Below are 57,566 nucleotides of genomic sequence, written 5' to 3'. Positions count from 1 at the left end.
GTTGTAATAAAATAAGTTAAAGTGATTTGCGTTGATGCAGATTCCAGATGTCGTGAGAAACAGAGAAAATGTTTGGCGATTCTGATTTTGTCACAAAAGTCACGATGCTTGAATGTTTCCTTTAATGGCCATGCTGAGTGTTCTTCATCGTTCACAAATGCCAGGATGGCTTTGAATAGCTTTCGAAAATGTTGTGCCAAGGAGCCAAGGTCCCTCTGTTGTTCTTCATCAATCTTTTTTTTCCCTCATTTCTTTCCATTTTCTATTCCAGTCTGCAGACCTCAGTTTCAAAAGTGAATAGAATAGAATTTTCAGCTTGAAGAATAAAAGTTATTCTTGCAACAATGTGTGCTGTTGCTTGGTTCATGATTTCTATTTTCAGTTACTCCAGTTATTCAACATCTTACAGCCTTACTGCTTATAATCAGCAACACTTACATTTTGCATGTGTTAACCATACAGAGGTGAGTGTTTGTTCATTCCTCACATTTTAAAACAGCACCCAACTGTGCAGCTCCTTCCATCTCCACAGAGATGTCTTATGCCCACAAGTCTTAAAGGAGACATATTATGTATATTTCCAGGTCTATAGTTTTAATCTGGGGCTCTACTCAATTATCTTTGCATGATTTACAGTTTAAAAAAAACTATTATTTATCTTATACCAGTCCTTGATGCAGCCCCTCAGTTCAGGCCGCTTTAGCTCCTGTCTCTTTAAGGCCCCCCCTCCTGATGAGCCCAATCTGTTCTGATTGGTCAGCTTCCTGAAGCTTTGATACAGCCAAGTAGTAGGAGTTCACTACTTTTTCTCCTTTACTGGAAATGTCAACTTCTCAAATACATTCGTACATATTCAAGCTGAAACTTGAAATGAAATATGAGCGTGAACACGTGGAAAAACCTTAGCAACCACCTTAGCAACAAAGGCTTTGGAGCAGATGGCCATGCTGACATCAGCTAGTCTGCAAGGTAAAAAAAAGAAAGGTTCAGAAATGAATCATTCAGAGTAGATGAAGCTTTTGACTTGCAGGACTATTTTTTTTTACAGTTAACCTCAAGTTTTGGAACTTTGACCACATGTAACAAATATCTGACATCATAACTGTGTATAAATATAAAAACCAGAAAAAGAAAAATATGTCCCCTTTAATGTTGTGCTCCAGGCTCACCATTCTCATAGCTTCCTTTCCAGTTAACAAGCTCTGACACTCCCAGATAGATAGATAAATAGATAGATAGATAGATGGGTGGGGACCAAAACAGAGCTAAAAGAGCTAAACTGAGTTAAACAGAGCATGAATATTACACTTATGTGGCAAGAAATATGACTCCAAATGAGTACTGACAATGCCAAATTGCATTTTATGAAATGAAATCTACCAAGCTAGTACATCCAATAAAATTAATTCCTAATCTGAAGTTTATTCTACAGAGAAATGTGATGACTTAGCTCTTTTCATCAATCACAAAGTGTCTTCTTATTGAACAGTGCTTCCAGCTGCTCCTCTTATTCACACTGTAAATAAATCACTGGGTAATTTTTGCAGTCTGGACTAGTTATTAGAGTCATAGATCAGCAGCTATGGATGTCTCACACTCCAGCTTTGCTCATTTTCTACTCCAGGGTACAAGATGACTTTCATTAACCTGCTTCCTGTAACCCGATACAAAGAAGAGTTACAGGAATGATAGCAGGAGAGCAGAGGAGTGACATGATGGAGGATGTGAGTCACATTCAAACCCCCGACCCTGTGACTCTGCGGTTTGTGCGTCTGGGCTCATGGGAGAACGAGACAGGATTTCTACTTAAAAAGAGCTCTGGTGAGATCTGCTGCCCTGATTGGACTTACAGGAGAGGTGATTTCCACCAGTTGTGGTTTCAGCTATTATTCAAAAGAATGTAAGAGGCTTCTGGCAGTAAACTGTGGGAGTCTGTCAAAAGTGCAATATTTGCAGATTCATGCAAGAACTTTGCAACTTTCTAGAAAGAGCATTTTCTGCCTTTTCAATTTGTATAGCATTCTCAATTCCTGGCTGCAGACAGAAGCATGGCAAACAAAGTGAGTTTCCATTGGAGAGCGTTTTAACAATCCTCAAGACCCCAACTATTTCATACTTTTGTTAATCCAATTATTCACAGCTTTAAACCTCTTAAACCTACCGAAGTTGCTCATTCTTGTGTCGCCTCCATGATTTAGATAAAACTGTCTGTTGGTGCTTCAGTTCAGTCTCAGACGCTCAGAGTAACAAACCAGATGTTAAAAATCTCATATCTGGGGGACACATTAGGTCTCTGGTCTCCTTCTCCTCTTCCTCTCAGCTATCATCTTAACTTCTCTGTTTCCTCTCCCCGCTATTATTTTTCCACCACTTGCCTCTTTTCTTTCACCTCTCCTTGCTCTGGTCTCACAATTCCCTTCTCCTCTGCTCTCTAGTATTTCCTCTCTACTAGCACTGAAGGTCAAACTGGGAACTAAAGCAAAGTCCCTATACTTTATATTGCATGCAACCAAAATATTCAGACCTCCATGATATCAGGACATCTTTAGTTTTCCATCATATTTTCCAGTAAGATTCTTTAAATGTAGGAAAAAGGCTCTCCATGAAAGTATCACAAACACCAGAGTATCGTCTGTATCTTCTTGTTCCAACAGTTGAATGAAGCTACATGATGTTTACACTTAAACCCATAATGCCATGTTTTTATATAGCACCACCATCACACCAAATGGAAATACCCAAGATGTCTCATGCGTCATTTGGTGTTTCAAGCTTTAGGATTTACTTTAAAACACTAAAGACCACAAAAATGATCACTGGCGCCAACCTTCCCACCCTGCAGGACTTGTAGGATACACATCCTGGACCAGGAAACAACCTGAACATAACCTGTCCTAACTTCACCCCTCTGGTACTACAGAGCTCTGACCACCAAAAATAGCTTCTTTCCACACACCATCACACTCATGAACAGAAATGTACTTCCTATAGAAATACATTAGTTTGAAAGTCATGCTGCTAGCCTATATCCATTTACTAGCCTATATCCATTTACAAGCCTATATCTAGCCTAGCCTATATCCATTTACTAGCCTATATCCATTTACTATATCTAGCCTAGCCTATATCCATTTACTAGCCTATATCCATTTACTATATATCTAGCCTAGCCTATATCCATTTAGCCTATATCCATTTACTAGTCTATATCTAGCCTAGCCTATATCTACCCTAGCCTATATCCATTTACTAGCCTATATCTAGCATAGCCTATATCCATTTACTAGCCCCATTTACTAGCCTATATCCATTTACTAGCCTATATCTAGCCTAGCCTATAAGCTATTATATCCATTTACTAGCCTGCTATATCCATTTACTAGCCTGCTATATCCATTTACTAGCCTATATCTAGCCTAGCCTATATCCATTTACTAGCCCCATTTACTAGCCTATATCCATTTACTAGCCTATATCTAGCCTAGCCTATATCAATTTACTAGCCTATATCCATTTACTAGCCTATATCCATGGGACTGATGTGTGCTGATAAAGCACAATTAATAGGCTGAAAATTGTCAAATAGGGTGCATCAGCCATGTAATGTCTTATGCAATAATCCTGCCATACACATAGGCTACAGTACATACATACAGTATCATATATATATCTTAGTGTGATAGCGTCTACATAATATCTAGCCTATTCATCAATAGATATGATGTATATTATAGGTTGTTTGTGTCCCATAAAAGCATCTATTCTAGTGTTTTTTGCACTAAACATTCTTGCACTAACAACCAGACAGTAACCCTGTACATACAATTTCAGTTACATTTCTATCAGTGTAGTCTGGCTATTGTTTAAATGTCCACCAACATGGACAGTAAAGACAATAAAGTTCTATTTTATTTTATTTTATTTTATTTTCTTATTTGTTTTTGGTACTGTGTAAGTTTGTTCCACAGCACTGGTCATTGCAAATGATAAGTCTCACTAATAACATTAACAATGGCTCTGTTCTGTTCAAGTGTCCCAGTAAGTCATCACAGTGTGACAGTGAGGCAGCCAAACAACAGCAGGACCCTAAAACTGAAGCAGCAAAATGGAATCCAGCCATCATTCATTTTATTATTTACACATGCTTTTCCTGCTGTCACATGTCAAAATGTTTCTGTTTTATGATATTGGATTTCTAAAGAGTGATGCTTTAATGTGTAAGCAGTCTTATATTGTTGTAGCTATTAGGGTCAGGGTTACTGTCAATGTCAGTTTTATTGATCAGGTTTTGGATTTATCAAAGTTTAGTGTGTCTACAGATCTCCAAAAGTATTAAAAAGCATTAATTTCAGTTCCCTAAAAAGCCCTTTATGTATTCTTGCCTGCTGTTGCAACATCTGTTCTAACTTTAGAACGTTCCATAGAGCATGTGTTTGCAGGCTGTCAGTAGACGTTATACATCTTAAAACTACAGTGAGGCTGGGGCTGAAGATCATGCGGCTGGAAGCTGTTTCATCTTTTTTTTGTGGTGTTTTGATCAGCAGAATGGTCAATTTGATATGGTTCCAGTTTGTATTCATTTAGTAATCATTGTTATGTACTGCTGGGGAACACTAAATATATAACTTAACTATATACTAGACCATATTGCCCCTAATAGCTAATCTAATTTCATACTTAATTATCATTGTGAAATAAGTATTAAATTGCATTCTGTGTAGTATTATAGGTCTTAAAAAGTCCTATGTTTAATCCAGCAGACACTGTCTAAAAATAAGTAAAGCTCTAAATGCAGTGGGGTAGAAATATAAAGTCTCAAGGACTCAAAATTGTGCTTATATTTACTCAACTACATTCCATTACACTGGTTAATATCTACCAGCTGTGCCAGCTGATTGCTCAGTCAGCCAATCACTTGTGCAGATCATGTGTACTGATAGTGTTTCCTCACTCCCCTACTGTACCCCGTCCTGATGATGAATTTAAAGTAAAGCCTAAATCAACAAACACCCCTCTGTCTGTGTTTGGAGAAAGTTTACTCCTCTACTTCATCAATTTCAGTGAGAAGTTTGTTTTTTATGGATTGCTGACTCTTTTAAATCATGAGTTCATCCTTTTTTGTCAATTAATGTGTGTTACTATGATAATAAAAAGCTAAAGGTTAAATTGGGACTCACTTGTGTTTATATGGGCAGCGTGTTTGTGTTTTTTATTCCATTTCTTTTCCATTCACAGTGCATCATCCAGACTGCCACTGCCAAAAAAACAGCAGGATGTCCCAAAAGTGCTGTAAAATGTTCCTATCTAAGATCTCCTTCCTCTTTGTGTACCTGCAACGTGCACAACAAGCACAACTTCTTCTCCCCATGGCACCTAAGAAAGCTACATTACGTGTGCTGTTCAGAATGATAGATAACGTCAATGTTAAGGCTTAAAGTAGAGTTTTGGGGGATGATGGGAGGATTGGACTAGACAGGCTTTACTCACTCCAAATATTTGATACTCACTAAAATATCTTGGCATCTTGTTTGACCAACAAAACAAAATCACTTAGGATCATCATCCATGCTTTGACTGCATCGTGCCTCCACTGTTATATAACCTTGTTCTCACCCGAGCACCTGCGCCAGCACACAACACATCTGCAGCACGGTTAAAAAAAACAAGAGACATGTCTCACGTTGCACCAGTTCAGAAGCATTTAAACCCTATTTGTTTCAATTAAAAGTTTACTTGAAGGTTTTTATACTGTGTAAATATCTGATTTATGTATATGAGAATGAAAAATAAAAATTACACTTCCACCAAGCACCATAGCATGAAACTAAAGATAGCACATGAGCTCACAGTGAGTATAGGGAATAATCTACACAGCTGCCATATTCCTAAACTCATACCAGCTGGGCACTGTAGTCTGAGATCCAAATAAATCAGAATAACCAGTGTGAAGCTTCCTTGGCCATTGCTGAGATTAGTTCCTGCTCACTCATGTAGGAAAAGCTGATCATAGCCTGCTGAAGTCCTCTGGCTGGGACACACAGGAGACTTTAGTAATGTGTTGTTTAAACATGCTGTTCCAGGATTGAGACTTTTTAAAAGCTTTTTATGGCAGATTTGGTCATCACTCTTTATGTATGGTAGGTACATTTGATTCCATTCTGCACACACACACACACACATGCATACACACACACTGTCCTGCTGCCAGAAATTCTCCCTGGAGCAAGGCTCTCAAGCATATGGCCCGTGGGGCAGAACCAGCCAGCCAAAGGGGTCCAATCCAGACCAATGGATAACTTTGCAAAGTATGAAAATTGCAGAAGATTAATTCCAAACAAAACACACTGCTATTCTCATTTATTTTCAATTGCCATTCACAGTCAAGGCTGATCTGCCAGTGGACTTCCAACTTGAGATAATTGACATGCAACATGATTCAGATTTGAAGGACCAATTTTTCTGTGAAAATAGCAAAAGTGGATTTGGATACGACCAAAAGGCACTTGCATCACGCGCTTCACTCCATCTATAGATCGTTAAAATGGGCCCTTAATATTGTAGACACTCCACTCATTACTCTTAAGACATCTCAGTTCATCTGTTTTGTAAATAGATGGTTTATTATAGTAAAGTTATGATATATATTATAGAAATGATATTATTATTATTTACAGGTTATTATCATTGCATTATTATTATGCAATGATTTTAATGGTCTGGCCCACATGAGATCAGATTGGGCTGTATGTGACCCTTGAACTAGTCCCTGACAAATGCACTATTTCCTCCTGTTTGATACAACTACAGTGACAAGCTGTTTTTGGAAATGACTGAGCTTTTTTTTAGAAATAAAATGATATATTTGTGACCCTTTTTGAAGATTTCCATCCTCAGTGGGAACCTGTGGGTTTGGAGCTGAAAGCCACAGGCAGCATTATTACTGTTATTATATTATTTACAATAATGTCAGTTTATCCCTTGATATATAATGATCACATATTATAAGCTATTAAAATATTGGCATAAAAGTGCACAAAGTTAAAGCTGCAGTATGAACTACATGAAGGTGTTTGGGTGGCAGGTTGGGGGTGTGAATCATCTAAATGTCAAACTGACCATTTAGAATGAGTTTTCATCTTCAGTCAATCTCTTTGGTGTGTGTAAAAGCCCCCCAAAGGTTTCTCTGGCCCCACTTTGAATTTGGACTTTTATGATCTTGTTTGTTCTTCTTTCCTCCACCTCTCATCTGACCTCTGACATTTAACCTCCACATACATCTTTCTCATTCTCTCTCCTTTTCTGCATCTCTCTCACCTTGTTATTCTTCCCTCCTCCTCCTCTTTTTGGTCTTTCCTTGATTTCCACAGCCTTCTCTTGTGGGATTTTCATGCACCTCTTTTCATTCTTTCCATTTCTCTTACTGTAGTTAAACATAAATCACCTCTCAGTGTATTTTTGAACCCAAGGTCTCGATCTCCATGATACCCTCTCCTCTTTTCCTCTCTTTTTCTCCCTTTCATTTTCTTTGGTGCAGATTTTAAGCTCTGTGGCAGTCAGGAATGTGTGTGCAGATACCGCGGCTATCTTTAAACCAGACATTATGCAGTGTGTGTGTGTGTGTGTGTGTGTGCGCTCTGTGAACTTGCACAGATAGCATCCTTTGTGTGTTTTCTCTGGAGTGTGTGTGCATGTGAGTGCGCACGTGTGTGGTTCTCATGCTTGCAGACATTTAGACCAAGTGTTTTAAAGACTGACCCTTTTGCAGAACACACACACACACACACACACACACACACACACACACGTGTACATTCATACTGAATGGTCGTCTTTCTTCTGCATCCTACTAGGTGGTCACTTACCCCCCCCCCCCCCCACACACACACACACACACACATATACACAGAGGCACCACCACATACGTATGATCGTTTTATAACTTTTGATGTCATCTCTAGAGCATCCAATCAGCTTTAATGGAACATTCCTGCTGTAACTGTAATTCACATATTTGTAGTCAATATGTTTTTATGCATACATCTTGAAATTATAGTTTAGTTTGAGTCTAATCTATGTACTATTGTATGTGAGCTGCATCCAAGTATTTGCTGGTGTTGCACAAACACACTATACATAGCTAACATTGTACCATGAAGGTAAAGATGCAGCAGTTGTTTGTAATTAATATTTCCTTGGACATTTTCTGCGTGTGTGTGTGTGTGTGTGTGTGTGTGTGTGTGTGTGTGTGTGTCAGGTTGAGTTCTCATGAGACTCCATTAGCAACCACGTGTCAGAGGCTGCAGGACTGAAGCAAAGCTCCCGTAAAGCGCTCCATGAAGCAGACACATGTGCCCCTCCTGCTTTGAAAATGTGTTATTCTTACAAATGTGTCAATTCATTTCATTTTCACCCTGATCTAAAGTGAACCTAAAGAGAAACAAGTCAAGCTGAACTAATCCAGACTGAAATGACATACACACACACTCTTACAAAACACACAATTATTTGAATCTTAACATGTAGACGCTCTGGTCTGTGTCCTGGGTATTCCCACTCAGAGGTTCACCAGCATCTGGCTAGGACTTCTTTTTCCATCCTTGGGAAGCTTCCAGTGGTTCAGCTGCTTCCAGGAAAACTAAATCAACCCCAGAAATAATGTCCACAGCAGGCCGGACAGGCAAGAGCACAAGACTGAAGAGAATGAAAGAAAAAAAGGCGAGGAGAAAGACAAGACAGGAGAGAGCTCTTTTTAAAAATGTTTTATTATAAATTACAGCGTACACAAAACAGAAAAGCAGACTTGTAGTAAAGCAGTTGAAATCAACCTTGTCTCTGGATTTTCTTTCTTTTTTTTATACAACAAGCAAAGCAGCGTGGAGCATGTGCTAGTTTGACAATGGACCTTCAATGGTAGATGAAAGCACTAACTCAGGGTTAGAGCCTATAATTAAATGTATGATGGAAATATTGTTGGACGGCAGTGAAGGTGAGTATGCACGCTAAGCACACACAGTATTAAAACACACACACTTAAAGCTTTGATCAAATAAGACAAAAGGCATTAGACTGCAGTTAGGTGCAACACTTGTCTTCAATTATTAGAATCAGTTCATATTTGAACGTACGTATATTAAGACACTAGTTACTTATTATATTTCTGACTTGGCACCATCACAGTAGCTTATTGACCAGAGGTTTTGGAAAGCTGCTGATTTTTTTAGTGGCATAAGCCTAAACAAGCACATCTGATTTAACACTGTAAGTAAATGTCCGAGGTCCTCGTCAATGAATTTACATACAGGGACTCCAAGCTTAAGTATTGCACTTCCATAGTAGGGGACTCACATGGAAAAAAACAGCAAAACATCAGAGGGTGAAATATCACTACACTAGATCCTAAATCTCCAAACATGTAACCATTAACATCTCTTGATCAGACTCATGTTCAATGTCATGTCTGCCTAACTTCACACCTCTGTTTGACCACGGATTTTATAAAAAAACAAGTGAGTGGATGTTTGACTTGAGGTTACTCTTTTACACCCTCAGTTTACACAAATTCAAAACTGAGACAATAACACTTCCTGTTAGAGGGGAGTTTTTTCATGCCGCTGGCGCCAAGTGCTGCTCATGATGGAGTGCTGAGTGAAATAAAGAGTGCAGTCTATGAGAAAAGTGCCCTGAGAACTTCTGTTGTGATTTGGTGCTGTATAAATAAAACTGGATTGAACCGAACCCCGATGACATCATCAGGGTTACTGTCTATACTACTATACTACTATACAACACTGCTGTCATTTCACAAGCTGAAAAGTGTTCCTGCTCTATGTAACAGATCCTCTTCACTGAGATTAATCCCACTGCCTTTGTCTAAAGCAGGGTCATAATAAGAGAAATCAGCCTGATCTGTGATGAGTCTCAGGTGAGCATCATATGTTTTGATGTAAGAGTGAAGCATGTACTGTACATATGAAGAAGCACCCTCCACAGTGATCATCGCTTGATGTGAGAAAGTGTGTCTACATGGATGTATTGTGGACAATCACACTCTTGATTGTCTGAATTATTTGTGGCTAAATATGACTCATTTCACCAGCACAGTCTGACTTATGAAGAAAAAGTGGAACTGTCTCCACATGGAGAAACAGAGTTAGATGTGTATGCATCTATTTACATTCATACATATGGTCCATGGGGTTTGTCCTTTTTCCAAAATGTGAATACGTTCCCACTCTGATTGATTAATACTGATGTTGCTTTGTGTGGCAGAGCAGCCGAGGTCGATATAAAAACATGTTGAGTTAGACTGATCCACAGTCATCAATAAAATATCAGTTCATTTACATTATTCTTTCTATCTTCAACTGTCCATCCATTCTGCTAATAAGCAAAGATGACATCATACATCATCTGATGTCCGTTGTCCCACGCGTACAGCTTCTTGTCCAGTGGGCAGTACGTCAGCTGTGAGGTGTGCATGTGAGTGTTCGTGAAGGCCAGGGTGGGCACGGTGTGCGTGAGTGTGTGTGTGTCAAAGGCGTACGTCACGTTGGCATAGTGACGCTCTATACTGTCCACGGCGTAAAGCACGCCGCAAACCAGGAAGCTGTTGCCGTAGCGACCGTGCCGAAGACCCGTGCGGAAGCTCCGTATTGGCTGCAGGTCTCTGGAGCGGAGGTGGGTCAGCAGCATTACCTCCTGGTGGAAGCCTTCTGTGTCCAGAGCGGGGTAGAGCAGCCACAGGCCCGACTCATCCACAGCTAACTCCACCTTCAAAATAAAATGTAAAAAGAACAACGTAAAAAGGACAAATGATGTGAAACTCTACTTTCAAACACAGTGACATTTTTACATTACTGTTGATGTAATATATCAAACAGAACAGAAAAACATATTAATGATCTTTAGAGGTGTTGGTCAGTGTTTTATTAAAGAAGCTGATTTCCTTTGACTCCCATTTTTTTTGAAGTGAGGCTAGTCGTCTCCTAACTGCAGTTTTGCATATAACACACCTTTTTACTTAGCAGAGTAAACCAACTACTGTGAACTGAACCAAACAGAGAACAAATGTAAAAAAACCTCTCCAGCAGTTGTCTCTGCTATTCATTTTTTGCCCTTTCGACCTCTTTAGTGATTTGAAGTGTTTTTGTTCCCCTCCCTGACCTTTCACAATCCTTTAAAGAGACCCCAGTGTACATTCCCCATCATCATCATCATCACTCAGTGTTCCTTGTACAGTTACATAAGAGTGGCTCAGTCTTACTTCAGTCTGTGTCCTGTGAGCTTGCTCCTCCAGTATAGCATCATGCAGAGTGGTCCAGGCAGCTACGTATCTCAGTCTCAGGTCATATCTGATCACGTCCCTGCTGAAGGCGCGGTTGTAGTAGAAAGCTCCGTTATACACAACGTGGCCTGTTCCAGTGTAGCTGTATGGCAGCTTGTAGGAATTACTGACCTGACCTGAACAGGAAGACACACAGAAACAGCTGCTTAGGTTCACATCTACTACAGCTTTAATGTAACTGTGACTGTAAATCAAGGCACATTCATCCTTTATCATACTTTTCTAGTAATATTATACTGGCTACTTTGCACTAAATAATCAGTATTACCTCAATGGATGCTATTTTTTAAAGCTTTCTAGGAACATCTGTGTATTTGCTGGTGATGCCTTTGTTTTGTATTTGGTTTATTTAATTTCTAAGATCCAAGTGAACACAGATGCAGTGGTAACAGATAGTAGGACCATTAGATTTAGACAAATGTCCATACTGACCTAGAAATGGTATTATGTTAGACAGCTAAGCAATTACATAACCAATGCTAATATTGAATTTGCCACAAAAGAAAACTAGACACCCAAATTCCAGTCTAGTCTGTTACAGTGCTGCAATGAATAGTAGATTTGACAGTGAATGTTATTTTTTTCATTTCATAGACCAGGAGAAAATAACTGGAAGATTAATAGACGATGCAAATAATTAGTAGCAGCCTTTGTTTACTATAGCTGCAGCTAAATATTACTGTTTATACAGTCTGCATTGAGTTAGTTCACTCATTCTTTTCTTGTTTTATTGATGTGATTTTTCTTTAATTCTTTTTATGTCATGGAGGCTAATGGGTATCCAAATATACAATGAAGAAGAATAAAGAATATTTTGCTGGTAACACTTTTAGGTTCATGGCCTGATTTTCCCAAAAGCATAAAATCCATCTAACAATGTTTTCAAAAAACATGATAGGTTACAAAAAATCTTTTTATTTTATTGTACTAATACTTTTCCACTGGCTGTCATCCCAGAATCAGCCAGTGGGGTCTGATACTGGGGTGTTAATCTTACATTTATAAAGCTTCTAAAAAAATCATTAATGCTTGATCTGATCTGAGGCTTAATTTGTTCTGAAAGGCAACATCTGGATAAAGCACTGGATTAGCCTGAATAAAAGCACACAATGTTTAGTTCTGGATAATGAGTAGGGAAACATGGCACCCATGCTGATCTCATAAAATATTGTTTCACAGCCTAGAAACATTTCAAATAAACCTGTTTGTCCTTGTTGGAAAGACAAGCTCAATTTCTTCTACACACAATCACAATCACACACACGCACACACACACACTAACTCACGCACAAGTCTTATACCTAATTTGAAGGTGTCCATGTCTTTGAACTCTTGGAGGTTGTTGCCATAGTGACCATTGGTAAGGTAGATGACGTTGCCGTGGCCGCGAGGATCCCTCATCCAGGCTCCGTCACTGAGGCCGTAAGAGTTCTGCTGGATGGGTTCTGAGATGCTGGCTACTGTGTCCTTACACACGGCTTCAAGAACACACATGAAAGATGACACTGTGATTCAAACTGACAACACTATCTATCATTTGATTAGTCTTTTAGTACAAGCGCTACAAGATAAATCATTTATTTAGATGAAGACACCGTACCAGGCTTTTTTGTGGTCTTTGGTTGGTCAGCGGGACTCTCTGTCCAGGTGAGTCGAGTTTTGGATCCTTGCTGAGACGTTGCCGTTGGAGACACATTAACAGGTGGACTGATATTGGTATCTGATGGTGAGCTTTTATGCTGAGTGACAGGCCTGGGTGGCTGTGTAGTTGTAGTAGTAGTTGTAGTTGTAGTTGTAGTAGTAGTTGTAGTTGTTGGAGTGGTGGTAGTTTGTTGGGTAGTAGTTGTCAGTTTGGTTGTCGTTGGCGTCGTAGTCGTTGGTGGTGTCGTAGTCGTTGGTGGCGTCGTAGTCGTTGGTGGCGTGGTAGTTGTTGGTGGTATGCTAGTAGTTGGCCGAATCGTTGTTTTCATGGTGGTGGGAGCTGGTTTGGTCGTAGGTGTGGTTTGCTGGATGGTAGTCGGGAAAGTTGTCGGTTGCTGGGTGGATGCGGGCACACTGGTTATCCTGGGAAGATCCTTGGTGTCCTGTTTGGTGGGAACGGTCATTGAAGGTCTTGGACTACGGGTGGTGATAATCCTGATAGGTGGGAGCTCGTCCAAGATCAGCAAGTCCACTGAAGCACTCGCTGTAAAGAAGGGAAATGTAATTATTTTTCCTACTTCAGAGCATGACATGAATTCAGCATAACAGGCATGTCCAAACTATTCCATACAGGGCTGTGTGCCAGCAGGTTTTTGTTCCAGTCAATCTAGAGCACACATGATTCGATTGCCTGAAGATTGAGATCAGTTAATTCAATGAGTCAAGCCTGGTGTGCTCCTGCTTTGTTGGAATGACAACCTGCAGCCACATGAACCATTTAAGGAATAGTTTGGACATCTCTGCGTTATACTTACTATTCTTTCCTCTTCCTCTCTCCTCCTCTTCCTCCTCCTTGTAGCTCCCCTCCTCTGCCTTGTAAAAAGTCACGCCTCTGATGACCATGCTGTTCTTGTCTTTAATGGGCTGCTTCGTCTCCGTTTTGTCTTTGATCGGTTGCTTCGTCTCTGTCTTGTCTTTCATTGCCTGCTTTGTCTCCGTCTTGTCTTTGATGGGCTGCTTCGACTCCGTCTTGTCTTTGATTGCCTTTTGTGTGCTCGTCTTGTTTCTGGCTTGCTGTTGTTGCTCCACACCATCTTGCAGTTGGTTCCTCTTTAGTTGACTTCCAACGTAAAGCTCATCGTAAGTCTTCTGCTACGGTAAAAAAGACATTCAGCTTAGTTCATATAGAATATGGACTTTTCAGTTAAGATAACATTGTTTTATGTAACAGATACGATGCTGGATTGTGTCCTAGCTTCAGATCGTGCCAGGTGCTTTGGCAGAAGAGCGTAATGTTTATCACCAAGTTAAACTGTGTGCAAAAAGTAGTTTTAGTAGCAAGACAAATGTTTAAGACTGAACGGTATTTTTGGATTAAAGTTGTGAAAGAAAGCACGTGTTGGCTGGAGTCAAACTGACTTGATTTGCAGACATGCTGTACCTGCTTGTTGGCGTAGGCAGGTGCTCCACTTTTCGGTCCAGAACGCTCCAAATCACTTGTTTTCTTTTTTTTCTGCTGCTGAGCCTTCTTCTCTCTCTCTTTCTCTTTGGCTCTCTCTTTCACACGTTCTTTGTCTCTCACTCTCTCTGTAGAATTACGGGCAAAAGCCTGGAGTGCACAGAGAGGAGGATAATACATAAACCGTCCATTCACAAAGGTACACTCAGGAACTACTGTGGAGAAATATGACAGATGCAGATGCTTCTATACAGCTCAGAGGATTCAAATATATTGCAATGTGAATCTAATGCCAACATTCGTATTTGTTTTACAGGCATGTTTTTTAAATTTTTGTTCCTCATGTGTAAAAAGGAAATGATAAAATAGGAAATTTTAAATACTGCCCTCAAACTGTTATCCATCCAGACATGTTTGGAGACATAAAAAGGCTTCTTTGAATGAACTGTGTTTGATGTGGCTTTTACACAAAAAAGGTTCAATTTCCATCTCCCTCATTAAAAATACACAATCTATGAATCCTCAAATATTGTTCATTTCAAAATTTTAACTTGCTGGACACAAGAAGTGTACTGCCTACTTCACTGTACAGTCTATTCTCTGTTTAAGGTGTTTATTTAAGAGCAACATTTATAACATCACCAACTAACTAGTTTGGAGTAGATTCTGGTCCAATACAGAACTTAATGTGGAAACTTGAAGCCTCCAGTACACAAACACTGAGATTTTCAGTAAACACAGAGACACATTCCAACTTCAGCAAATGAATGTGAAACTTAATTCTGCACATAAATCAGTGTGCACAGTGAAGCTCAAACATAAGAGTGAATGATCAATGAACAGAACACATATTTGAGAGGAACATCTGCTGCTGATAAAACAAAAGTAGTAAAAAGACCACTGACATCAGGCAGGGGATAGCAGTGTCATTATCAGCTATTATTGATTATTTATTCATTATTGATTAACTACACAGTACTGGTGTTACTTGAATTGGTGGTTTGAAATGTTAACTTCCAATCCTGAAAATGCCACTTGACAAGTATCCTGAACTCTTCACACATTTTTGTCCCTTCAGTTCACATTAAACAAAAAAATTAACTTTCATAATCCATCTGCCAGCCTTTGTTATTCTTTATTATGGAAAGCTTAAGTTCAGAGTTCCATGACTTGCTGTATCTCAGTGCAAACTGAGAGTGTGCTGACCTTCTCCATGTTGTCCACCCTGGACAGCAGCTTGTCAGTAACAGACTGGAGCTTTAACAAGTCCATCCCATACAGAGAGCCCTCCAACAAGTCAATGATAGTTGACAGCTAAAACCACAAAAACACAGTGAGTGGTGAGATAAAGACAGAGGCAGAAAAACAAGAGCAATGTATTTCAAAAAGTCATTCTTAGTGTGTCTGTGTATGTGTATGTGTGTGTGTGTCTACCTTAATGTCATCCTTGCTTGCCTCCTGTAGTTTTTTAAACCTGTAATCTCCCTCGCAGGGGTTGACAGCTGAAGGCGGAGCCATGCACACACACTTCTTGCAGTCCGTTCCCTTGGTAACCGTCTCCACAGTGTAGAAATCTTGAGAAGGCGCCGCCGGGTCGCCATTGAGGATGCGGCTGCAGTCAGAGCGTTTGATTGGGCGAACAATGCAGCGACAAACACAGTCTGACCCTGATGACACAGTCTTTACTTTGTCATAATCTCCCAGCAACTGAAAGAGAAGGGCAAAGAGTTTAGCTTCTCAATTTCTATGTCAGTGTGGTCAGATCTGAAGAAACCTTGTGCTAACCTAAACTATTTATATTCTATTGTCTTCATGTAGAAATACACGAACAAATAGAACAAGTTGCATCATGTGAGATGATTTGCAGCTGCAGCAGTGGTGAGCCGCCTGGGAAAAAGATAGCTACAGTCATTTACAAAAAAAGCCACTTTTTTGGTTATGGAGCTCTTACAGTTTGAAGGATATTACATAACCAACCACTAGATGGATGCAACTGTCACCAGGGTGAACCCACACACACCCTCACCCACACACAGACACACACACACACACACACACAGCTCTGGGTCTGATTTACCACGTCATTTGACTTGAAGTGACACACTGTGGGGTTTTGGATCATGTTTAAAAGGAAAAAGAAGCAGACCTAAAAAACTGCTGTCTAATGCAATCACGTAATCACGTTTTCATGTGGGAAATGATATATATGTATGCTTTACAGTTCAAATGCAACCAAGACGCACACACGTAATTTGAATTCTCCTGCGGTTTCCTCTTGATGAAGTGGATGGAAAATTTTTGCTGAGTTCACACAGTAACAACTGGGATGTGATCTGACTCACAGGTCTGCAGGCATATTAGGTCAAATGGGACATCTCATGGAAAGAGGAAAAATTAAATTGGTTTTAGCTTTTAAATCTGGCAATGAAATACTTCCCATCATTATCAGTATTATTATTTCTGCAGCATGCCCCATACAGAACTGCACTTTGATTCATGTAACTTTTACCACAGTCTCACACGCTCGCTAAAGTGAGAAAACTCAAACTTAAACATGTCATTCTACTGTGAGGAGTGTTGCTTAGTTTATTGGCTGATGCCGAATTAAAAAGTTTTACTTTTTAATTAAAAAAATGTGGCAAACTTTCTTCTAGTGTGTTGCGCCTTTGCTGTTATGCAATTTATCATTAAAGCGCATCAAAGCGAATGAAGTCTGGTATTAAAGGAGATATGCGCTGACCTGGCTCATGATGTTCTCCTGGTTGTCCAGTTCATCCTGCAGAGGCTCGGTGGTGGGTCGTTGCTTAACTTTCCCCTCCGCACCGACAGAAGCACCTCTCTCCGGGGACTGCTGCCCCGTTCCCCGCACACTCTCCTCCAGCTTAGCCGTAGGAGGAGAGTCCTTTCCCGGTTTCTCCATCTCTGCTGCCTCCGTCAGCAGCATCTTCTGCAGCGCTGGAGCCGCGGTCCTGTCCGCCTCCAGAGCATCAAGTCCGCTCACAGCGCACCAGAAAACCAACAGAGAGAATCTGCGCCACATGTCTCCACAACACCAGCAACAGTAGACAATGAAGAACACTTGGTGGATGAAACTATAGTCAGAGGTAATTATGAAGTAGGTCCAGTGATTAAACGCCCACGTATCCCACAGTCCACCGGTTTCCACAGCAAACTCAGCAACGTGACATTAAACAGTTGACCAGGATGGATAGATCCTTAAAGAGGATTCACATCTCAAAACACACTCAGTGAACACTGATCAAAAGTTAACCTGAAGAAAAAGTGCGCACTCAGCTGAAATGTCATCAATGAACCTTTAAGCGAATGAATGGGAGATGAAGAAACAGGCCAAAGTTGCACCTATAAAAACTAGATGGGGGGGGGGGAAACAGTTTTAATTGGGCTTCAGCTGGTGGCACCATCAGAGGAGAAATACCTCTACACAAGACCCGGTCCTGGTGCAGACTGATCCAGACTGAATGCAGCCTGCAGAGAGAGAGAGAGAGAGAGAGAGAAAGAGAGGGGGAGGGAGGGAGAGAGAGAGAGAGAGGGGGGGGGCAGAGAGGGAGAGAAAGGGAGGAGAGAAAGTGGGGAGGAAAAAGAAGAGGAAGGAGAGGGGGTGGGGGAAAGGGGGTGCAGAGAGAAAGAGAGGGAGGAAAAGAGAGAGGGAGAGGAGAGGAGAGGAGAGGAAGAAGCAGGGAGCGAGAGCAAAGGGGGTGTCATTGTCAAATGTAGCTTATGAGGAGACTCTAGGTAGGTGTAGACTTTTTGTTCACCTCTTGGCAACAGTAGCAGTGATTACATGGTGACAGATCCTTTCTCTCTCAGTGCATTCCCAGCTAAACCACTGACTCCTCTGTGTGACCACACACTAATTACTGTCTTCCTCAAAAAGACAGAAACAAACAACACCACACCTCAGCAGCTCAGTAAGCTGTTCAACATCATACAGGTGGGCCAAAAACAGCACCGAGGAATTCCAGAGAGCAATCAGTGTTCCTGAAATTCAAGCACTATTAGATACTGAACCAACCCAAAAATAGACTCCAAAGAATCCAAAAGATGATAATTTGATGGTAAACAGACTGTAAATGTATCAGAAATCACTTGATATGAATAACTCACACTGCTGAAGCTCAATAGAAGCTGATCATCTACTTTTAAATGACTGTGTGGACACACTGTGGATTTAGTCCTCCAACACTATTGAAAGCACATTTGAAGGAGATCTTTTAATAGTCAGTATGAACAGGAGGAATGATTACAGAGAGGAACAACACATTCACTGTTGATATGGACATGTGACTGCTGTTTTGAGACATATTTGAAAAGTTATGAGCTTAAAATATGACTGCACTACAACATCACAGATTCCTCTTAATGTTCCAAAACCCTTAAAATGCAAAAAACATGAACGCAATCGCTGAATTTTAATCTTAACTGAAAAGTTAAAGGTGTAAATTAAGCCATGGCTTTCATTTTAAGGGGTTTTACACCCTGAAACCATGCAGATAATCCATTAAAACATATACTACAATATTATAATATATTCCTTAATTTCCTCTCATAAACACCATTAAATCCCCTAATTATGCAACATTATCAATGGGTGTATTTATGTGGTTTTAAGGGGTCTTTAGTTTCATCCATCATGGGGGGGGGGGGTTAATCATGACTAGCAAAGAGTCACAATGATGTGCAGACTCACCTGGCAAGCTGAAACAATGCTTATCCTGTAAAGAGATGCTGTATTGTTCTAAAGCATCTCAAAAACAGAGCAGGGCTGAACTTCAGAAGGAATGCACTCACCTGTCAGTGCCAATGAAAAGTTTCCCTGTAAAGAGAAAAATGCTAACACTCTTCTCTCCCTGACTCCAGCTGCCTAAAACTCTTTCTGAATGTTACCTGAACGGCCAGCAGCTGCTCTGTGAGACAAAGGTTCTCAGATGTCCATCACTGATGAAAGATGAAGTGAGAAACATTTATCAACCACAAGGCTGAGAGATATTTTAGAGAACCTTGACTCATCTGATGAATTGACATCATCAGTATCGACTGCTGCAAATGCAACTGAAACTTAAGCTGGATAGAAACACCTTTGCAGCTAGCCTCTGAAATCTTGACTAAGACTAAGCAGCTATTCTCTAACACATAATGGTCTTTACCCTGACACAGACCTCCAAGTCATCACAGTTGTTTTGGTGATACACACTTTAAGTGGCACAGTACAAGCTATGATGACAGCCTCGCCTGCCCACATATTTGAGAAAGTTGCAACACCTGCTGCAGTGAATCACACCAGCGTGAAAGCCACATGCTGCCAGCCTGCTTTGAACCCGAAACCTCAGAATGCTGGCCAACTCAGAGAAACGCTTGGTCTACTCAGCCACCACTGGCCTGAAAAGCCAGCTGTCTTTATGAGCTATAAACACAGACCGAGATGACGAGAACAGAAACCAAAAACAAGGTAAAAGGACTTGTACCCTCAAACAAGCCAATCACATGAACTGTTGGATAGCTGATTGACTGCTCTACACACCAGTGTTGGGTTCCCCTTAAGTTACCCTTCATTGTCCATCACAGCAAAGCTTGGGGAGCAGTACTGTACCAAAAACAAGGAGGCAAGTATAGAGCCAATGCGTAGGCCAGTGTTCAGACTGACATCAGTCCTCTCATTCATTTGAATGGGGGCAGTGCATTGCAGTCAGGGTTGAGCTGAGAGCATTCAGTCCTTAGACAAAATGCCAGTTCAGTAAATGGGACAAATTAACAATAGGCGATGACATTCTGTACATTCTGAACACTGCTCGTCTTGCCAGAAAGAGACAATGGAAAGGTGTTGGAGGAGTTGCACAATGGGACACCAAGGCACTAAATCTCTGAAACCATTTAACAACACAAAAACACCTTGCAAGAGTCGATAAGTTAAAATGATTCTCACGTATGTCAGTTAATCACTTTTTAAAATAGGCAGGACTGTAACTGTGATGTGTTATTTTGGATGTAACACTATTGCACATAGCTACAGGTATAGTACTACTGTATCTAAAGCGTTCACCAGCAGGTGGCCCTATACGAGGGAGGTTGTGGTTCCAGCTGGTGAGACGACCGCTGTGGCACATTTCACATCACTCAAAGAGTCCCTCCCAGCTCACCACACACTGACTGACTCACCGCGCAGAGGAAATGAGCTGAGCAAAAAAACCTCTTGACACATCCGAGCAGCTCATTTTAGTTGTTTTGCATATAGATTTCCTGCAGATTTCACTGAATTAAGCTTCTCAAGGAACGGGAACAGAGAAATTATGGGAGCATCTTCTTCAGGCTTGTTAGATGAGGCTAAAATCAGCCACGTCAAAGGTAAAACCAAACATATTTCTTCATTGTTTTGTTTATATGTATATTTTTAGCATTCTTAAGGTGTGATCTACAGTTGTGCACACTTTTGAAAACGTTTTAGAATCGCTCACAATAACTTTGATGGCTCATTGATGGCACATCTCAGCCTCATGCATAGAAAGGAGAAAAGGTGAAAGGTGCAGCAGTAGTGGTTCAGGATGTAGCAGGTGTTGCAGCTGCATTTGTGTTGTTTTCTTCCTCTAAACCTGGCACTATCGTCTCTTACACCTCACTTTTTTTTAATGTATGGAATGCATGCTTTATTTCAGTGTTTAGATGTTGATGTTTACGGTGAACATAAAGAAACATTAACATGCAGTAAAGTGTGTTAGTAAGGTGTTGGGTCACCACTAACCACAAGAACAACCTCAAAGCATCTTGGCATTGGTTCTACAAGTTTCTTAACTCTACTGGAAGGATGAACACCTTTCGTTTAAAAGATAGTATTGGCCGTAACTGACAGGTGACTGTGAAGGCCATAGCATTTTATTCACCTCATTATCATACCTGTCCAACCAATCAATGGATGGAGGCATTAATATCCTAGAAGAGACCTCTCCCATTACGATAGAAATGTTTCATCATGATAACTCGGAACTACTTTGTATTGATTTGTAGTGACCGTTCCCTCTAAGGTGACAAGTGGACCCAAACCAATCCTAGTAAAATACCCCCCCCCCCCCTTCACCCCCAGCACAACAGCAAGCATTCAGACCTGTACTCTTCTCTTGGTGTACACCACACACGCAATCGCCAACTTCTCAAGAATAAGATGATGGATGACTCATCTGATCATATCACTTTTTTTCCCTCTTAAATGCTGCCTATTGCTTTGCACCACTGAACTCTATAACATGCATTCATCTTTGTAATGAGGCGTTTATGCACTGCAACCCAATTATAATATCCCTGTCTATGTAACTGTCGATGGACTTTTCTTGCTGACACAGTCTGATCTCGTCCTAGATTGACTTTCTCAGTCACCTGAGGAACAGTTGCTCTATTTCTTTCTTCCATATCGCATTAACCCACAAGAATAATGTCACTCTTTCTATTGCAACGTCTTTGTGACTGAAACTCAACAAAAATCGGATCCGAAATCAGAATCAACTGGACGTGCTCAGCATTTCTATACCTGCCGCAGAGCATGATTGGATGTTAATTGCACCATGAAGTGCACCTGTGTGGAAACATCTACCTTCATTAAGTTTTTCCGTTAATTTGTCATCCATCTTTTTTTCCATTTGATCGCATAGTTTCCGGGCAGACAGGAATCATGGTGGTACTGTAGTCGAGGGTGACATGCAGCAAATGTTACCAACCGGAATCAATGTTTGTGGTTAAATGCTAAACATTAGGCCACCAAGATGTCTGGCGCATCAGTTTCAATGGGACGGCAACATGAGAAAAAAAAAGAAAAGAAAAGTGTGATGACAAAAGAAAAAGTGATAATAACTTTGGCTTTAAAACAAATGTAATGTGCTGTGAGGAATGCTTTTGCTTATTCCTCCATGTGTGCATTCCCATACATGTTATCAGCACGCTCACATCCTGCCACTAATCTTCACCGCAAACTAGAATGTAATTACAGCCATTTCCAACTATTACATTATTATGGGTTGTCTGATCTTCCTGAGCCCTACTTTGTGTTTATTTGCATGAGAGATGAAAGGCGGGTTTCGAAGCAGGCCTTAATAATATGGGATAATGGTTACACAGTCTAAACAAATACCTAGATAGAAAGATCGTGACCGAGACACATCCAAGCACATCTCCATCTTTCCCTGCAGATGGACACACGTGTGTTATATCACATACACAGCAGCCTTGATCATGATAGAGAGTCTATTACATCCATTTAAACACAAGCTGGTACATCGCTCTGACTTCTACGTGATTTGATTTGAAAGCCAGTTGTTTGATTGACACATTCAAATAAACAAAATGATATTACACCCACAAAGTATGGGTGTATATCTGTTTGGGTTTGTGAGTCTAGCTGTGTGCGGTTATGTGTCTTTTCATACAACGTGTTGTGCATATGTCATTGATTGTTGTGGAATTTAATCTGAGATAGGAAACTTAATTGTGTATGTGTGTGTGGTAACTGTTTTTTTTGTCTGTTTCACCCACTCTTTCTCACCTCACCAACCATACTAATTACTGAGCTCAGGGCAGAGCAGCAGAAGTGAGAAGGTCACATGAACCCACATAGTATATATTGTAGTGCTTTTTGGTTTTCAAATGTTCCCATTTCTCCTCACCAAAACCTCATTAAAGCATCAATTTGGTAGCTTTGAATGTAGTAGAATGAAGTAGTATCTTTGGAGTGTTTAAGACCATATTTTTGTTTTGCACACCAAAGACAGTGCATCAACACTTTGATAATGTAACTTAGCTGCATTCATTGATTTTTTTTTTAGCTACATGAGGGCATTGGGACAAAATGAAAACAGAACATTGATTTACTGTCACTTTATAATGTTCTTATGGCTAATACGTTGCCTAGTAACATATTCAACAGACAGGTAGCACAAGTATTTAATTCACTTCATATGTCTAATCACTCAAAAGTGTTTGGATCTTTAGCTGCTAATTGCTCAACAAGTTAGTCGCTAGTTTTGTCTGCCTGAACTGGTGCAGGTAGTTTATTGGGGCTTATGAGAGCTTTTTTGATTATATCAGCTGTCTGCTACTGTTGGGACTGATGGACTGATGATAGCGAAGTGTGCGATGCTGGAAAGCTAAAAGAGACTCAAATGCCCTGTAGAGCTGCTGACGGGTACCGCAAAGTTTGGTGATAATTCTTAGTCGGTTGGTCAAAAGTCATTTCATTCATTGTTCATCATGTAAAAATGGTCACTCATTCAATCATTCCTCCTGTTCATACTGACTATTAAAAGATCTCCTTCAAATGTGCTTTCAATGTAAAGTGATGGAGGACAAAATGACGTGAACATTTGTGAAAACCCTACTTTAAGACTAAATCCACCAGCAACTGTCCACCAGTAGTTTCATGCAATAGATGACATCTGTAAGTCTATGAATTAAGTCCATAGTTAGGGTTAAAGGGACCAAACAAAAAGAGATACATATGATATAATTTAAAAATGTGTGTGTGTGTTTATTTGTTTCCAGGACTTGTTAACAACACCTTCCAGAAATTCAGTGAGTTTTACCGTCAGCAGTATTCTGCAGCCTATCTTGGCCACTTACACCAGGAGCTGGAGCCTAAGAAAGAGGGGAGGGGGCTGTTGCTCACACATAGGGTAAGAGCTCCAACTGTCAATCAGTCAACCCTGTTTTACTCTCTAAATACATATTCATACTGGGCACAGCTGTAAAACTTACATGTATGTTTGTGCATGTGTGTATAGCCTAAGTATGCTCCAGAGGAGGTGCTGTACCAAGGAAGTATTAAGTCTTCTGGCTGGGATGAGCAAGGAAAGAAATGCAAAGAGAGATTCATCGTTCTGAGAAGAAACTACAAAGTGGAGATACATGAAAACATGGAGGTAACACTTTCACACACAAAACGTCACATTCAGAGTGAAATCACACATAACTAATACTGGACACATGTTGTCTGTATTTCCACCTGTAGACTTTTAATCGTGGAGTTGCAGCTAAGTTGGTCCTCCAGCCAGCAGGTGGTAGTGTGTTGACTACAGAGGCGGAATCCAAAGCTCTGCTGGAGAGAACCTGCACTGGAATACTCAATGGTAGTCTTAACTTATTCCTACAAATAACAAATCTACAATATTGAACACAGTTTGATTTACGGTGTTAACACTCAGCCATACATGATAAAGCGTGGACTATCAGTGACTGAGGGATTCACTCTGAATTTCTGGTGTTGAACACAGAGACAGGAAATGTCAAAAGTTCAAACCCATACATACACCTCTCTCTCTAAATCTCACATCACATACATTTAAGGTTTCAGATTGACTAGTTTCGTCAAGTGCCTGCTGTCTACAGTTTACAAGAATAACATCAAAGGATTTAACACTGATGAAAGTAGTGGTTTCCCCCAAAATACAGCTTTATGGTTATAATTACCTCAAAAGCAGCTCTTTGTATTTTCAAAAGTTCAAACTAACAATTGAAGCAGTCGCTAAGAAAACTTGGATTAAGCCACTAATGATAAGCTTGTTGATGATATTGTTATTTATTTGAGTATGTGTCCTGGAGTTCGGCATTGTCCTAAAATTTGAGACCCACACCCAGCCTGTACTGGACCCAACTGAACCTGACCGGAACTGCCAAATGTCAAACCCAACCCTGACTTGAGACCCGACGCTATCTTTGTGCTCTCTTTATTCCATTACTAAGAGTTTACTTTCCAAGCTAATACAACAGATTGGTTTCTTCCCACAAGGCATTGCATACTTGCAACACATGACCCAAATGAGCAATTGGTGCAGTCAAAAGAGACAATGAGAAACATTTATGAATGAACTAAACTAACACTGAGCTAAAGCTTTACGCAAATAAATGGCATTTGTGCTTCCCAGCGGGTCACAACAAAATAACAGACTTTGGGTCAGGTTTGGGTTTTGTTACTTAAAAGGTAAAGTTTGTGTCTCAAATTTAACGAGACAGGACAATACATAGTCAGGGCCCATAAAGTCTGGGTCAGGCTCCTGAAGCCTATAAAGGCCCATGGTTTACCTAAACCTCAGCTATTATCACTGTTGAACGTAAACTAGCCCACTGTGGAATATCTCTAATGCTGTTCTCTGTGTTTTCAGGAGTGAAGGAGGATTCTTCTTCGGTGGTATCATCCTCAAATATGTTCGCTGTGTATTTGCACCTGCCTTATACGGGTTACACCTGCTTCCTGTTCCAACAGGAAGAGGAAAGAGATCATTTTCTGTCTGCCCTCAAGACCTGCATTAGACATTGCAACCTCGGTAAAACACTTAAACACATTTTTTCAATCCTGTATATTTACACAAAAATTACAAAAATACAATAACTTTAAAGCACCAACAAAAAATAAAAATAAAAAATAAAAAATAAAAAATTTCCCTAAATGCTAGGTGTAGCCAAAAATGAGAAGTTATTAACATCTGGAAAAAACAAGAGCTTATCCACCGTGTGTTAAGTACACAGCTGGAGCCAGGACATTATTTAACTGAACATAAAGACTGCAGTCAGCGGGAAACAGCCAGCATGCCTGTGTCAAGAGTGAAAAACGAAATACAGATTTTTGTCGCAGTGAGGTTGCCAGGTTTCATTTCCACTGCCTGCACAAGCCAGATACAATGCGTTCATATGGTTTCATCAGTGAACTTGAACTGAGCCAGGCTAGGTTCTAACCCTAAACCTACATTTCTAGTTTCCGGGTTTACTTCCATATTATACAGCCCACTGAATATGTGCAATAGTGTTTCCCATGTGAGTTTCCACTCAGCCCACAGACTTTACATTGTGATGACGTTGATAATTTGGTGGAGGTGTCCTGTCAACAGTTTCACAGTCGTCTCTTCTACAATGGAGATCTATGGGAAAAATGGCACCATATCCAGCTCTTATAATACATCAATGCATGACACTGACAAGTCTTCCCTCCACACTTTCAAAAAGAAAGCCAATAAGTATATTTCCTAAAGTAAGTTAATAATAAATACATTTTTATGAAGAAAAGTAAAAAAATAAACTGATCATTTAATCGCTGCTTGTGAAGCTTTTCATTTGAAATTGACTAATGATGTACACCACAGCTCGTCACGAAGTATATCCGGATAGATTATTATCATGTGCTTTCCAGCATCTTAACTGTTAAAACTATTTGCATTATTAACCATTATCCCACCACTGAGGCGCTATGACGTGTTTAATAGCAATCCCACTTCTGCATTTCTCTAAAGTCAAATGAGGCTGTAAACGCTGCAGCTCTTTTTCAGCTTATCACTCATGTGGTGGCAGTTGCCCCGGGTGATACATAAAAATATTAATGTTGTCAGCTTCCTGTGTGGTAAGCTTGGATACAGGCCAAAAACAGCCCTTCTACTTTTTGTTAAGGGTTGCGAAAAACATTGCATGTCACATCTGCACAGCCACCAAGATACCCTCAGCAGCAACAGGAAACAACATATTCAACTGCCACGCACCTACTATTTTTCTTTTAATTACTTGAATTCAACCAAAATATGTCATTTTTTCAAATATTATTCTCACTTTACTTTTATTATTTTCCATTATTTTTAACAAACTGATAACAGCTCCCTTTGTTACCCGCAAAAATGATAGTCAGTGTTTCTTTATTAGTTATCTGGATGAAATTGAAAGTAAGGGATGAAACTTCCACACAAAAAGTTACTTTATGTGTTCCAACAAAGAAAGTTAATGTTTTCATATGAACGACGTCTCAAATGACTGTATGTGCATTGTAATGCTCTAGTGGAAAAACCAACAGTCATCACCAGTGTCTGCAGTTCCCCCTCGACTCTATGAAGCATTGTATCGTCTTTCAGCTCATCCTATTGTGTTTTTACGCCCTGCGGCCTTTTGGTTCAGTCTCACTGCTCTCATCAGTGCTGTTTCCAACACCAGCTGTCTTCACGAAACAAAACACCCTCTGATAAACCCCTCTGTGCACCACCTACTCTGCACCAAATGTCAAAGACAAAGAAAGTTTACACTGACTAATAAACATAATGGATCATTTAGCCGCTAGCTGAGAGTTGTTTAAAGCCAATGTGTAGACATGTAAATAAGGCAGTTGCAACACTTTAGACGGAGCAAGTTTATAAAGGTGACAAGATATAGAAACTGATAAAAAAGACAAAGAACAGAATGTTGCATAGACGCCATCCTACATCTAAAAACCAAAAAACTAAAGAAATGAGTATGGGTTAGGGTTTCCTTTCCATATGTTGTCAGTATTCATTAGAACTGATTTTTTAAAAGTGTGTTTAATGCCTGTATCAATGTAGCAGTGACTAACACACAGATGTAGCAACTGACACTTCATATTCAAAATTAGAAAGGAAATAAGGTCACCAACACATTGGTTAAGGGTGTTTGCGTATGTGTGAATGAACCTTTCACCGTTATGACTTTATAAAAGAAGAAAAGCAAGCATACTCAGGATGCATGTTTACTGCACACTTATTTACAACACTCCAACCACCGGAGCTCAACAAATGCCAGTGACATCAGCTGGAAAATGATTTCATCCTGCCTGCCAGTCGGTTTTTAGTTACATTAGTGTGATTCATCCTGTCAATGATAAAGTGAAGTAAGCTCACGGCTCAGAACTGGCAAAGGTTTCTGTTCCTCAAAATTTTGATATAAATTGAGAAAGAGACGATGACCCAATCGCCTTCTGGGGAACTATAGAAACAAAAGGAATAATAATAGGATACAATAACACCAATGCCAATAAACACAGCAACACTAGAGCTTACATCATCATCATGCTTGATGTGAATTCTACAGCAATCTAGTAATCTAATATATTAAGTTGGTTGTAATACTAGTGAATTATAGTTAATTGTGTTCAAGGATGTCTTTTAGTTATTTGTGCAATTGCTGGTCACTGTAGCTTTTAGTAAACGTTACTCTAACAGAAGGAAATGATGCATTTGTTGAAGGATATATTTACAGCTGTGGATTAATACACATTTGGCGCTCAAGTGAGTTTATTTACTGGCAGCAGGATGATGAGTGTAGAGTTGAAATAGTGATGAACAGAAGTTGTGGCCAGCCTCATTGTTTTAGCCACAGATAGCATCTAATGCAATGACTGCAGGAGAAAACAGTAACATGCAGTTTAATGTATTTTATGCACTATCCTTATAATAACACATTTGCTCCATTTATTTAACTATATTATATATGTTTTTTTGGTCAGAATTTACATCTGAATATCTGAATTCTTCATCTTTACTATTCTCTGTTAAACCTAATAGCAACATTTTTGTGGTGTAGTGTTTGAATCAAAGTAGTCATGTGACTATGAACACCCACAGAAGCACTAGAAGCACCCACAGAAGCTGGGGTAAGCACTGCATACAAAAAGTATGTAAACAACAATTAGGAAATTTACCAGAAGTAGACATTTAGAATACAAGTAGCTCCACTTTTCACTGTCTTTACCAATTATTTATGAATATGAGTTATGAAACTGGGACCTTTTGTTGCATATGTCTCCCTCATTTCCTGTCATCTCTCTACTACTGTCTGTAAAGGTTAGAAATGCATAAAAGGAAGTACATCTTGTCAAATGTCCTCTTCCAGAGAAAGAGGACATTTGACGTTCTAAAGAAAAGTTAAGAGACTGTAAGAAAAAAGGCTCATCATGATTTCAAACAAACTCCTCCACACATCCTGCAGACCCCTGGTGTGATTCATCCTATGAGAGTAAGGCATACATCCGAGCCCTCCAACTCTACCGCCAGGACAAAGGATGCTATCAATCCTGGGAAATACTGCTGGGCACAGAAGAACAAGTGAGCACACACACACACACACACACACACACACACACACACACACACACACACACACACACACTTCTTATGGTTCTCTTTTCATCCCCTTGCTAAATAAATATATGTGCTATTAGGTGCTGGCCTCTCAGGTGATGGTGGAAGTGTTGCCGTGGTTACAGAGTCAGCTTCAGTCCAGGCTGAAGGGCAAGAAGGCAGAGAGGATGCGACAGTGGTTGGCGGTGAGTAACTAATAACTTATACAACACAGTGAGATGTTCATGATGAGACTATGACAACGGAGCCGATGCTCAATGCACAAACTATATTATAGTCATGTGACACATTCTCTATGTCGTCTTGGGTCGTTCATGTGTGCTCAACTCTTTCTGAAAGTCCTTAGTGGCTCTATGTAATGTATAATGTAACTATTGATGTGTTCAAGAATATTAAAGGGTCAGTTCTCCCAAATTACCATTTTCTCAAATATTATGGTATATAGCCCTTCGGTTTTATTGGAGATATCTTTGATTATACAGATTAAAATATAAAATACATGAAGAAATTTTTGTTTATGGTGCTTGCAGTGTTTTAAATTTACATTACAAAAAAGCCTCAACCATAATGTCTCTCTAAAAGCAGTTAGGTAATCCACTGACCTCACTGTTTATAGTTTTAATATCTTTCATATAGACACTTGTTTATAATAATGTCTGTGATGTATTCAGAGTAACAGAGACACAGGGTTTGAGTGGCAGATGTACCACTCACTACTAATCAGCTGATTGATTAATGTAAACATAATGTCCGATGGAAAGATGGAGTAAAACAGAATTGTGGATGTTGTCACATCACATCACACCAGCTCACAACATAAAGAATAGGGAGCTCTGATTTAGCGTGCGGGTGCATATATTCATTTATTTTTTTTTTTTTAATGAAGCGCGTACCCCACTGAGATTTTGTGGGTGTGGATAGTCATGTGACTACTTTATTTCAAGCAGCACAACACATCCCAAACAATGCTGTCATTAAATTTATCAGACAACACAAAGAATTCTGATATTTAAGTGTAAATTCTGACAAAAAAAAAAATCTGACTTCACTTTAAAGCTGCACTAATCAATATTTTTATGTTAACAAGTCAAATGAGTGTCTATAATATTAAAAGGTGTTTCTCATAGTGACAAGCACACAGAATTATGACCATTATGTGTTAGAGAATAGCTGCTGAACATAATGCAGCATTTAGCAGCTAAACAGGCAGATTTCTTAGTCAATACTAAATATAACAAGAAAGTTAATATTGGACTTACATTCATCAAGTGGTGTGAAAAACATATTTCCAATGAATGTTAATGTTGCTCTGAGTCTGCTGGATGTGTTAATATGCTAACACATTAGCCACAAACATTTTATAAGACTATAATGCAGTTTATTAGTGTTGTGTTTAAAGTTTGTTGTGCTGCCACCTAGTGGACAAAAAAGTAGGAGGGCAGTCATTTGAGATGATCATTTAAATCATCACTGTCAGGTGTCACATAGCTGCAACTTTTACATCTCTTAAGTGTGCAGCATTGCATTGTGTGATGATAGCAGAAAGTAGTGTGCATGACATGGACACTACATTTCCAGTGTGGACATATTTGAGAGCAATATAAAGGTTAATAAAGTGCACAATTTAGCAAATACTTATCAGATTTTGATATTAATCTCAGAACACATTTTTTCTTCCATGCACACTAACTCACTCTTGTCTGATGTGCTGTTATTATGTTTCTATGTGTACAGACGGTGCAGGCAACCTACATGTTGGTTCTGGAGCAGCTGACTGCAAGTCTGGAGACTCTGAAGGGTGAGTGTCGTCAGATGGCATCAACCAATCAGGCGCTCATCAGATCAGATCTGGACCAGATAATGACCTCTCACAGCTTCCTGGAGAAGAAAGTGCGAGGTAACCGTTGAGCTTTATCTGGTTTAAACATGTCAAGATAAATCAACTGTTTTTAGAGGGGGGAACATAATACTGCTGAACTAATATCTGCTCCTACAATCTTGAACTTCCTGTCAAGAAAAGAGTCAGCTTATAAGTTTGAAACATATCGCTTGTGTGTTTGTTCCAGACTGTATATGTAAAGAAGCAGAAAAGGTGTGCAATGACTCCGTAGCGCCCTACATGTCCTCCATCCTGGAGGCGCTGACAGAAAACATAAGTGTAGGAATTCAGGAGATGCAACACACACTGCGAACACAGATGGACACCGCCTTCACAAACACAAATGAACACACGGAGGAGACCAAGAAGGTGAGACTCTTGTGTTGTCAGCGTGTGCATGTCCATCAATTGAGAAAGACTAGACGATTAAGTAATTGTGTTTTTGTGTGTGTTCTCCAGGCCCTGTCCACTCTGCGCTCCATCAGCCTGGATCGTTGCTACCGGCAGGTGGCGAAGCTGACCGAGAAGCTTCAGGATTTAAATCAGAGGTTTGGATTGAATAGCGCCGAGCGTCTGGTTAACTCTGCACATCTGGAGATGGAGCAGGTATGATGGACTATTGCTGGAGATTCAGTTAAAGCCTCCACCTCAGCTTTTAAGAAGCAGAAATAAAATAGAAGTTTGTCTCATGTTGACATGGTGTTTGTCTTCCAGCTGTTAGACAGTGCTGTCTACACCTTAGAGATGTTCCTGCAGTCATCAACCAGGCTGCAGCCTTCTCAGGTTCCTGTCAAGATGGACCGAGCTAAAGGACGAGTTCTGAAGGTAAAAGAAGCAAAACATCTTTTCAATCAATCAGATTGTAATGATTGTATGTGCTGTGCAGTGTACATTTATAAATTCAGTAGTGCTGCTCCATCGACACCAACAGTATCCCAAAATGACACAACTTTGGTCCATAAAATTACGGTTTCATTATCCCACATCATTGCACATACAGTCCATTCTACTCCCAATACACTCTATGGTTGAAATATGTGTTAAAAAAGTACAATAAAGCATTATAATGTTCAAAACTACAAGTTTTCAAATGTGTGTGTGTGAGCAGCAGCTGGACTATGACAGCAGAGTGGTCCAGCGGAGGATCTATGAGGAAGCTCTACTGGAAATCACTCATCCTGCTCTCACCAAGGGGATGCACAGCAAGTGGAAGAGTGTAAGTCAAATACAACCACTGCAGTCTGTCTCACACTATCTCTTACACATTACAGTGTCCACATGTATATTCTGTCTCATTTCGGTACTTTGATCGTATAAAATGCATTGAATATGTTTTCTGTCTGCAGGAGTTCGAGCAGTTCGAGCAGTACATCTTCTCAGACTACAGCAGTTTTATCCTGGTTCATAATGTCTATGATGATGTTCTGAGAAACATCCTCAGCAAGGAGATAGAGACAGGTAAACACACATACAGACCATCCACATACAAATCAATACAGAGAGGTTTTTATCAGCCATGAAAAGATAAGACATGTGGAACTAAATGTGAGGATCTGGTACAAACTGGTTAAAATGGAAGAATTTTAAAGGCTGAGTGTTCTTCAAGCCTGTCTGATTGACACATTAACTGAGTTTAGCACTGTGTCTAAATATAGCTTATCTAACAAGCTTCAAATCCATGTTTCCTGTTGAATTTCGGAGACAAGTCTTCCTGTAATTGTGGTGTGTGTATCTCCTCCAAAAATATTCAGATAAAGGCCTCCCACACACAAACATTTAAAGCTGACAAGAGGAATGTAAATATGTATTACAATGTTAATTTGGGGATTAGGGATGTGAACTTAGCATTTGTGTTGGGTAGAACAAAACTGTTTACTTGGCACCAAACACGTCTCTTTTTTTAACACAAATTCACTGAAAGTACTTTGTGTCTTTAATGGTAACTATGGCCCTGTCAGTTGTAACACCGGGAAGACTTTCTTATGGGAGCCCAGTATTCATGCTAGATGATGTTTGGACCTATCAACAGGCCCTGCAATAGTGGGTCAGTAGTCAAGTCATCACCCAGATGCATCAGAAAACTTTTCACATCTTTCTCTGATCTAGTGCACCTTTTAAGAGTTGTTGAATCATTCCCTGAACTGCCAAAGCAAAGAGCAGATGCTTGGCGGCATGATCCAGCCTTATGTCTACATTGCATCTGCTCAGGCTAGTATGTTCAGCCCATATGGTTTGAAAGGCAACTCCATCTGAATGCCAACCACCATCAACTGGTTCCACTAGTCTTACTAAAGGCCACTAATTTGCAACCCCTCTGATATGAGAAGCTTTTCTTGAAGTATGTCTCTCGAGTACAGTTCAGACCAGCTCTGTGTGTAAAGTGCCTTGAGATGACTTCTGTTGTGATTTGGTGCTATATAAAAAAAGATTGATTGATTGATCTGTCTTACCAAATAAAGGAATAATGCAGACAAGTCTACAGGGTCATCATTTGGGCACCATCTCATTAACCAGTGTTTCTTAAGAGTTGGCCCAAAACATTGAGAAGGCATCCATAAAATTGGCAAATGTAAAATAGGACATAACTTGCTCAAAGTTGATTTTATAACTTGTTCTCTTCCCCTTTCAGTTGTCCAAGACGCTGCCAGTAAGAAGACCAACAACCTCCTACTGGACACTACGGATCTGGCCATTAGTCAGTACAGTCTGCTCGGACACACGCCTCCTCTCTCTGCTCCAGGAAGCCCAGCCTTTCAAGCTCGAGATTCCTCCTCAGGGGTGCCAAGTGGAGATAAAGAATCTGATCCCCTGGCAGAGGAAGGAAATAAAGAATCTTTTCCCCTGGTGGAGGAAGGAGGTAAAGAATCTGCTCCCTTGGTGGAGAAAGGAGATAAAGAATCTGCTCCTGTTGTAGATGAAGGGGGTAAAGAATCGGCTCCCTTGGTGGGGAAGGGAGGTAAAGAATCTGCTCCCTTGGTGGAGGAGGGAGGTAAAGAGTCTGCTCCTGTTGTAGATGAAGGAGGTAAAGAATCGGCTCCTGTTGTAGATGAAGGAGGTAAAGAATCGGCTCCTGTTGTAGATGAAGGAGGTAAAGAATCTGCTCCTGTTGTAGATGAAGGAGGTAAAGAATCTGCTCCTGTTGTAGATGAAGGAGGTAAAGAATCGGCTCCTGTTGTAAGTGAAGGAGGTAAAGAATCTACTCCTGTTGTAGATGAAGGAGGTAAAGAATCTACTCCTGTTGTAAATGAAGGAGGTAAAGAATCTGCTCCTGTTGTAGATGAAGGAGGTAAAGAATCTGCTCCCTTGGAGGAGGAGGGAAGAGAATCTACTCCTGTTGTAGATGAGGAATCTGCTCCACAACCAAAGGATGAGGGTACAGAATCTGCTCCTGTTGTAGATGAGGAATCTGCTCCACAACCAAAGGATGAAGGTACAGAATCTGCTACTGTTGTAGAGGCAGCAGGTCAGTCAGTCACAGCTGCAGTTGACCCTGAACTAAACACTGATATCAGGAACCTTCCTATCTCTGACCAGAGCAGAGTGCTTGTATCTCCTGTCATTATTGTAACACAACAGTTTGATGAACCTCAGGAGGAGGCTTCTTGCTTTGAGGTAACCAATGAACAAGTCCAGCTCACAGCTGACACACCACCAGCAACCGAATCTTCCGACTCGGCCCTACCCGACTCTGATGCGTCTGTTACACCTGAATCCCCGACTGTTCCAGAATGCAGTACTCCCATCCCAGTTTCTCCTGACCCCCCAGCATCCCCTCTGTCCACGCCGCAACTCACAGAGGTCCCAGCTGTCACAGTTGAAAGTGCTCAAAGTGACAAATCTGATATACCTGAAAATTCTGCAATACCTGACCTCACAGCCTCAAATCAAACATCAGAAGATGCTTCTCCCCCGCAGCCATCCATCCCATCACTCCCACAAGACCCTTACACAGATAGTCCAATGAAGATTAGCCTCGGCTCACTAAGCCAGGCAGTCGGTTGCAGCTCAGAGGCAACTCCCGTCCCACAGACAGTGGTACGGCAAAACACAGACAGAGCTGTGTACCTGACGGGAGAAATTAAGGACATTTGGGAGATGAAAAGGGTAAAAGGGGAGAAACAGAAAGAGGCAGCAGAGGAGGAAGACAACCTAACTGAAGAGCAGAAAGAGGAGTCAGAGACAAGAGAAGAAAAAGAGGAAGAGGTGGAGAAAAAAAGAGATGAAGGGCAAGCAGAAGAACGTGTCGAAGATTGCTGCAGGTCCTCAGAATCACCAGCAGAGAGCGCCACCGCTTTAACTCAGACCCCAGAGCAGAGCGAGAGTGAAGAGAAGGTAGATGAGGGGAAGAACAGTAGTGAAATGGTGTCTGAAAAGAAAGAAGAGGAGGAGAAGGTAGATGAGAAAAGCAGTAATGAGGCAGGGACTGACAGGAAAGAAGAGGATGAGAAGGTAGGTGAAGAGAAGAGCAGTAATAAAGCGGTGGCTGAGAAGAAAGAAAAGGAGGAGGAGGAAGAGCAGAGAAAAGAAAAACCAGAAGACGTTCTTGAAAGTTCTACGCCAATAGAATTGCAGGAAGAAAGCGATCCTGAGCAACCATTGGGCAGTGTGGCCATCATCAGAGACCTTGTGACTGAGATCACTGAGGTGGAGACAGTAATCAACCCCTGTCCCACCAGCAGCTGACAAACTCGTTACCACGACAACTGTAGATCCTGAGATCTACTTGATTACTTAAACTCCCAGTTTGTGATGAAATGGTACAGAGAACAGAGTGAAACATCAAATCTTTTTAAATATTACTGCATATTTTATACTACTGCATTTTGAATAAGGCATTTTATATATGTATATGTATATATACATATGTATATATATATACATACATATATATATACATATATACATATATATATATACATATATATACATATATATATATATATATATACATACATATTCTGTAATATTTGTTCTTGATAACATTTTTTATTGACTCCTGCTATTTTTGTTAACACTGAAATGGCTTAACTGACCCAACAAGTGTATTATTGAAAATGGTCAAACTTCTTAAAGCTGCATTGATTTTGGACTTTTTGGGTGACTTGCAAGTAGCGGAAAAAGCTATAATAATACTGATATGATGAGCATGTCAGAGAAAATATCGGGCTATTTAGCTGTTGAATTACCCACTATGTTCACTAGCTAGCCAATAACTGTGTATAAACAAATACATAATGTATAAGAGTTGAGAGGATAATTCTCTGATTGACTGCTTCATATCCACTTTAAGTGCTGTTTTAAAAAAGGTATAGAACCTTAAGAAGTTTTTCACCACCAGCAATACCAAGTATGGATCACTGTTTTTATAAGAGGGTCCTTCATGCTCGAGGACACAGGTGATGCAATACACATTTCTGCCGTGATTTCATACTGTTCCACCGATCCAACAGTTATTAGCAGTAACATTGTAATGAGATGTGGCAATGTCTGTTTAATGATGTCATTTTTTGGAGGGTAATTATGACACTTTTTATTCTGTCTTTCTGGAAAAAAGTTTTATAAGATGAATTCCAGTTAGCTCATACTAAAATATTGTCAATAGACCAAACCAATAGAAAACAATGTATAGTATTTGTCAGGCCCAACAGGTGCAGGCTTTGATTTTTTTTTTTTTTTTTTTTTTAAATGTGAATGTAAACCAAACCTCTTTTATTTACAAGAAAATTCTACAAGGTGCCTGTATAATATCCAAGAAGTAAATGTGAACACTGTGATATTAAAACAGTCATGTGTCATATGAAATGTTTTTATTAAAGAACCTGAGGATGAAAGACAGTGAGAGAGATGGAGTGTATCTATAGTCCAGTACTTGCTTCTGTTTACAGTGTCTTGTTAAGTAGCAATAAACTCAACTAATATAATAAAAAAACACAATGTACATACATTAACAATAACTTATAATATAAAACATAAACATGCATCAAAAACTTGACTATGTGTGCAAATATGCCTAAAAGTAATACAGTATTTAGGTAGCTGTCAGTGTCCTGCAAATACAGTATGTGACCTCTCTGTAGTTTGGTCAATGGCACAATACATTTCTGTTGTGAGAAGTGTCTTTATGCTGCTCTGATTCACATTCATATATACAGACAGGTGAGTTACCTTGTTGTCTAGCAGTGAGTGACTCAAGGAAACTTTTATTTGTAGGGAAACATGGAGTATTTTCATTTCCACTGTCCACATTGTCCAATCTATTCCTGGTTTTTAATTGGTCAGTATATCACAGTCCTGGGCGTGTTTTAAATGTTAGTGTACTAATTCTTCTTGTGATAACCCTCCACAGCTCTAAGCACATGCAGTAAACAGTGTGAAAGTAACAGTAGCAGTACATTCTGCAGGACACCTGAAACATGAAATCACACCAGGTTCTCTGATCCCACGACCCAGAAACATTATGCTTAATAAACATTGTGTTCATGATGAGCATTATATCAAAACAGGCTCTGGCCTCTCCTCCTACCTGCATGTAGAAACAGTAGGTCCCAGCTGATTCAATGTACTGAATATTAAATAGTGTTCATCCAACAAGATGAGTTAAAATCATGATTAAACTTGCATATTATTAGTATGCAGTGCCAAGAATTTAGATGCACTCAATGAGGTTTTAAACTGAAATGAGGAAACTAGAGTTGGGCCACTGTGGATTGCAGCTATTTTTGCAAATTCAGCCTTTCTTCTATATTTAATAGACTGAAAGCCAGTTCATTCAAGGAAGCTGGACTCCCTGATCTCCTCCTATTAATCAATACAAAGATTAATAGCAGAAAAATAGAGACGTGTCCAGTATTGTGAGCTGATACACGAGTAAATGTCACTAATCTTTTTCAATTGTCACTAATTATGATTATGATCTTGTGGTTACAAAGATGGCACTCACTGAAACTAATCTGAACCCCCCTGACACAGGCAGACCCTGGTACAGCTGCTCAGTCTGCATACAGGTGTGGACTAACCTGTCTAAACTGTAAGAATCATTAACTACAATGTGTGTGCCATTTTTAGTGGTGAGATACACAAAAGAAAGCTATGTACATTGTAGTGCATGTTCATAAAATGATTAGGACTTGATGACATGATCCTTCATCAACACACCTGACTGGTTTTTCAGTGGATTTGAAAAGGCAACAAATATTCATTATTATATAGAAAAACATGCAAAAATGGATCAATGTGTATTGTTAGAAATGTTGACATTCTTGAAATGATTTACTGACCCACTCACTCAACAGGAGACTGCAGCCAGCGGGTAAGGAAGACTTAACTACGCATGTTTAACATAATAGTGACTAAATGAGAGTTGAACTGCAGGTTATTTAATTATTAGTTAAACATCTGCAGTATGAGTGTGTGTCAGTTCTTATCACTAATGCGTTCCAGCATTAATGACCACCGACTCAGTAACTACACCAGCGTGACGCCTTTAGTTGAGACGACGGAAAGTCAAGCTGCAGATGTAACAGTGTGGAATGGATTTAAAATGACAGGACGTCCTCAAGTGTTTAACAAACCAGGCGTGTGTGTGTGTTTGTGTGTCTATGAGTACTGATAAAAGGGTTGTTCGTCAGGTCTGAAGCCGTAGGCGGTCGCTGGTCGTCCAGGTGACGAGCTGGTCTGGTCAAAGAGATCATTGCCATCTCTGGAAAACAAAGAGAGTGACAGACTTTTATTTTAAATCATGTGGGAAACCAAACTGAGAGTTTCATCACACTGAAATTTCACTGTGTTAAGTAAATAAATCAACTAGTTTTAATTATTGCTGTAACAATCATTAATAAGATTGGTGTATTTTCTGGACAAATATTTCGCAGCTGTGTTCTTTTCCTCACATACAGGCCGCCTCAAGCTGAGACAAACAGCTCAGGTTTCAGGAGTTGTTTATTTTTACTCACCCTGTGTGGTGCGAGTCTCCGTTCTGAGCCTGCAGGTCACCGAAGAAATCTGGACTGACTGAACCGTCTCCTGGAGTTATTCCATCTAAACAAACAAATAGCACAATTAAAGTTATTTAGTATGTTGTTGTTGTAGTGATCATCTCTCCTCTCTCTACTGCCACAATCTAAGTACATGTAAAAATGTACAAACACATACTAGTATTAGTCATTGGCTTCTCTACTATACTTGTCATATTATATATATTAGGGGTGGGAGAAAAAAAAAATCGATTCATGTAATTATCGCAATTTTTTTATGATAGTGTGTGTGTTGCTGCTTATTACACTAATCACACCTAAACCTTCTAAAGTGTAGGAGCAGTTCACACTACATACAACTAGAAAGTGTGTGCTGCATCTTGCTCATGTATGCACGCGCACAAAAAACGATGGGTTTTCTAATCGCTTTTGTGTGTCATATCAATGATATAATGTCACTGTGTGGATCATTAACCTTGCTGCAGTGTGCTCCCTGGTTATAGTTAGTGATTATCAGCTTCTACCTGCTCAGATCTCACAGTCAACAGTAGGAGAGGAGGACAGCAGCAGCTAGTAGCTATGTATGGAAGCCTAATGATGGAAAAAGTAAAACTGGTGACTACAAAAATAAACATTATTATTTATCTTTTATTTATTGTTCCAACAGCTCAGGTCGACTGAACAACAGAAAATACCTATGTTTGTGTAGCATACATGCTATTTTGTTAAAGCTATCAGACATTACACTACTCAGTGCTCTCTGAGTAGTCAGAGCACTTTACTTATTATGTTAAAACATATTGGTTCATCTTTTGAACAATTCATTACATTGACAGAATGATTGTTTTTATGAGAATTCATGGTTTATCATCTCTAGAAGTGCATGATTCAACTTGTTTGTTGGTGAAGAAGAAGAAAATTGCAATTATTGATTATATCGAATCACAATACTTGTAGAATCGCAATTATCGAGAATCGTGATACAAATCGAATCGTGACCAAAGCATATCGTCCCACCCCTAATTATACATATATATATATATAAATATAAATATATAAAAATATGTATTTGTGTGTGTGTGTGTGTGTGTGTGTGTGTGTGTGTGTGTGTGTGTGTGTGTGTGTGTGTGTGTACCTGCGCTGTAGAACAGATCAGTCCTGTCGTTGTCGTTATCATACAGATACGGTTCAGACTCGTCAGCCTGGCGACTCTCAACCATCTCCAGCCACTGGTTGTTATGGAAACGGAACTTCTCTGACTGAATCTTCCTCCCCCACTCCTCATCGTACTCCTGGAAGATGAAGAAAACAGGAAACGTTTATGGAAGAAGAGCTGAAGATGTGACTGTTACTTACTGCATCGGCAATGTGTGCGTTTCACTTACAGCTATAATATCGAGGGTGTTGTCACACACATTTCTGATCTCTGCGTTCTTATCGTGCATCAGGTCTATCAGGTAGGCTGGAGCTTCTGGAGGGAGGAGGTTAAGGAAAAAGTAGAAGCCATAGAAATCCTTTAGAAGATTTTACAGTCTGTTTCACTTCATTTTAAAAACCTGCTAACTTAATTCATCTTTAAGTCTGGGGCAGACAGAGGACACTGTGGGAAGGATACGGGTGTCTTTGATGATGACATCACGTGTTGCTTGGTGAAACACCATCTGATAGAAGACGTAGACAATCTGACACACAAACTCATCATCCTCCTGCTGGGCTGCATTCAACAAACACAAACAGAAAGCAAGTTGAAACAAAACCTGAAACACAATGCATTGTACATAAGCAAATAGGTGTGTGTGTGTGTGTGTGTGTGTGTGTGTGTGTGTGTGTGCTACCATTCAGAAGCTCAATCAGGGCAGGAATTATGCCAGATTTGGCCAGCATGGCAGCACAGGCATCATCCATGGAAACTGTTCCAATCATTATCACCACCTCGAGGATGAGGTCATCCTCTGCTGAGCCTGAAACACAGATTAAAAAGACACAACTCATTAAGATAACATTTTGGATTTTTATAGAAGCAAATAAAATGCAGTAAAGAAAAATATAAACATAAACGGCTTTTAAACAATACGGGTCAACAGAAAACACAAGTAGTGTTCACAAGTGTAAAACATCTCCAGACAACAGTTTAATCAATAAAAGCAAGTTTGCAGATTATTTAAAGGCAACATTCAAAAGGATTTTTGAAATGTTTCTTCTTCTACAGAAGGTAAACTAAACTGACTGGCAGATATTTATGGGCAGGTTATTTTGCCGTTTTCTCTCTCTCTCTTTATGCGGTGGTCATTCATGCTCACCTGGTTTGAGTCTGTCTTTTAGGTAGGGTACCAGGTTGTACTCCTTCAGCACCAACTCCCAGTCCAGGTCAGGGATGGTGAGGTTGGCCAGAGTACCCAAACACTCCAGAACCCACTCCTCCTCTTCCTCTGCACGGATCTCAGCTGCCAGGTCACCAACATAGTCCTAAACAGTGAGAGACAGAGGAGATCATTTATATCATGGAAACACAAACACCCACAAACTGAGTGGAACATGGAGGCTTATATGACAATTTTAAGGGTGTAGATTATGCTGATGATCACATCTCAGGAAGGTGAACATGTGATATTCATCAGGCTCAAATGACTGATTTATGATAAGTTTAAGCAGTTCATGACAATTTTGTATTTGTAACTCACGATGAAGAGTGGTTTGATTGGTCCGTCATGTTGTGAGATGTTTCTGATCATTTTCATCAGAAGACAATCTTTCATCTTCAGAGCTCTCTTCATGAGCATCTTCAGTCCATTTCCTACACACAGAGAGAAAACAGACATAATGTTTTTGTTTTAGTTATCACAGGGTTGTATACAGAAATCAAGACTTAACTCAATAGTAAAACATCATCCCTTACAGAGAAAGGAAGATCTATTAATGAAAAGTGAGAGTAGTCTGGAAGATGTTTACAGAGACAGCAGGATATTGGGCTTCATGCAGGAACCAATGAACTGATTCATTATTCAGTGTCACTTATGGTTACACTCTCTGCATGCCCAGGACTGTGATATACTGACCAATTAAAAACCAGGAATAGACCTGCATGTGATCCAGACCTGATGTTCACATCATTAACAGACAGTCTGCCTTCCTCCACAGGGCAACAACACTTGTAATACTTAATGTAATTGAATTGAAATAAAATTAAATATATAACTTAATGCAACAAATCTATGTTTTTTCATCATGGTTTGGTCATTTCCTGAGGTTATTGGATTGGATTATTGGATATTTGATGGGTGCTGATGATGATGACACTATAAAGATGAAATATGATGAATATTCAATTCCTCATGAACAGGTGACGTTTGTCAAGCTGAAACAAGATTCATGACTTTATGACTCAGTACCTGATTATGATGATCATTAGTAGATCTGTCAGACAAAACATACCTTCACACATCTTCTGTGCGTTCTTCTTGTTAGCAGCCAGGTTGATACAGATGGAGATGAGCTCAGCTTCAATTTCCTCCTCACCGTGATGATACAGCATTTGCATAAGCTAAAAACACACACACACACACACACACACACACACAGACACACACACAAAAACACATACAATTTTACCCCTGTAGAAATATCAAAGTCAATATAAAAGTCAAAGTCAACAGTTCATATTCCTGTCTGTGTACCTGAGGTATGCAGTCAGTGTAAACAAACATGCCCTTGAAGCGGTCGTCTATGCTGATGTGATAGAGGATCCTCATCACCACCTGACGGTTGTTCTCATCGCCTGCAGACACACAAACATTAATCAAGATATTAATACACTCATTCATAATTGACATTACTGACACAACAAAAATTGAACCTAATGAACTTCATAAAAAAGGTAGAGACAATATAGATGATATGTCACCGTGTTGTTTTGTATCGTTACCCAGCAAGGCAGTCAGTTTAGGCAACAGTCCAACTTCCACCATCTTAGCTCGGAGACCCGAGTCGAAGGAGAGGTTGAGCAGCAGACGCAGAGTCAGGTTGAGCAGATCTTCATGCTCACAGGGAACCAGGCGAGCCAGCTGCTCTACAGTATCCACCTCAGCCTGAAAACCACACGGAAACACATTACTGCAAACTGATGACTGAACAGTGTGGATGTAAGGAGAACACATAGGATAAATAAATCATCAGAAAAAGAAAAATAAGGCAGAATTCCAATGCAGATACAATTACTCTCTCCCGCTCACCATGTCGTTCTTGTTCTCCAGGAAGATGGACAGTTTCTTGAGGAATGAAACCACCAGCACCAGCAGCTCCTCGTCATCCCGCTCGAGAACTTTGACCAGCAGGCCGACGATGTTTTTATTCCTCATCTTCAGCTCTGTCCTCGTGTCCTCTGCGAGGTTCAACAAGAGGTAAAGAGACACTGGGAGACAGAGAGAGAATATAAATTACTTCTGGTAGCATCAATTAACTCATTCTTTGGTTACAATTGTAAAAAGTCTCAGAACTTTATAGATATTGATTTATAGTTGTCCTTAAAAGTGTTCTATGATCCTTAAAGACCGTGTTAAGTGAATTCAGACATTTTCAACACATTAAATAGGTCGTATTTCCGGGCTAGCCGCCGAGTTAGCAGCAGAAAGCTCTCAGACGTAGCGTCCATGTTTCTGGTGGTGACTTTGATTGACAGGTGACACTTGGTAGGGGGCGGGGTTTCAGAAAAATTGGTGGGCACTACCACAGCATTTGGTAGCAGAGAAAGAGGCTGAGTTTTACACTGATTTTAACTTTGAAGCCTAATTTCATATATTTGGCGATTTTTTTAATCATTCAAATTTGGCAGGGTGGTTAACAACACACTTTTCTGTGGTATGTCAAACTCAGAACACATATTTATTCTTACTTTACACGGACTTTAAAGCTTTTTTTGTAATGAAAAAATCTACAACATGGTAACTACAGTGTTACATATAAAATGCAAGAAAAAATAGTAGGTGTTATTGCTACTGTTCTAGCTCTGTGAGACTTGAAAGGTCAGCTTACCTCTGAGCAGCTGCTCCTGTTTAGCCAGAAGTCCTTGGTATTTCCTCATAGCTTTATCCTGGTCTCTTCTTAGAGAGCCGTTCTCTGGTGCTGACTCATGTACACAAAGAATGTTAAGGAACATATATTTACTACACACACACACACACACACACACACACACACACGGACAAAGTAAGTTAGGGCTATAAGTCATGTAGAGTGAGGGTAGAGGGGAAGTGATGGCAGAGTAAAGGATATAAGCCTTGTTCTTCTTCCGTAGCTCCTCACGCCACACGTCATGTCTCTTCAGCTCGTGCTCCACCACACTCATACACAACGCACCTATTTTATAATGGCTCACCACTCCATGAAATTGGGAGAAGCTGGGAGGAAAGGAGGAGAGATGCACTCTGTAAGTGGTCGAAAATAGAACGGCAAGAAATCGGAGCGTGATGACTGTGTGTGAGCGTGTGTGTGTGTTACCTGGAGAAGCAGAAGAAGATGTAAATGATGATGGTCGCCAACTCCACACTCTGTTTCCAGTCCTCCCTTAAAACTCTGGCTAGAGCACCTAGAGCTGCCTCTACACACACACACACACACACACACACACACACACACACACACACACACACACACACACACACACACACACACACAGTTTTCATATGAGGTGACATAAACTATTCTTTGGTGCACAGTGGGTTGATTTTATGTCTCCATCTTTAACAGAATTAACCCATTTCATTTGTTATGGAGTTATTTAAGAAGCATGTAAATGTAGGCATGTAGGTGTAGAAACTTTATTCAATGTGGTAGAAGGTGAAGTCAAACTCTACCGTTGTGCAGCAGCTCCTCCAGGTTGTCAGGGTTGCGAGCGAGCTGCAGGATGAGAGCGGCGCCTCTGATCTTCTCTGGGATGCCCTCATAGAGCAGCTCGATATACTCGTCCACTCTGGTTATACTGGCCTCCTCGTTTAACTACACACACAAACACAAACACAGACACATACACATTATATAGCAGATGCTGAAGCCTGATGGTATCACCAACACAATCACAACAACATGTAGACACAGCTTGGGGTTTAAATTGAGCATGAAATCAGACCAACACATCAAAAATACTACTGTGTTCCTGCTTTAGTCGTTGAGGTTTATTTCATAAATTGTGGGACAAAGCTGAGAGTTAGAGAGCTAAAAAACGGTCATGAAAAACACACAAGAAAAAATTCAGTGCTGTGAGTTGTTACCTCCATCCCTTCAAACGGTGTCAGCTCTCTGGGTTTAACACTTCTTTTCTCTTTCTTCTCCACTGGTGACACAAAAACACAAACAGATTATAAAAACATTTCTGCATTTCCTTGAACCTCTGATGGATTGTAATTCTGTTAGGTACTGTCCATGTGTCCTCATTATGTATTCTATATCATATATGAAAAAGGGTCCACATAGGTAATCATTAAGTGTGTTCACATTCCATTATAATAGTGTTTTTAAATGTTTGCAGGCGAGTGAATTTAAGTGCACCTATGTTTGAAAGTCAGTGATGAGCAATATACATTTCCAATTTCGTACCTTTCATACTGTGATGTTTTGTGTGGGCTGTAAAAAGATTAGCATTAAATAAGGCTGCAGTTGATTGGGATTCTACTGCTGAATAATGTAATTTAAGCAACTGAACAATATTTATTTAGCCTTTAATATAAAGTTTTGAATGAATTCTCTCTTCTCCATGTGATCAAAGTGGTGAAACTTTTAATGTTTACACTCTAGAGCAAAGGTATAATGACAGCGATGTGACTGACCTTTGCCCTCTACCGGGGATGACTTCCTGTTCTGCAGGTAGTACAGCAGCTGCTCCACTTGGGGCAAACGTGAATGAGGGATGAGTTTACACTCCTCCACCACTTTCTTGGCCAAAGCTCCCACATCTGTACTAGGAGAGAGACTTTTCACACGAATACTGGAGAGAGAGAAAGAGAGGACAAAAATAAGACTTGACTTCAAAACCAGGTTGGATGGAGAGAAAGAATACAAAGAGAAAATAAATTGTGACCAGACAAAAACACCAAGACCAAAAAGATCAATGAAAGAAGAGATGGTCGATGGGAAAAAATGGGAGTCACACTCACATTTTTTGTCCCTCCTTACGTTCCCCCACCATATGATCGCCACTCTCTCCCAGTATAGATGCTTCCACCTCATAGTGGACCACGAGAGCCTTTTCTGTGGGATGTACATCCAAGCTGCCCGCAGTCACTTTGCTTTGGGGAATAATGGACAAACACTTCATTAAATGCCAAGTCAGAAACATAATACTAGTTCCATACCTTTGTAGATACACATTAAATAACATTTTCATTAGACTGGAGTGACTTCCACAATACATACATGTGATAGATATCATCTTAGATTTCAGATATCATATGGTGAAATGGCATAAGTGTTTTCTCCTGGTTTTAAAGGCTGCATTACAGTAAAATGATGTAATTTCAGAACTTACCAAACTGTTCAAGCTGTTTTATTATTTGCCTTTACCCACTTTACAGTCATTATATCCACATTACTGTTAATTATTTACCAAAAATCTCATTGTGTAAATGCAACAGTCATCCCTTCAATCTTAATGCAAAATTGATATTGAGGTATTTGGTCAAAAATGTTGTTTATATCAGCTGGCCTTAATTGTATTCATCAATTTTTTCTCTATTTCAACATTTCAAACATACCAAAGCTGAGAGATTTCAAACTTCCTCCACAGATCGACAATCACATTCTGACATTAAAGGTTAATTAATTCAATAAGAAAACAAATGACACAAAAAGAAGAGGGGGTGTATAGGTCTACAATCTGTCTTGTAACTGTCACACCAGTAAAACTTCCAACACTATGAATGATTGTTTACATGCTATAAGGGCATGATGCATCCACCCAAACAACACCGTTAGCTCTCTGCAGACACGCCCAGTCAGAGACATAATGCTACATTAAACTGGACAATTTGGCTTGTAAATGTCACCATAGAAGTGTGAAAGATTAACTTAACCAACATAGTAAACTGTTATTGAAAATTATCGACATAAGATATTTAAAGCTAATCAGCAAGGCAGTTTGTCACCGTTTCCTAGTAGCTTGGCTGGCTAGGTCATAGCCCAGTAAGCCCAGTTATTAGACCAAACCCCGTTTCACTATCTGTCACTTCAAGGTTGCTGACTTAACCGGAGAAAATATACGTCGTGTACATATTTAAATGTTTTTCTTGTGGTCTTGTGGTGAATTCAGCCACTATGAATATTCACTGGTACTGGTTGACACAGATATGCTCCCGACTTTGCATTAATTAGCGCTATCTTCCATGAATGGGCAATTTAAGGGTGAGGTGATAGTGGAAACAAACGTGAGTTCATTGTAAGTGTGTGTCTTATCTGAGGATGACACATATGCCGAATGAATAACCATTCATACTGATTTATAAACAGTATGAAGTGATTTTCAAGCAGGGTGCGTGTTTGCTAACAAGCACGATATCATAAAATTGGCTAAAGTTTGACTGGTAATTGGTGTTAGCATCTCTGAAAGTAAAGCACACGCACTAGAGCTATACACAACGGAACCTAAATAGAAAACACTCCTCACTCTTTACTACGTGTTTATTAAAAGCCTCTGTAAGCATACTAGCTGTATATTCATTTAGTACGTTAAGGTTAGCACTAGCTGACAACATAACGTTATTAGCAATTCCTCAGAATTGTTACGCTAACAGCTTTGTTTACGTTTGTTTACCGTTTGAGGTAGCGCGCGTCATCCTGCATCTTCCTCGAACGTAATGTTTCCGATTTGAATGAATTTGTTATCCTGGTCGTGTTCAACAAATCCCCCCAAATCACGACCACTGAAGTGAAATACGTGTGCTGTAATTGCTAGCACCGCTCTTTAAAACTGCACAAATGGACTACAAGCATGGAGTCCGCTCCGCCCTGGAAAGCTTTTCCTTCATATGCATGTTCTTCCTGAGTCACAATCATGTGACAGTACATCCATGGTTATTATCACAGGCAGCTGTCGCAGTTGAAGGGATTGACAGTTTATTATTAACTAGTATAAACCTCAGCTTGATTTTGCACTCTGGTCAAGCCGTCGACATGTGTACAGCAGGCTGAGAGGTAACAGCTGACGGGGTGGGGGGTATCCCAACTCCCACTGCTCTCAAGCGTCAATATTTTGCAACAATTCATAGTTATGATTATGATCGTTTAAATGACATGACGAACAGGAATGTGAATTGTGAATAACTTAATTTGATCTATTCTAAAATAATGAGGTTTGCCTTATTCTTCTTATTCCAGTGTTTACACAGTGAAAAATCCACCAAACAAATTGTCTTGGCACAGAATTTAAAGGGGCAAGAAATGCCAAGTTTCTTATATTTTATTGTATTTTTCTGTCAAAGTGTCATTCTGTGATTAAGAATCCATCTCCATCTTGATCTGACTGGAAGTTAATTATGTCTCTTTCCAACACAAATTCAATCAAACCCAAACAGGAAACGTCATGTGTTTGAGCTGCTTTTTTTTTTTTTTAAAAAGAAAAAAAAGTTGATCATTGATTTGTATTCTTGATCAAGGGACAAACAAAATATGGAAAATATGCTTTAGCGATAAACATTGCCACAGCAACTATCAGTGTCATCTGTGCTCTACTCTAAAAAGAATTAAAAAGCCATACTTTAGTTTAGCTTAACATAAATAATGACACGTTCTGTCAATTCTTGTCAATCATACAGGTTTTAGTTGTGTGAACAAATAGAAAATGACCACCCTCCTACATGCCTGGTTCACATCACGTGTGATGGATATATCAGAGATTCCATACAGTATTCCCAGCTGTACTTAAAAGCTTAAGTCAATTGTATTTATAGCCCCAATTTAGTAAATATGACCACTTCCATTTTTAAATCAACTTGAGGACTTCAGAAGTAGGCTGATAATCTGCTGTCGATGACCAAGGTGTCATTCTAAACAATACTTTCTTTGCATACACAGGTTAACTCATGTAGGTCATTTTCCACATGGCACGGTTGACCAAATCAATAAAGGCACTGACAGATTAAAACTAAAAAATGTAATGCAATGGATCTGTGATGGAAAAGTTTGCCTGGCAGATTCAGTTTCCATTATGAATTATGGTCTGCATTATGGTGGTGGGTCGCGTAAAACACATTTGCTAGTATTTTGAATGCCTGTATATATATGCTGTATATATCCTGTACAACATTTCACAGACAAGACACAGACAGAGAGCACTTTGATAAAGACACTTTTTATTGGAGAGCTATGATTCTGATATCCAAGCAGTATTTCAGTACACACGTTCTCACACCATGAGGCTTACATCTAACTGCTTCTAAATACAATCAGTATTCAGTGTGTGCATGTGGATCTATTGTGTTATTTTGCACATTTCTTGCACTATTTCTTGTTTGTGTCATGCCTTGAACACTGTAATGTGATGGACATCAACTAACCAACTTCTTCATTCCCTTTTTATAACACACTATCTTCCTCTTCTTCATTACTCCTCACCAATTCTATTTCTTCAGCTCTCGTCTCAACCCGTGTTCTGCTATTCTTATGGCTCCTCTTTTCCTGCTCTCATTCATTCTCTCTCCTTATCTCAACTGTCATTTTCCCCTCTTTTCCCCATCTTCTATTCTACATCCCCTCCCTCGTCTTCATCATCTGCACACGCTGCGAAATCCTTCTCGGGTAAGAGACCGTATTCGTTGAGAAATCCCTCCACGTCCGTCGCAAAGAACTCTTCAGTGAAGCGTTTGGTAACAGACAGGAAATTACCAACTAGCTCACCAGCCTTGTACACCAGCAGGGCAGGAAGGACCTAGAGGGGGTTTTTTAAAACAGGAATCAAAAATGGACTTGTTGGTTGTCTCTGAGGTTGATATGCAAGCAAAAGCACAAACATTCACATTCTTCTTTGTTGAAACACATAACACATCCATAAAATGTTACCAGCATATATTCAGAGCATAATAATGATCATATATTCAGTAGTTTTAATATAGCAAATACTATTTAAATCATAACAATATTGACATTACAATTTTCTAAATAAAAATGATTTTTTAAGTCAATGCTAATGTATTTCAGTACAGTTTTTTTAAATAACAGACTAAAAGTATAAGGGTACAACTGAAATTCTACTTTTTATAGATACAAACATAATGACAACAGTGCCATATTTACCACTCAATAGTCAGAGTATATTTGTTAAATGGGTGCTTGATTTCAGACTGATATAGACAGACTTTTCATTTTTACACACACACTTTTGCCAAGGGAAATGTCGACTGCTGCTGTCAGATTTTAAACAAAGTCTTCTATTGACTTTTTATTGTTTCCAGCTGCCTAAAATAGGAACACTTCAAGTGTATAATCAACTGAAAATACAAATCCTTGTGTTTTTGTTACTGTAAATTGAGAGTTGATTCTCTTCCATGTTTCTACAGTAGCCCAGAACAGACAAACCAGACACTGGCTCTAGAGAGGGCCTTACATGTTTTTTATGAGATTCAAGGCCAACGAAGGTTCTCCTACACACTTGGAAGGAGAAGGTGAGGAGGGTTCAACCATCAAATCTCCAAACCTTGCAGTTATTCATAGCACTGCTACAAGAACTACTAACTCTTCCATTATCACTACCAGAAATGCTACTAATACTACAGACTCATGTCCACACAGTGATGACTGATTGAATAAATTATGATTATAGTGCATTATTAATATCACCTTAAGTATTTTGTTTTTAAACATTTTACTAACCTCAGAGGAGAAGCGTTCAGCTGCGCCTGTTGCCACAGCATCAATACGACAAAACTTAACAGAAGAGTACTCTGAAGCCAGACAGTCCAGACATGAGTTCAACTGTTCACAGCCTGACAAAAGAACCAAAAATACATTTTTAAGTATTAGCATAAAGCAATGGAATCTAGTGACAATCAGACTAAAATTGTAACATTAATATGACTGAAACACAACAAGAAATAATCTAACCTTTGACACCGTTCTCGTAAATGTGGACAACCACTACAGTCAAACGATGCTCCTTCTCTATGACTTCCAGAAAAGCCTCTCCGCTGTCCAGCTCGTAGATGCCTTCAAACTTAGGACCGAAACTCAGGCGGTCGTGCATTTCCTGCATGCACTGTTTTCTGTAACGTTTCAGGCAACCTTCATCCTCGTCTTGGATCAGTTCATACTCCTGAACGCTCATCTAGAGGAGAAGAACTGTATGTTAGAGCTTCAGGTTTTTTGCTTGGGTGTGCTGTTTGAATGTGTTCACCTCTGTGTCTTCCTGTACGTGAGTGCTTGTGTGTGTTTGTTTCTATCCACCTTTCTGTTGAGTCTCTCCTTGTCATCCTCTCTTGGAGTGGACATTTGTCTAAGCAGCTCTCGCTTGCGTTGAGGAGCAGTCTGCTCCACACTGTCCAACTTAAACCTTCGCCAGTCATTAATTACACCTTTTGGACCTGTAAACATAACAGCACACTATAAAAGATGCCCACAAAATATAAACTAATAAATGAATATTAATATTCGACTGTCTCAGCAATTCATGTCTACTGCAACTGACTTATAGCCCTGACCTGTGTGATTGGCAGGTATATCATCTTCTTCCTGGATGGATCCAGACATCCTGCTAACAGCCTGTAATACAGAACAAACAAACTGTTTTCAGGTGAGGTGATGTGCATTTTAAAAGCCATGTCACAAATTCACCTCAACTCAACCTCAACAACACTTAATACTGATGTTTTACTAAAATCAGTGCTGATAGGTCACCACTTTCTTACTTGATCTAATTCTCCTTTGCATCTTTACTACAGGTGTGCATTTTGTTTTTCTTTTTGGTGCAAATTTCTACCTCAACTGCATATTATTTCTGTGTTGTATGTTGCTTTTTAAAACATTGTATGTTGTGGGGTTACACTGATTACTTGTTTTTACATCACATTTCAGACAAAAATACCCTTTCAAAATTCAAAGTACTTATTATAGCATTCTTTTTTTCGGTGACAAAAATGCTGTCTTCGTGTGAAGGCCAAAATGGGAAGGAATAGACAAATTGAACTATCTTAGTGTGGACAGACATGACTGCAACATATAATAAAAAAAACCTGATTGCACATTGTGTATGTGTGTGTGCATGTGCATCAGTCCATACCACTGGATACACAATTGTCACAAGCACTTACTGTGAGCCACGCTGAGGTTTACTTATCAGATTACGCTCAGATTACTTTGGCATGTAGACTTGCTTAGGACAGCTTATTGTGTATGTGCGTATGTGTGTGACATGATATAATTTGCTAGCAAAGCCTGTCATACTGTTTACTTTTATATAACCCAACAGGTTTTATTCTATTGTTGTGATCCTGAATATGGACAATTAAAATCACATCTTCTCTGGATACACATGTTAAGGCCACATTGAAAGCTATTGTTCTGATGCAGCTGAGCTATCAACAACAATAACTGTGTCAGTTATAAAACAGATGATGCTCATTAAACTGAGGTGGGTTTTAACTAGTTCAGGAAGTGAATTTAAAGGCATAGGGTTAGGGTTATACTATACATATACACTATACATACACTACACAGGACTTGCTGGTTGCTTTTCACAAACACAACATTCAAAGTTGGCTCCTCCTCCTCGGCTCAACCTCAGAGGGCGGGGGGGGGGGGGTCAGATTTGAGGTTATACCTTCTTGTGTCTACTTTGACTGCTTGCTGCTGTAACTACTGAACAAGCAGAATTCTGGTGCTGTGACGGCCATTTTTGTAACTTCCTCTTGTCTAAGTTGCTATGTTTATATAGAGCCCCTGCTCACTGTTATTGGCTGGGGGCTACATTACTTTTGTGGACTTACACAGAGCTTTTTTTTGGAAAAGCCTGCATATACATAAATATATATGTCCCCAGGTAATGCTTACGCATTACTGGGCAGCTAGACAATAATGCAGTTTTGCCAAAAAATAGAAGAAAATCATTTTAGTAAGGAGAAACTACACACAAGTCAAGAGCTCACTTTAGTGAGCAGAGAAAAAATAACAGTAATTCAGACACAAATAATAAAGAACTAAACCTACTATACGAATATCTACATGGTACATAATAAACAACCAGAAATTCTTACCTTTGAGTCTTGAGTCAAACTGGTGTTTGTGTTTTAAGGCTGCTCAGTTTCTTATAGCGTGTTGTGTATCCACATATAAAGAACTGACAGGAGAGAGAGAGAGAGAGGATCACAAATTTAGAGAAGGGTGGGGAGACAGATGAGAGAATAAGCTTTATCTTCACTGTCATCTTCATCATCACGGTCAGTGTAATATGATGTTCTCTAAGATGATTAGGTGTAATACCATGCTCAGTGTTATGGATTAATGATGGCAAAGTAGGCACAAGTGGCAAATAATTTTTAAATGTACAACGGTCAACATTAAAACAAATGTATTGTCTAGTACTGAGAGATTTTAATTATTGAAAAGTAACTGCGGAAAACAATTCTATTTATTGCACAGCCACCAAGTTTACACTTGAGGGTCTGCCATTTTTATTTAACAATTTCTACAATTGCTTTCCTTAAATCATTCTTCTTCCCAATATTTAGATGTTTAAACATTCCAACTTAAACTAGGCAGCTGGTGTCAGTTTGGCTTATCCTTTTCCCTTATCCCTTACTTCTCTAGGTCTGAAATGTGACTCATAAGTCTTTGCTAGCCACATCCTCCCCCTACTCTTCTTGGAGGATGCTGAACTGTTTCCAGGGCTATTTTCAATTCTATGAGGAAAACATATACGTTTTAGTTTACAAATTTAGTACAGCGTTATAGTTTCCTGTATAGCATGTTGTAGTTTATTGCAGGTTAGGTATTCAAATTTTGGATATACCCTATTTTAAAATTTTGTAATTTAAAGACTGAATATTATATATATTGTGGTTGTGTTGTATTTCTGATATGCCTTTTCCTTCCAATTATTCCTATTGACTCCAATTTTGGATTTGCTGGCAGCCAAAAGCTAGCTAGACACTACTGCTAACGTAACAAAGTAGTCTCTATGTCAGACCTGGGCAAACTATGGCCCGTGGGCCACATCCGGCCCTTTGTGCGTCCCTGTCCGGCCCGCGTGAGGCCAACCATAAATTACAACATCAATTAAACAATGTGTGCAATACAACTGTGCTGCTTTTATTTTGAAAGCGCTACGTTTGTGTTACTTCCGTGTGGACGTATGTGCGTGCGCGCGTGAGCTGTGAGTGAAGGTGAACAGCGCCAAGTGATGTAATTTCTCACAAAATCACCAGAAAAAGTAAGGCGTTTTCTGACAGAGTTCATTAAGGAGTGCTTATATATTTTGAATAGCTGGTACTGGTAAAACTATTCTGTAAATATTTATATTAGGCTATGTGAAATTGTGGTGTAGAGAAAACACAAACAATCATTGAATCAGTGCAATTTATTTTTAACAGTATTTTTAACCAGTGGTTGTCCCTTTCATTGACTGCATGGCTGCCAGCTCCTCCGTGACTTGAAAGTCTGCAGTTATCCCACGTAAGAAGATGAGGAGCTGGGCGGTGTCACGTACATCGCAGCTCTCATCCAAAGCCAGAGAAAAACAGTCAAAGTCGGCCGCTCTGTTCTTCAGCTGAAGCTCCAAGTTCCCAGCGATGTCCTCAACCCGCCTCGTTACAGTGCGTCGGGAGAGTGACGCGTTCTCAAACGCAGCCTTTTTCTCCGGGCATATCAGTGCAACAGAGTCCAATATATTGGACTCTGTCAGCTATTCAAAATATATACAGTATCTCACAAAAGTGAGTACACCCCTCACATTTTTGCAAATATTTTATTAGATTTTTTCATGGGACAACACTATAAAAATGAAACTTTGATACAATTTAACAGTAAATCTATAAGCTGTACACTTATATCAAAGTTTCATGTCTATAGTGTTGTCCCATGAAAAGATATAATAAAAATATTTGCAAAAATGTGAGGGGTGTACTGACTTTTGTGATACTGTAATTTAGTGCATTTTACAATGGAAGAAAGTTGAGCAGAATTAAGTTCAAGTTATCGTTGGTGTGGCCCTCTGACACAATTCAGGTTTCTCATGTGGCCCCTTGTAAAAAATAATTGCCCACCCCTGCTCTATATGAACATAGTGACATAGGAGTCCACAGCTAACGTTAGCCGAGCCTTACAAGATGCTAATGTTAGCCATTCGCCAGCCACCACAACACTGCTGTTCTGATGTCAAAAAATAGGCAATATCATCATGTTCAGTATTTTAATACGGCTTTGTCTTGTCTTACTTGCAGGTCACGAATTTTGGTCCAACTTCCTGTTACTGATAAAACTGCTGTAGGCTCTGGTGCTGCCTCTGTTGTGAGGCTGCGGCCGGATGTTCCAGACAGCTCCACTCCTGTAAGGTATTTGAATTTGGTACAGACATTGATGATAGTGAATAGTATCAAAGTAATACAGTCGGTACCATAAAAGTATCCAAGTCCTGTACCCTACCCAAGGTTTAAAGGCCCATTTATGCTCAACGTATGTACGAAAATGTGTACGTCCTTTTCAAATGATGTTTTCGTCAATGCTCACATACTTTCATGCGTCCTTTATATTGGCATGGATGTTAACCAATACATCCACCAGGGGGCAGCAACAGAGTCAAAAGTATATGACAACAATAAACTCAAAAACAAACATGGCGACTGCGGAGGAGATATTGATAATGTACCTCTTGCATAAAAGACAAAAACGATATGTTTAAAGTTTCTAACAAACTCGCACAACCTTTCCTAAAGTTTTGCCATTGATATTACTTCTTTGTGTCTCAATAGTGCTATGTATCGAGTAGTGACAGCAACACTGCCCCCACGGTTTCCTGTGGTACTGGTCCGTTAGGTCTGTATCCGTAAGCTTTTTGGAAACGTGCAGAAATACGGACGAAATGAATGCAGAGCACAGACAGAAGGCTCCGTCCGTATCCGGAGCAGTATTTAACGTTGAGCATAAATGGGCCTTAAGTAGGCTGACCAAACGTCCTTGTTGCAGCCAATTTGTGTGTGTGAATGAATGTGGGTGTGTCAGTGGTGAGGCACTATGGTTGCTATGGGTTACCTGCACACCTGTGGGCTTGGGTGGTTAATCAGGCAGACAAAGGTTAGATGAGGGAGACACAGCTCAGTAGTGTCAGGGAATCAGGATCAGGGAAGCCACACAGTTTTTCAACCGTGTCTGTGTGTGTGAGAGGGCTGAATGAGTTTTGTATCACCGTCTTAGCATTTTTGTATGAGCTCATTTTTAAGTTTAATTAGCACCCAGCTTTTTGTAGGTGTTTTTTAAAGATGTAAAATTAATAAAGTGTTGAACTTATTGTCAATGGAGGACCTCATTTTTCACACACCACCAGGAGTTGAAAACGACTTCAGATTCCCTCAAGTGGCCCTTTTTTTGTTGGTAGCTAAATTGCCACTACATTTTGTTGAAAAACTTAGCTTTAAGCTGCACTCACCCCATTCCATGCCAGCTGATTCCAATCAAGTGGATGCAGACAAAGAAAGCCTGGGCAAAGCAACGCTGAAGAATCACGGTAGGACTGATTAAGAATTGTTAAGCCGTGTGGAAGAGATTGGCCTTCTCACAAAAAGGATACAGGTAAATCCTGCTACAATTCAAATAAAGCCTCCGGCCTTTTAATCAGTCAAAATGGGTGATGTGGCAGCAGTTGTCAATCAAGGTGAAATGGAAAGTGGATATGATAAAAGACCAATCAAACTCACAGTTAAAGCACTGGAAGCAAAAATAATATCACAACAAAAGGAAAGAAATCGTAAAATAAAGAAACTCCATAACTTAAAAAAGGAAGTTCAACAATTAATGACTTCAAAGAAAAATGCGTCTGAGGTGCAAACAATGCATGAAGTGTTCTTAAAGCTGTGTGTGGAGATCAAAGAGTTGCATCAATCATTGAAATCAATATTACCTGCGGATGAAATGTTAAAACAAGATGAATGGTATGAAACCCGAATGCAAAATAATAAAGAAATAATACAAAAAATTGAAGAATGGTTGCTTGATAAAAAGGAGCAAGACGATGATGACGTTGAAACGTACAATGAAGCTGCTGCTGCAAATATAGATGTGCTTGATGATGATGATGATGATGTTGAAAGTTACAATGAAGCTGTTGCTGGAAATACAAATGCACTTAACCACAAGAAAATTCAAGGTGCATTACTTCAGTCTGGAGTCAAATGGAGCTTTAACACTCCTG

The 57,566-nt window shown here is 39.7% G+C and overlaps 4 protein-coding genes across 5 annotated transcripts; 1 reads left to right on the top strand and 3 right to left on the bottom strand.

Annotated features, from left to right (window-relative positions):
* Window positions 1–10,368: 10,368 nt before the first annotated feature.
* olfml2bb (olfactomedin-like 2Bb) lies at window positions 10,369–17,484 on the bottom strand. The gene is made up of 10 exons (XM_053330635.1): window positions 17,185–17,484; window positions 15,879–16,151; window positions 15,651–15,758; window positions 14,427–14,594; window positions 14,030–14,134; window positions 13,801–13,894; window positions 12,945–13,529; window positions 12,646–12,822; window positions 11,264–11,460; window positions 10,369–10,770 (listed from the first exon to the last, which is right to left on the bottom strand). The coding sequence occupies exons 1-10, from the start codon at window positions 17,482–17,484 to the stop codon at window positions 10,381–10,383; spliced, it is 2,397 nt and encodes a 798-aa protein (XP_053186610.1). The 3' UTR covers window positions 10,369–10,380.
* Window positions 17,485–20,737: 3,253 nt separating this feature from the next.
* LOC128368494 (protein Niban 1-like) lies at window positions 20,738–36,064 on the top strand. The gene is made up of 14 exons (XM_053329321.1): window positions 20,738–20,804; window positions 23,982–24,112; window positions 24,221–24,358; window positions 24,448–24,565; window positions 25,598–25,759; window positions 29,190–29,305; window positions 29,422–29,526; window positions 31,076–31,238; window positions 31,408–31,589; window positions 31,680–31,826; window positions 31,935–32,045; window positions 32,329–32,436; window positions 32,567–32,678; window positions 33,850–36,064. Exons 1-14 carry the CDS (start codon window positions 20,750–20,752, stop codon window positions 35,901–35,903), a joined length of 3,702 nt encoding a protein of 1,233 aa, XP_053185296.1. The 5' UTR covers window positions 20,738–20,749; the 3' UTR covers window positions 35,904–36,064.
* A 2,287-nt stretch (window positions 36,065–38,351) lies between these two features.
* On the bottom strand, window positions 38,352–48,118 carry LOC128368490 (kinesin-associated protein 3-like). 2 transcript variants are annotated; one of them, XM_053329317.1, is made up of 20 exons: window positions 47,991–48,118; window positions 46,339–46,470; window positions 46,012–46,169; window positions 45,457–45,518; window positions 45,043–45,184; window positions 44,687–44,786; window positions 44,462–44,586; window positions 44,222–44,320; window positions 43,423–43,601; window positions 43,095–43,278; window positions 42,868–42,968; window positions 42,626–42,734; window positions 41,875–41,987; window positions 41,494–41,659; window positions 41,029–41,154; window positions 40,809–40,907; window positions 40,579–40,664; window positions 40,329–40,485; window positions 39,173–39,257; window positions 38,352–38,919 (listed from the first exon to the last, which is right to left on the bottom strand). In XM_053329317.1, the coding sequence occupies exons 1-20, from the start codon at window positions 48,017–48,019 to the stop codon at window positions 38,817–38,819; spliced, it is 2,355 nt and encodes a 784-aa protein (XP_053185292.1). In that variant the 5' UTR covers window positions 48,020–48,118; the 3' UTR covers window positions 38,352–38,816. The 2 variants fall into 2 exon arrangements, with proteins under 2 accessions (XP_053185292.1, XP_053185293.1); XM_053329318.1 differs by having other exon boundaries at window positions 43,116–43,278.
* Window positions 48,119–49,913: 1,795 nt separating this feature from the next.
* On the bottom strand, window positions 49,914–51,916 carry pdca (phosducin a). Its single transcript, XM_053329320.1, has 5 exons — window positions 51,868–51,916; window positions 51,614–51,750; window positions 51,275–51,494; window positions 51,044–51,156; window positions 49,914–50,102 (listed from the first exon to the last, which is right to left on the bottom strand). Exons 1-5 carry the CDS (start codon window positions 51,914–51,916, stop codon window positions 49,914–49,916), a joined length of 708 nt encoding a protein of 235 aa, XP_053185295.1.
* Window positions 51,917–57,566: the final 5,650 nt, after the last annotated feature.

Source organism: Scomber japonicus, chromosome 12, assembly GCF_027409825.1.
Source record: "Scomber japonicus isolate fScoJap1 chromosome 12, fScoJap1.pri, whole genome shotgun sequence".
NCBI lineage: Eukaryota > Metazoa > Chordata > Actinopteri > Scombriformes > Scombridae > Scomber > Scomber japonicus.
This window is presented reverse-complemented; position numbering and strand designations above follow the sequence as displayed.

Coding starts and splice junctions, on each gene's coding strand:
- pdca (XM_053329320.1), bottom strand. CDS start 51,916: ATGTCTGGATCCATCCAGGAAGAAGATGATATACCTGCCAATCACACA. Junction 51,751..51,867: donor TATACCTGCCAATCACACAG/GTCAGGGCTATA, acceptor TTATGTTTACAG/GTCCAAAAGGTGTAATTAAT. Junction 50,103..51,043: donor CTGAACGCTTCTCCTCTGAG/GTTAGTAAAATG, acceptor AACCCCCTCTAG/GTCCTTCCTGCCCTGCTGGT.
- LOC128368494 (XM_053329321.1), top strand. CDS start 20,750: ATGGGAGCATCTTCTTCAGGCTTGTTAGATGAGGCTAAAATCAGCCAC. Junction 20,805..23,981: donor TAAAATCAGCCACGTCAAAG/GTAAAACCAAAC, acceptor ATTTGTTTCCAG/GACTTGTTAACAACACCTTC. Junction 31,239..31,407: donor CCTGGAGAAGAAAGTGCGAG/GTAACCGTTGAG, acceptor TGTTTGTTCCAG/ACTGTATATGTAAAGAAGCA.
- LOC128368490 (XM_053329317.1), bottom strand. CDS start 48,019: ATGCAGGATGACGCGCGCTACCTCAAACG. Junction 43,602..44,221: donor ACAGGAGCAGCTGCTCAGAG/GTAAGCTGACCT, acceptor TCTGTCTCCCAG/TGTCTCTTTACCTCTTGTTG. Junction 41,988..42,625: donor CGCACAGAAGATGTGTGAAG/GTATGTTTTGTC, acceptor CTCTGTGTGTAG/GAAATGGACTGAAGATGCTC.
- olfml2bb (XM_053330635.1), bottom strand. CDS start 17,484: ATGTGGCGCAGATTCTCTCTGTTGGTTTTCTGGTGCGCTGTGAGCGGA. Junction 14,135..14,426: donor CTGCCTACGCCAACAAGCAG/GTACAGCATGTC, acceptor TTACCGTAGCAG/AAGACTTACGATGAGCTTTA. Junction 12,823..12,944: donor AAAGACCACAAAAAAGCCTG/GTACGGTGTCTT, acceptor GTGTTCTTGAAG/CCGTGTGTAAGGACACAGTA.